Here is a 72,089-nt window from a genome sequence, read left to right as displayed (position 1 = left end):
AGAAATAAATTGTTATTCTGTTTCATCAAGCTAGGACTACCCTATATTAAATGTCTACAATGGTGTATTAAATATACTGGTTTCCTGTGTAACTGAGGACAAAAATAATCCTGGGTCATGCGGTTGCCAAAGTATACCCTTCTCAGGCCATACTCTAGCTCGTCAATTGGACCTCCATTGCCATCTGCTCCCTCCTCTGACCATTCTGCATGACTACTCCTCATGGTCTTCTCTGCCCTAAAAAGTATAGCCTCCTCTAACATGCACACTGATGTTTTGTAGCTAGATTTGTATTATATAAACCCACTTACCTAAATACTTGCTAGTGATGTCATAACACTCCTACTCACCAATCATCCATAAGATGTCAATTTTCTTTGTTATATGAATCTGCAAGAAAATGAGATCTGCAGGAAGGAGATCTGAAATGCCTTTTTGTACTGAGTGTGATATCTAAATATCTAGTTTCATTAGCTGGCCATGGGGAAGAGAAGTAGGGATCAGGTCAGAACTCATAGGGAGAGCTGGCATGGGGGTAGAAGGAACTTTTTGGGGTGTGGTAAAAGGGAAATGTAATGGGAGATAGAGGCAGTATGGGCTGGGTTTGTGGCTGTGGGAGAGCTGCCATGGCGGTAGGTGTGAAGTGTTAAGCGTATGGGCAAATAGAGAAGTAATGTAGGAGAGTCACATGGAGATTAGAGTCTGAGTTTGTGTCTGGGGGGAAGAGACAATGACCATTTTTGAAAGAAGGGTGGGGGTGTCTTCTCATGGTATGAAGTGGATGAGGAGGAGGAGGATTTTATTGTGGGGCAAGCATATTGAGAGTGACAAAGGCAGTTTTGGGGGGAAGAAAGAAGTATAAAAACTTAAGCAGCGTAGTCATTGAGGGTAAGAAGATGCATTTTCAAGACTGGAAGAAAAAGGATCCAGATGGGTACAGTTGGCAGATAAGCACTGAGGAGGTTGAAGGTTGTTAGTAATATGATCAGGATTAGAGGAATTAGATGTGGCTGGGTCAAAGGGAGAAGAAAAACGACAACAGAGTATGAATAGAGAGATTCAAAAAGACGCTTAACCAGTGCCAGATTTCCATCATTTGAAGCAATCTTGTAATTGTCAAAAATAAAGATAGGTTGCCATTGAAGTGTGAAAAGAGTGAGACCATAAGCTTTGGACTTTAGGGGGTGTTGGTGACTGAGGAGAGGTACAGGCCCTTTTGTAGAGTATTTGCCCATAGGTCAGTGGTAACGGTGAAAAGAGGAAGGTCGGTATTTGAGTGAAAGCCACTCTCAGTGCAGGTGAAGTGCCTGTTTTAGAGGAGGACACTGATGTGCCCATAGTGCAGCAAGAGGCATCTGGATTGCAGCCTGGGACTGAAAGGCTTCCCATTGGAAGAACTGAACTCTGGGTTGCCCCAAACATGGTTCAGCTAACATTGCCTACCTTTACTGGTGTTGCAGGATGTAGAGTGAGTACTGATTTTTTTTTGCCTATAAACTTCTTTTAGTTGTTTATCAACAATGTATTTTTGGATGAGACTTTTGAACAGATTAATTTGTATGCTGAACAGTATTTGAGGGACAACAGTGCCAGACTTAGGCCCCACTCTAGAGCTACCCACTGGACTCCCACAAATCTAGATGAGATGAGAACATTTTGGGGTCTAACTTTTTTGATGGACTTGAGAAGGAAGCCGTTGCTGTCATATTGGTCTACCAGTCCCTCGATGGCAACAGGCTTATTTCCTTCAATCATCAGTCATGATTGGCATTTGCTTCTGCTTCGGATGCAATATTTTATGAATAATGCTTCAGCATTGCCGCAATAGCACCCTGATTCTGAATGTCTTTTTTAAGGTATGGCCTGTCCTTGATCACTTTTTTCAGAGATCTATGTTCCATCGAAAGAAATAGCTATGAATGAGTTTTGGTCCTGTTCAAGGGACGTTTGTTTTTTAGGCAGTACATTCCTAGCAAGAGGGCACTTTATGGAATTAAGATGTACATCTTGTATGAGAGTAGTACAGGATATGTCTATAAGTTTGGGGGGTACACTCATAGGGATTCCACTGTTGACCCCCTTGGTTGTCCGTCCACTTTTGAAATTAGTGAGAAAATTGTGTGGGAACTTGGTAGAGGACTTTTTTAAAAAGGTCACCATTTGTACCTAGATAACTTTTACACTAGTGTGCACTTGTTCATGCAATTGTTCAAAAACTATTTGTAGCACAACTCCCCTTTAACTGTAAAGGTTATCCAAAGGAGCTTGTTTGTTAAAAGTTGAGAGGGGACAGTTCAGTGCCTTGTGTAGTGATGAAGTGCTAACTGTGAAATTTGCAGACAGGAGGGATGTCTTCATGCTGAGTACCATCCATGATGAAAGTACTTCACCTGTGACTATTTGGGGCCAGGTTGCTGACGTGTGCAAACCTATGTGCATTTTAGACTACAATAATCACATAGGGTGTTGTAGATAGATTAGGTCAGAGGTTGGAATCTCACACTGCCGTTTGTAAGGCTTACATATGGTGTAAGAAGTGGGCTATCCATCTCTTCCATTTAGCAGCGTTTAATGCTTTTGTTGTGCTCAAGGATTGTTCTCCAGAGTCAAAGAAGACTTTTGTTCAGTTTCAGGAGTCTGTGATAGGCAGCCTTGTTGTAGTGGAACCAGCAAGTGTTGCTAGAGTTGGAATGGCGGAGGATGTGGCTAGAATGAAAGATCGCTACTTTGATGATCACATTCCTCCCACCCCCAAAAAAATCAATCCCTGTAAGAGATGTAGAGTCAGTATGCAAAGATACATGCGGAAGGAGAGTTGTATGCAATGCATTTAATTGTCCTTTTAAGCCTGTGCTGTTTCTGCTCACTTGTTTTAGAATGTATCACACACAAAAGAAGTTTTGGGAGCACTCGTGAGAGTTGCCTGGTCTCTATATTTTTATATTTTTTATTCAGTTTCATGGGTGGCATTGGTGTGATATATTTAGTTACAGCTATTGTGTTTGTAGTTTTTTATTTACTTACAATTGGTTTGTGTTTTCTTTTTTGTTAAAAAAAATTAATATTGGTGTGCATGGACTGGGGCTTGCATTGCGGTGTGCCTGGACTGGCGTTTGGCTTGCGGTGTGAGTGAGCTGGCGCTTGGCTGGTGGTGTGTGAAATGGCGCTTGGCTGGCAGTGTGTGTTTGGGCTGGCACGTGGCAGGCGGTGTGTGACTAGTGACTTGCTGCTGGTCACTACACACACTGCTGGCTAAATGCCAGTCCATAAACTCCGTCAGCCGATGTGATTACTGTGTCAGGCATGTGGGCATATGAAAGTGATGGGCCCTTCAATGGAGCTGTCTGTTGATGTGAGTGTGGCAATGTGCTGAGACTGCGGCTGGCAGCATGGATGGTCTTGTGTGTGTCACATATGAAAGGTGTGTGAATGGACTGTAAAGCAGTTGGTGCCATGACACAGCTTTACAGCTCACAAGCCGTGTCATTGGCTCAGCTCTTTGACCTTTCAGTTATTAACAGTGCATTTCATTTTAGTGAAAACTCTTGTTAATACAATTTTATATGTTGAACCATGTAGGAAAGTCCTCCTTTTTGCCCTGGTCACGCCAAAACATTTTGGATAGATACTGGTGGTTACTGACTCTGGGCTGTGCCCTGAGTACTGCTGACCAGTCCCAGGGCCAGTACTTTGTGTAAAGTGGATCTGGAAATTAGGCTAATTATAATTGGCAGTCTCAACCTACCTATAAGTCCCTAGTATATGGTAGGGCATGTAGGTTTAGGGACCCCAGGATAGGTAGCAGACCCATAGGTGCACTGCTGAGGTGCCAAGTGTCATTTTAAAGGCAGGCCAGCCTTGCTGGCTGCTTTTAAACTAAAGTTATATGCACATTCAACTTTGTAATTAAAACTACTTCTAAAGTCTTAAACTGCCTTATTTTTACATATGTCACCCCCACGGTGTGCCCTATGTGCCCCTAGGGTTGGGTGCCATGTAACTTAAAGCAGGGACATTTTAAAAATTGTTTTATACACCTTGGTGAGGTAAAATAGCCAAATGTGTTTTCCCTCACTGTAGTTAATGGCCTCCATAGGCTAAAATGGGAAGACTGTATTTTAATTAACATCCCCATAACAGACAAATACATTGAGTTTGGTAGCAAATGAATTGTTATAATAAATCCCCTAACTTGCAATTGTTGGATTTCATATAAGTAGTTCAGGTAAAGAGTTTTAAAACTCTACCTGAAAGTTGCCAACTTCAGCTCTGAGTTGCTCTTCTCTGATTGGCCAGCCTCTGGCAGGCTGGTCAGGCTGACTTGATGAGTTGTGAACACAAATGATGTGCATGGGGTAGGAGATCTGCCTCAGCAGATGGTGAAACAAGAAGGGGGGAGAGTGGCCAAGCTGGTCTTCAAAGGCAGGGAAGTATATTTGGAGCAGCTGAGGACCTCCCTCATTTCCTGCAACCCCAGACAATTAGGTGCTCTCTTGATTACATTAGAGGGCAGGAGAGGGGTGTGTTTAGGATTTTTAGCCACAAAATGTGGCTGGGCTGAGCCATATCTAACCTCCAGAAATCAGTTTCAGCCATGTTGGATTTTTGAAGACTGTTGCTCCCTGGGACTGATTTCCCAAGATGGATCATCCAAAGAGGAAGTGGCATGTCTGTGATTGGACAATCGGGCCCCCTGCTTTTCACACCAGGAGAAATGATAAATATGGCAGAACTTCACCCACCCCCCAGTTCCTTACCAGGAACAAGACAAGAAAAGGGACTGCCCTGCTGGACCCCTGACCTGAACCTGGACACTGCACTCTGAAGGACTCCACCAGCTGTACACTTGGGCTTCACCACTAAGAAGGCTTTGCCTGGCTTCAACTGTTTTACGAAGGGAATTCCTACTTGCCACAGATGAAAGACAGCTAACCAGAGCCCTCAGCATCAAATCCTGAAGAAACTGACCAGCTGATCACTGTCCAGTAGTAATTTTGGAGTTTGAGCCAGGAGCATTCTTTGAGATGGAGTCCTAACCCTCATGGAGCAACTCAGAGCTTCTGGAACTTTGAGGTGATCTGTGGACTCCTGAAGGACCTTCAAAGACCTTCTGGAAGAAGATCCAGAAGTTTGGAGAACTTTTGGAGAAAAGCTCCATAAAGGGACTGACCTGCCGTAAAGAGTCAAGCCGTTTTACGTCGAACACGGCCCGGCCTGACATGCAGGTTCATCCTGCTGAAAAGCTCTGGAGCCCCAGACTTCCAGAACTTCACCGGGGGCTCATGGAAAGGCAATCTGACAACATTGACTCAAAATCAGCTTGCTGTTTAGGGTCTTCCGACGTCGAAGAGAAAAAGTTGCAAAAAAGTGACTAAGTCCAAAGGTAAAAAATTTACTGGGACTTCCCACACGGCGTATCCGAGGAGAGCTCCAGGGGCGTCGGATCAAGATTCAGCTTTGGCCCAGATGAAGATTTTCATCCCGACAAACTGTCTAAGTCTGAACGTAGAAATCTTCACTGAGGTCTCCTTCGACACAAATCTGAAGAGGGCTCAAGGGAGATCGGATTGGATTGGTGACATTGTCCCGCTGAAGAAAATCTTCAAGAAAACGACTAAGTCCGAAGGTAAACTTTTGACCGAGGCCTCCCGCTTGCTGTAGCTGAGCAGGGCTCCATCGCTGTCAGCCTGAAACTTTGACTTTGCCCCGGTCGAGGTACGACCAGATTGGCGCTTTTCTATCCATGCGCTAGAAAACAATAATTCTTTAAAAATTCCCCTTATCCGATTTTATTTGTTTTGGTGTCAAATTAAAGATAAATATTTCCTATTTTTATAAATTGGTTTTGGATTTTTAAACTGTTTCCTGTGTTTTATTTTATTACTGTTTTGTGATACTTGAATGCTTTACACACTTTGGGCCTGATTACAACTTTGGCGGAGGGTGTTAATCCGTCCCAAATGTGCCGGATATTCCACCCACCGTATTACGAGTTCCATAGGATATAATAGACTCGTAATACGGCGGGTGGTATATCAGTCACATTTATGATGGATTAACACCCTCCACCAAAGTTGTAATCAGGCCCTTTGTCTCCTAAATTAAGGGTTGAGCTGGGGTTAATTTATTGAGACCTAATTGAACCTAGTGAGGATTATTGGCCTATTGTTAAGTGTAAGTACTTACCAGGTCTTACTAATATTCCACTTTCCAACAAACCATCACTCATCCTTGTGCCAAATCCAACCAGCATGTGTGTGTACGTGATGAATTTGTGCAGTTGTGCAGTAATAGTTGCCTTTTCTGTCTTTCTATGCCAGGGTGTTTATTGTCTCAACATACTCTTGTTGGGAATGTTGTAATATGCTGGGCCCATGGCTGACCATGTGAATGGTCTTGTGTGTGTCACTTATGAAAAGAGTGTGAATGGCCTGTATAGTGGTTTGTGCTTTGTCACAGCGTTACAGCTCACCAGCTGTGAGTCATTGGTTCAGTTTTTTGACCTTTTGATTATTAACTATGCATTTCATTTTTTGTAAAAATTCTTGTTAATAAAATCGTATATATTGTACCATCACTCACCCTCGTGCCAAATCCAACCAGAATGTGTGGGTAAAAATAATGGACGGTAGCCACAAGGTGTATTGATTGCACTTCTCCTCTCAGTTGGATCTGCTCTGTTGTAATCAGGCGTCAAAGCACACACATGACACGCTAGATGTCTCAGGTGTGGCACCTGTGTTGAAGCATGCACCAACTAGGTTAGTGGGTGAGGAGTCTTTTTAACAAAAACCTAAGGGCATTTTTATCACAATTTGAGTGTTTGGAACATCATAGAAGTAAGAGACTTGGTAGTGTTTGCCCCTGTATAGGTAAATTCTTTCTACTCTAGATATTTTAGAAAACTAGACACCCAGGGGAGTACAGGATGGTGTGCCTCTTGTGGATCCCAACAAGATTTCTTACTCAAAATGCCCTGCAAATCTCAAAATGTTAGTAAAATCACACATTTTCATTGCATTTCTGTGCCATATTCTTCCAGAAACAGAAATATTCCACAAATGTCCTACCACCCAGTGTTCCCCTTGGTCACCTAATAAAAAGGATATCTCACTTATGTAGGTGCCCAAAGCAGAGTCAGCCTAAAAATGTATAAAGAAAAACTGCACTTATGAACACGCTTTGGTGCCCCCCCCAATCTCTACATGTTTTTGGCCCTTCCCTATCGCAGGCACTTGGCCTATGCACACAAGTGAGGCAAACTTTTTATCAGTAGACTGAGGGGATCGCTACGTGGTAGGGAATTTGTGTCTCCCCTCAGATTCTGGAACTTTCCATCACAGAAATGTGGGGATAATTTGTTTTAGACACATTTTGATGTTTGTAAGGGATTCTGGGGAGACAAATGTGGTGAGAGCCACACAATCCACCCCATACTGGATTCACCTAGGTGTGTAGTTTTCCAAAATGTACAGGCTTGCTAAGTGTCCTTTGGTGCCAGCTGAGCTAGAGCCCATAATCCACAGCCAGGCACATTGCAAAAAATGATCCCGATTTCAGTGGAAAAATGTGATGTTTCCATGTTGTGTTTTCAGGCATTTCCTGTCACGGGCACTAGGCCTACCCATACAAGTGAGGTACCATTTGTATTGGGAGTCTTGGGAGAATGCTGGGTAGAAGGAAGTTTTTGGCTCCCCTCAGATTCCAGAACTTTGCATCACAGAAATGTGAGGAGAATGTGTTTTTTTAGATGAATTTTGAGGTTTACAAGGGATTCTGGGTAGAAAAAAGTGGTAAAAGCCACATAAGTCACCCCATCATGGATTCCCCTAGGTATCTAATTTTCCTAAATGCACTGGTTTGTAAGGTTTCCCTAGGTACCAGCTGAACTAGAGTCCAAAATCCACAGCTATGCACATTGCAAAGGACGAGTCTGTTTTCTGTGGAAAAATGTGATGTGTCCACATTGCATTTTTGGTCATTTCATCTCACTTGCTTTAGGCCTATTCACATAAGTGAGGTACTATTTTTATTGGGAGACTTGAGCAAATGTTGAGTGGAAGGAAGTTTGTGGTTGTTCTCAGACTGTAGAACATTTTACCGCAGAAATGTGAGGGAAAATTTGTTTTAGATACATTTTGAGGTTTTCAAGGGATTCTGGGTAACAGAACCTGGTGAGAGCCACACAAGTCACTCACGCCTGGATTCCCCCAAGTTCTAGTTTTTAAATACTAGGTTTCCCTAGGTTCTGGCTGTGGCCAAAATCCACAGCTAGGCACATTGGAAAAAACAAGTGAGTTTTCAGTGGAAAAATTTGATGTATCCACATTGTGTTTTGGGCCTTTTCCTGTCCTGGGCACTAGGCCTACCAACACAAGTGAGGTACTGTTTTTATCAGGAGTCTTTGGGGAAAACAGAATAGCAAGTGTTATTACCAATTGTCTTTCTCTGCATTTGCCCCAAATTCAGAGATGTGTAAATGACCACTGCTTCCAAATTCCATATCTTGTGCCCATTTTGGAAATACATAGATTTCCATGACACCTACTTTTCACTCATGATATTTTATCAAATGAATTGCTGTATGCCCGGTACACAATGAAAAAACATTGCAAGGTGCAGCTCAGTGATTGGCTCTGGGTAGGTTGTGTTTTTGGAGAACCTACAGGTCTATATATCCATACAACCAGAAGGGTCCAGCAGGCATAACATTACATTGCTTTTAAAAACTGGCCATAGCTAGAAAATGAAAAAGTAGACACAAATGGCTGTTGTTTTCAAACTCAATTTCAAGATTTTTCAAGTTTTACTTTCTATAGGTAAACCTTAAGGGATCTACACAAATGACCTCTTGCTGAATTCAGAATTTTGTCTCCTTTTTAGAAATGTATAGCTTTCTGGGACCCACCATTGGTTTCACACCGATTTCTGTCACTAACTGGAAGGAGATTGAAAGCACAAAAATAGCAAAAATGGGGTTTGTCTCAGAAAAATACCAAAACTGTGTTGAAAAAATGAGTTTTTTTATTCTAGTTTGCCTGTTCCCGAAAGCTGGGAAAATTGTGATTTTAGCACTGCAGAGCCTTTGCTGATGCTACCTTTTTCCCATTTTTCGCAAGAAACAAAATTTAGCTGTATTTTGGCTAATTGCTCTGTACCCTCCAGGAGAATCCACAAACCCTGGGTACATTTAGATTTCCAAGGATTTTGGAAAAAAATATTGTAAATTTGGCGTGGATAGCTTATGTGGACAAAACATTATGGACGCCAAAGCGCAAACTACCCCAAATAGCCAAAAGAAGGCTTGGGGGGGGGGGAGGCTTAGGTTATCAGCGAAGGAGTTAAATGATTTTTTCCAGTTTTTTTAGTTAGTTGTGTAGAGAGTGCCGTGATATCAAAGTGGAACATTTTCAAAAGTCTTGGGTCTGAGCTTGTAAACAGTTTGCAATGTAGACACTCCTTTATTAGAAAGATGTTACTGAGTTGATAACCATCTTCAACGCCCCAACTCAAAATGAGTGTGGTAGAGTGACTTGAGGTACATTATTCCTCGGAGTAATCATGTGCCCAGGACTTTCTCCTGTTTCAGTTATTTCTTTCCCTTCTTTGGATTCAGCCGTGCATATGTGCTTTCAGTGATCTCTGGTGTAATTGTTCCAAAAGCACCTGCACGTTGCAGCATCCAGGTGTACTTGATTCAGACTGAGATAATGTATTAAATAGGGCATTTGGGCTTGCAGTTCCATGGTTCAGGAAAGGAGTAATGTTGTCTATTTCAAAATCAATAGATGAATGCAGCTTTCTAGATTGGAAGGATAGAATATAGTTGGGGACTCCCCTGAGATGAGAGGAGAAGGCTCTTCATCTTACCTAAACTTTGCTACCCTGGGTACAGAAGACATTGGTAGTTGTTTCAATGCGTGCATCATATCTAGAGGTGGTACGCATTGTTTATTATTTTTGCAGCAGTAAAAGTTCTGTATTTACACGAAGATCGTAGAAAAGCAGCATCTCTAGAGACGATGGACCTCGTTATTATTTACCATCAGCAGAATTACTGCTTCTGTTTCTATGCTGTTCTAGAGGCAACGGATTGTGTTTTTATTTGACTATCATTGATCAAGCATGGCTGCATCTAAAGAGAGGTGAACACAGAGAGGTGGGGGAGCGCAGCCATGAAAGTATTTAGGCACTTACACTGTTATGTGTAGGCCACAGCATCAGGGTGTCACAGTGGTGGGCTAAATCAATTTTTACCGGTGGCCTATGAAGAATTCCACCTCATGGTGCAGCCTCGTGAGTTCTGCTGAGGGATTGCCATTCATCAGTTCAAACAGTCAGCACAATGTTTCCCTTTTGAAGATCTGAGGCGAGGCAGCCACCAGCCAAATGCATACCAACTCCTTATGGTCGAAAGAAATCACAGACTCCAGTACCTATATCTCGAAGTGCTGAGACTAAGTGTGGACTGACACCAGCTCCAGCGGCAAGCTACACAAGCATGCTAGGTCGGCCGGGTGGATAGGGCTGGTCATGGGACACTTGCTGATTGCTGTTGGGCCAAGGAAGACTTCCTAGTAGGAGGGAGTCATATCTGTGTGAGTCTTGGGAAGATGTCTAGAGTGGTGCAATATTTTAGGCAGGTCGTGACCCCAGCTACATGAGACACATGGAGAAGCATCCATGCTGGTGGGTATCTTATTCACATTCAATCAATACATTTCCCACACTCCCTGCTTTAGTACTTTGAGCTCCTGGAAATGTGCTGTCACAGAAAGGATCCCTTCAGCTCTGCAGCACACATAGCAATAGCATAAAGCGCAGGCTCCACCAGAGCCAAATTCTTGTTCTATGCCCCCCTACCCTTTCCTTCCCTGAGCGATGGCCTAAAGACAGTGAACTGAGAGAATGAAACCACTCATCATATTCTGATCTAGCAGACTCTCTTGTCTGCTATTCTCTAAATTCAGTACCTAACTCTCAAAGAGTTGGAGAAGGACCCAACAGTACGTAACCATGTTCCAGGAACCATCAAACAGACACACAAGCATGCTTCTTGCTTCGCTTTATCCTCAAAATCCTTTTGTGTTCCATCTGGTGGGTCCCCCTGGTTCATAAATGGTCTGTCTGCCCCTCAGCTGTGTTCCATCTGCACAGTCAGAGGGGCCTGTCACCTCACCCCATTTTTCCCTGGCAAGAAAAGTGTCTGCCAGGCTGAGCAAAGGTCAGTCTGACAGAGACTCTTCTTGTTAAGGTCAGGCAGCCAGGAGCTGTACATTTACAGGTGCCTGGCTATCTGCACTGAACTTTGCCAGGCTAAGGATTTCTCAGCTCTGTGGGCGTGACTTCCTCAGCCTGGAAATTGTGTCTCACGGGCCCCTTGTGACGGGGGTGGGAGCATCACTGATTGCCTCAGAGTGGGTGCTTCAGTTTTCATCCCTGAAGTGCCAAGGCTGAGAGTCAATCAGTGACCCCTCGTCACAGAGTGAGGTGTGGCCAGTAGTCTCACTCACCCCATCCCACTCTGTAATGAGCAATGGACTGCTTCCTCTTCTCATTGGCTGACCTAGGGTCAGCCTTTGAGAGGAGGGAGCAGTCCCAACCCTCCTGGGATCTCTGAGGCTTCCCTCCTGAACTGCAATGAAGGTAAGTTTTATATTGTTGAATGTTTGGTGTGTGCGTGCATGTATGAATTTGTCAGTGAGTGTTGTGAATGGGTATGTGTAGGCACATGTGTAAATGCATGGGTGTGAGTGAGTGTGTATGTGTGCGCCTGTGGTCCGCCCGACTTCCGGTGGAGTCTCTGGAGACGCATGTTACTTACCTCCCAAACTGGAGAATATTCCTTCCCTCTCACCCCTCCATATTTACATTCTCATGCAAGTCTGCTCCAGGTGTGACGGCCCACTGACCCTCCTGCCAATTACACAGTCTGATGGTCAGATTCCTTCAAGCACATACACAGATCTGTTTCACAAACCAACAAAAATTGCTCATGCGTATTAGGATTTGTTGTCATCGGCATTGGCTTTGACATTTTCCTCGCCTGCCACCGTGACAGCAAATGATTTAGCAGGTTAACAATAGCCCAACAACCTGTGCCTCATGCTTTTCTAGTTTTCTAAACTTCAAGCGTCAAATTCAGAGGTCAGATGACAGATTGATTTTAACAAGGCAGCTTTAAACTCTCCATTTCCATGGCATCCTAAGTGTCTAATTTGATTGGCAGATTAGGCCACACCTTAGCATTAGCCAAAACATGTATAGTAAACAGAGTAGGTAATTAAAAGACTGTCTTCAAGGCGTTTTGAGGCCTCAGCAGACGCAGAAAGTGTTAACCTAACCAGATGTTGATGTCTTTTCCCTAAACCCACTTCTTCTGAAAACCGTGGCCAGGATCACACAAGAATAATCGGTGATCATTCTAGTGGCACCGTTGTGGTCCAGGAGGTTATGATTTTCATTGTTTCAGCATATGATTTCAACTGTAGTAAGGCAGCTCATCCCAGTTTCTGCTTTACGACAGTTCCCTTGGCTCTGTCTCCAGGGGTTAAACCATCTTTCAGTGGCATTGTACATAGTGTATCATTGCTGTAAACTGACATTGTGGCCACCAAGTTTAGAGCCAACGTACTGCCATCTTGAAATGGTAAAACACTGATACACTATGGTTAATACAAAGGGAATCAGCAATACCCCACTCAAGCAGCTTGAGCAGGAGGTGGGTGCATTTGGCGGTGTATGTGACATGGACCCTTTTAAATGTGTTTTTATGGCTCTTTTGACTTTGTTGACACTGGTATCTGAATAAAACTTTATGAACACCATTTCAAGAGAATAGTACAATAGAACTGTGGAGTTAAGTAACAAATAAAACAGGTAAGGATGAACAGAAAAAAGAGAAGGGGCATGTAGATAAGGAAAGTTGTATGAAGAGGTGGTGCTGAGTTGTTTTCATGGATGGATGGAAAAATGCGGAGAATGGCGGGTGGCTGGGTGCAAAAAGGGTGAATTGATGTTGAGATGGATGGAGAGGAATGGATGGGTGGGGAGGATGGATGGATGGGGAGGAGAATGGATGGAAGTTATGATGCAAAGATGGATGGAAAAGATAGGGGTGCAGAGAAGAAAGGGGTGAAGAGAGAAGGAGGTACGGATGAGCAAATTCAATGAGAATTAAAGTGTGAAGGTCACCCTTTGGCTGTACTGTTTTCAGGATTATCTCCCAGAAGCAACCAAAAAAAGTGCTGGGATAGGTCACTTCACTCCCTCCCTCAGTGCCATTAGGAATATGGCAAAATATGGGGGTTAATTTTATTTTTCTAGCGCCTCCCTTAGCTAATACTGATCCATGACGGTTAACTGATTTAGAGGCAGTGGCCACACAGAATGTAGTATACTGCTGTAGAAATGAACTAGAAGCAAACATCAGTAGGACTATCTGAGAAGATGAAGCATGCTCTAAAAATTAAACTAAAAAGAGGAGCAGAAATTAAAGGGACTCTATAAAAGGAGAAAATGGAAACCTAAAGGATGACTCATTGGCTCAGTCACTGAAAAACACTTCTTGTCCAGCATGCATGATCAGATAAAGAATGCCACTTACAGAGCAAAAGAGCCAATGGCTGAAGTGGTCTCACACATTGGCCTGTGCTATATGGTGTCATTTTTGGAAGCAGAGTGCAAATGACATTCATACAGACCAATGTCAGAAGCGGAATGGCCAAAAGCCCCTATACGTTTGAATGTGTATGCACATTTTTATACATGTATTTATGTATTTTTTCATTCTTTTTTTATTATAACATCCTGACAGACAACTAAGCCTGTCTGGCCTTAGCAAGGGATTCTGCAGTGGTTAAATTGGGATCACACATCGCTCTAAGCTGCATGGTGTCATGGATGGAAGCAGAGTGCAAATGACATTCATACAGACCAGTGGCAGAAGCGGAGTGGCCCAAAGCTCCTATATGTATGAATGTGTGCATATATATTTTTATACATGTATGTATTTTTTTATTCATTTTTTTTATTAGAAGATCATGACAGACAACTAAGTGAACCAAGCCTTAGCAAGGGATTCATCTAAGAAATATTTTCTACTTAGAGTTAGTTAAAGGGTGTAATCAAGGGCAAAATCCTTGACTCAATGCTAATCTCTCATGTTTAACATTATAAAATACATACGTGCAGGCCCTTGTTAAAATTCAGGTGGTATTCAAATCCCAACAGGGTCCTTTTCAGTCCCCACCTTTAGGCCTCATTTGTTCAGTGCTAGCCGGACTCTTCCTTTGCTGGGAAGAAAGCCCTCTATTTTTTGGTCTGCTTCCTGGATACGTCCTGGATACGAGGATTGGCTCCTGGTCCTTTTTAGCAAACATTATGCATTATATACCAATATACCATTTTATCATTATCTCTCTGTATACATGATGTGAATACTAATAAGAAAAATCATCATGTGATTTCTATAACCGTAGCACTGTTTCACTCTACTTATATGACCACAAAGGTATTGAATGTGTGTTCTTTTAGAAGTAAGGGATTTCTATAGTAAAGCTTAAACTTTTCTGTTGTACACAAGTTCCCAGGCATCACAGCAGCTATCGAAGCCCAGAAGAACATATCGAGCAGCTGTGTATCCTTTCTCTTCCCATGTATCCATCACTGTCCATGGTGCATAATTGTACATTAATGTCACATCTGACTGTGAAATGTGGTTTAGGTTTAGTTGGATTCAACCTACTTTCGGCCCCTGACAAGAATTTGATAACTAGCACATAAGTCAAATGTTACTTAAATAGATAGAACGTATCAAGTAAAAAGTGACAAATATGAATGAAATGTCAGAATCAATGGTTATACCAAAAAAAGATTAGATTAAATGGTGTCCAGGTGCAGAGAAGGTTCCCAACAGCTTCAGTTCAGGTCCACAGTTTTTGCAGGCCTACTTGCCCCAGAATGCCCCCTTTCTGTACATTATGTATGGCACATGTATAATGTGGCGCAAAGAGTTAAAAAGTGGCGCAATGCATGCATTGCACTACTTTGTAAATATGGTGCGGGGAAAAGGCCACTTTAGAGTAAGAAAATGACACTAAGACTGCACCAAAGTGATGCAAGGTGCTCTTAAATCTGCCCCTTAGTGTTTAGTAGGGATGTTCAAAAAACAACCGCCAGTTGAAGTGCTCAGTTGCAGCTGGGTCACTATTTTTTTATAATTCGAGTCACAGCTTCCTCTGTATTTATGTCTGTCTTCTCACTTCATGTCCAGGAAAGAATTTCCATATGGCAAGCTGACTACCTGGCTAAAACTGGACCCTTTTTCATTTTGGAGTAGAGTTCCAGTTCCAGATTTCAAAATAGAGCAGGCTGCACAGTTCTCCTCTATTACGCAGATGGTAACTCTTCCAACAACAGCAGGCAGTCTTTTGGTCTTCCTATTCACCAAGGAATTCCTAGGTACAGCTTGAGTCCATGTTACACACCAAACAAAGAGCCCACTACTGGGCATACAAGTTACTCCTCAGGTGTTATTTTAAAGATTTTATGTGCATTGTATTAAGCAATATTGGAAGCCAGAAAGCTGTTCTATCTCTACTGTGTTTAGGGGATATGTTTAACTAATGTTTTTTTAGCCTGGTTGTTGCGCCGCATTTTATGCTCTAATTTTGCCGCACTTGCGCTTTCTTGTCTTCTCCATTCCACTGCGGCATTGCTGATTGAGTAGAGGGAAGTCACGCACTTTAGTGAGACAACTGCAGCCGCCGTTTTCTGTGCAGTTAGCAGTCTAGCCTCTCTCTATTGAAACTTGTTTGAGCAGTATAAATTGACTAGCCTGGTGCAGACGCACTTCAAGTGCGCCAAAGGCCAGCCTGGCTGCGCCCTTCCATGTCTGACGGCAGCCAGCCACTGATAGAGCGGTCCGTAGTAATAATTTACCTGCGTTTCGGACGCTCTTTAGGCCGATGAATCTTTTGACTTAGTGGGAACTCTCTGTACTCTTAATCGATCAATCTCATCAAAGTCAATAATCAATAACGAACATAAGCAACACCTTGAACAACATAACACTTTACAATTAATCCAGAATACATTTCGGCGAACCCTGACCTTTCAGCCAGGAATAACCACACCAGTTTATTGCAAAGTTAGTGAATTTATTTCCCTATATTAACAAAGCTAGCACAATGTAAATGTGTCTCAACACCAAATGATAAACATATATGAACATTAATAGCTGTCCATAACGTCGAAACAAGTGCAATCTATGTAGCATTTGAATCACAAGGCATTCGATAATGGCAATGCAAAGCACTAATACGATAATCTGTAATGAACTAATGGCATACATTTAGTCAGCATAACAAGATCTCAAATTGCATCGTGCAACATATGGAATCCTCGTCTAACCTCAAATTAGCATCGGCATGTGGGACTTCATGCAAAAACAATTTAGCAACATTAATTTAGAAAACTCCTAACTAGGGCTCTTACCAAAATCAGCAGTTGGTTACCTAAAAGAAACACAATGCAATTTTACAATTTCCTTTCATATTTACCAATTACGATCAGCATACAAGGAAGTCTTCGTCTCACAGGTACCGTTCTTCGGTCATCATGGGTACCCTTTTCGATCGGCATAGGACGGGACAAAGGGGCAGGGGTGAACGGGGCAAATGCCTCACGGCGGCAAGGTAAAACTACTACTTCATGCAAAGGGACAAATCAAAGTTAAAGTCTCTAGGGCAAGAATCATTAAAGTCTCTTTCTCTCGATTAGAGAAAGCATCAAAGTCTCTCAAAATGGCGTCGCAGCAAAGTGGGCCATAATAGCTACGAAGTCAAAATGGCGGGTATCGAGCTGGTAATGGCTACTTTCTCCTCGTGCACCTGGTTTTTATAGACAACAGTTCAAGTCCTGTAGGGTCTCCATTGGAGGGTTCATAGGTTAGCTTCAAGTTGACCAATCAAAAGCGACAGTTCTCAAGCTTTTACTTAAGCATACATTATCCTTGGAGATGGGTACGCAAGTTGCAACATTGTCTCCCAATTAGCTTACTCTCAGAGCCTCCATTGTCCGCACCTGCAAGTTGACCTTGAATTAAAGAGAAAATATGCCAGGCTGGCACTAACTTTAAGATAAGCATGTGAACAGTTTCTGTGGAAAAGTACAGCTTCAAGCAAAAATACACGTTTATTAGCACAGTGGAAAAATACGAGCATCTAAACCGTGAGACCGGGCAACTAGGCCAAAGCCTCCGCTAAAGTAATGCTAAGCTAAAACATTTCAAACAAGCAAATCGTAGCACACGTTTATGATTATGTCGGATTAGTGCAATTCTAATTCACCACGTTATATAAAGCACGCGTATAAATGATGGCAAACTACTCTGAGGGCACATTTTGTCCCCGTACAATCTTAATTAGTTCGGTTAATGTCACACATGATTATTTCAGCACTACGTTTAAGCGTTAATAAATCAAAACCTTCATTTTCTGCTTCATCAATCCCTCCTCTGATGACTACTTGTCATCACACCAAACCACGCCCACAAATTTTATTCCATTAAAATTCTGTCAGTTCCCTTTTCCTTTTAGTACCCCTCGTTTGCGCTTTGTATTCTTCTGCCATCCTTTTCATAATTTTCTCTTCTTTTCTTCTTTTAATTCCTTCCATAATCATTATTATTCCCCTTTTTATTCCCCAAATTCCAAATACACAAATTATTACTATTAATATTCCTTCTATTATTTTCAATAATATTCCATTCCAAATTCCCCCAATCCAATGTCCCACTGAAGCAAGTCCTTTTCCAACCTTCTCCCACACTCCTGGTTCTTTCAATTCCTTCAAATCTGCACTTTCTTTTGTTAGATTAGCAAGCATAGTTTTAATCTTCACACTATTATCAGGTATATAGGTACAGCAGTGACGTGCACCAATCATTTTGCAAACGCCTCCATCCTTTGCTAAAAGAATGTCTAAAGCAAGCCTATTTTGAAGAGTCATAGCTCTTTCCGCTGCAAGCTCAGCATCTATCAGGATTATAGCACCTGAAAACTTTGTCAACATGTTATCCACTATAGTAGACAACTTTCGTATCTTGATGGAATTCAACACAACTCCCAATGAAGGAATCATGGCTCCAAATATATCACCTACCACAGCAGCTGCGGTCTCTCTTTTCTGGATACGATGAGATCCAGATGTCTTTTGAATCATCGATAGGTCATCCAGTTGATAAACCTTTGGGAACACTATACCCAAATAACATCTCCCCCACCATCCCTTTGGAAGACGATAATAAGCGTTATGCCCACAAATGTAATACACACCTGGAATGACGGGGTCAAGTCCGTTCATCATGAATGTCCATTTGGCCTTAAAAATAAACGTATGTTTACACTCACTCGCCCCCACAAAAATGTTGTCATAATAGGATTCACCTCGATATATACAAAATTTCCCTACATGCCAAGCATCTAAAGCTATTTTCCCTTGTGTCTTTATAGCAGCAAAATCATAATTATCTACTGAAGTCCTCTTATGCAGCTCTTTTTCTAATTTCGCCTTCATCTGTGCCCTTCTATCATCTGTGCGATCTAAAAAGCTTATTTCTACAGCAGAGACTGAGCAAGTAAGGTTCTCCCTATGAGCATGAGCCGTTTCAAAAGGTTGCATTGGCTCGAAAAATTCCCTCATTATTTTAGCATCCCAATCTTTAGCCGTCTGGCTAAGCTGCGCTATTATAGGAACATAAGCAAAGGTAACATCATAATTCGAGTAAAAATACTGTATGTTAGTTTGACCATAAAACCTAGACATTACTATACTACATGTAATCCCATATGTAAGAGGCATGTGGTGATAAGTCACCCCTTCCTTTACTGATGTCGGTATCTGTGTACACACATAACAATCTTTCGCATCCATAGTTTCAACATACTCTGTTAGTAAGCGGTAGAAAACGTTATACGAAAGCTCTTTCTTATCGTGCAAGAGCCTCTCATCCAATGCTAGTCTTTTCAATGGGGTTAGTTCAGTGACAGTAACAGGAGCAATAGTAGAAGCCTCGATATTCTCACTTTCACCCTTTCCATGCATTCCAATCACAATTGCCATTATTATTATCACACATGTAATTACCAAGCCTATACACACATATTTACAATATTTCTTTCTATTATTTTGCGTAGCGTACCTAGTCATGATCTGTATAGAATCAGAGAGCTAGAAGCACTTATAAATGAAACTATTTAGCAATTCAGTTACAAAGCTGAACAAGCGCAATGTTCACACCGTCTTCTTCAAAAGGCCAGTCACTTATCGGTTAGCAGCATTTGTCTCAATTCGGCAATAACTCAGTCTTTATCTGTTTAGCAAGTCTCATCCGGTTTAGCAATGTCTCAGCTGGTTGTTTCTTTCACGTTAGATTGTAGCGAGCAATATCATTTACTCTTTCAATCGACAGAGTCTATGAAACTTTTCTTTTCTATTGGTATCTCTTCTTCTTCTTCGTTCTCGATGCTTAGAGATACAAATTCGTCAGTCCAATCGTCATTGACTGCATATGCCCATTCAGGACCGGAATACCTCCTGTTTGGTATCCTTTTTCTTTTCAGTTTTGCTTCCCTTTTCGACTCGGCTTCGCTGGTACTTTCCTCTTTTGTCAAGTCTTTTTCCTCACTTGACGATTGTTCCACAACAGTCACTTCCTTTCTTTTCTCTTTCACTTTTGGCCTTCCTCCTTCGTTCAAACTTTCTTTACCCTTTTCTTTTATTGGTGAGATACTCAGTCTTCTCTTTGCACCATGTCCATTTGATGGACCTGCTGTCTTTTCTGTGGAAGCTTGAACCTTTTCGTTCTGTTCTACCTTATCCCCTTCTTCCGGGGAATCGATCACGTTCTCCTTTTCTTTTTCTGTAACGTCTGCTTCTGGGAAAGCCCTCCTCTGATCAGGCTCTCCTGCCTCTTCACCTTTTTCGAGCCCTTCGTCACCGTTACTTTCTTCAGGCTCTTTATCACTTTCAGCTGCTTCAGGCTCCTTGTCACCTTCAGCTGCTTCAGGCTTTTTGCTACCCTCAGCTGCTTCAGGTTCTTTGTCACCTGCAGCTTCTTCGTCGCTGTCTGAACTTTCTCCTTGGTCTCCCCCAAGTGAGTTGATGTTTTAGTCGTCGGAGAATATCTCTTTCTCTCCCGCTTCTGCCTGTTCACTTTCAGTTAGCTTTTGTTCTGTCTCAGCACTCAGCACTGCTTTATCAGGCACTGGCACTTTCAGCGCTTCAACTTCCTCATCTGTGGGACACAACACCTTCTTTGTGTGACTGGCGTGAATCCAGTTGGGAACCCCCGCACACTTCACAGCGGTAGTTGTCGTCAGGATCACTTGAAAAGGGCCTTTCCAACGGGGTTCCAGACACGACTTTCTCACGTGCTTCTTTACCACGACCCAGTCACCTGCTTTCAGTGCGTGTCCTGGACCTTGGATCGGTGGCAAGGTGGTCGCTTCCACCTGGTGAGAGAAAGAGCGAACCACGTCAGCCAGTCCTTTGCAGTAGTCTAACACCATATCATCTGTAATATTCAAAAGCATGTTTGCGGGAACTGCAGGAAGTCTCATAGCCCTGCCCATGAGAATTTCATGCGGAGACAATCCAGTCTTTCTATCAGGAGTGTTTCTCATTGACATTAGCACTAAAGGCAATGCGTCAGGCCATTTCAGATTTGTCGATGCACATATTTTTGCCATTCTCGATTTCAGCGTACCATTCATCTGCTCCACCAGTCCTGAGGCTTCAGGGCGATAGCTACAGTGCAGCTTTTGCTCAATGTTCAGCGCTTCGCAAAGTAACTTTATCACCTCGTTATTGAAGTGACTTCCCCTATCTGATTCTAAAGAGATCGGGAATCCGAAACGTGGTATCAACTCTCTCAACAATAGCTTCGCAACTGTAAGGCTGTCGTTTCTACGTGTAGGGTATGCCTCAATCCAGTGACTAAAAATGCACACAATCACCAACACATATTTCAGACCCCCATGCACAGGCATCTCAATGAAGTCCATCTGCATTCGACTAAAAGGTCCGCTTGCCCTACCAATGTGACTCGCGTTCACAACTGTTCCCTTTCCTGGGTTCATCTGCTGGCAAGTGACACATCGATGGCAAACTGCTTCTGCAGCTTGACGAAATCTGGGGTTAAACCAATCAGTTTTGAACAATCTTATCATGGCATCTCTCCCTAGGTGAGCTTGCCCATGATAGAACCGCGCAAGCTGCGATAAGAGACTATTTGGCAAAACATATTTTCCCTCATGTGAAACCCATAACTCGTCTTGTCTCTTTATACATTGTGATTTAATCCAGGAATCTCTTTCATCCTCCCTGACATTATTTTGCAATGCTTTTAGTTCCTCTATTGTATCTACGACATTCAAGGCAAATGCTTCAGCTGGTTCGAGTTCTGGTTCACTTATTGAGTTCCATTCATCTCTCAGTAATATACAGTTCAAGGCACAAAATCTTGCGACTTGATCCGCATATGCATTTCCTAGAGACACATAGAGGGTCATTCTGACCCTGGCGGCCGGTGGCCGCCAGGGCCACCGACCACGGGAGCACCGCCAACAGGCTGGCGGTGCTCCAATGAGCATTCTGACCGCGGCGGTTCAGCCGCGGTCAGAAGCGGAAAGTCAGCGGTCTCCCGCTGACTTTCCGCTGCTCTTTGGAATCCTCCATGGCTGCGGAGCGCGCTCCGCAGCCATGAGGATTCTGACCCCCCCTACCGCCATCCAGTTCATGGCGGGAAAGCCGCCATGAACAGGATGGCGGTAGGGGGGGTCGCGGGGCCCCTGGGGGCCCCTGCCGTGCCCATGCCAATGGCATGGGCACGGCAGGGGCCCCAGTAAGAGGGCCCCGAAAAGTATTTCAGTGTCTGCCTTGCAGACACTGAAATACGCGACGGGTGCCACTGCACCCGTCGCACCTTCCCACTCCGCCGGCTCGATTACGAGCCGGCATCCTCGTGGGAAGGTCGTTTTCCCCTGGGCTGGCGGGCGGTTTTACTGGAACCGCCCGCCAGCCCAGGGGAAAACTCGTAATACCCGCCGCGGTCTTTTGACCGCGGCGCGGTAATTTGGAGGGCGGGATCCTGGCGGGCGGCCTCCGCCGCCCGCCAGGGTCATAATGAGGCCCATAGTCCTGTCCTTTCGTGTGAGCACTACACTTTACCACTGCAACTTCGGCTGGCACTTGAAAGGCGTGTAACAATTCCCTTATTCTCTCCCCGTTCTTCACTGGGGATCCTGAAGAAGTCAGGAACCCTCTCTGCGACCATAGTTGTCCAAAGTCATGCACAATCCCAAACCCGTATTGACTATCAGTGTAAATGGTGACTTTCATCAATGCAGACAGTTGACATGCTCTGGTAAGGGCTACAAGTTCTGCTACTTGTGCAGAATAGACTCCTTGAAGCCATCCCGCTTCCAAGACCCCTGTTACAGTACATACAGCATATCCTGCTTTCAAAATCCCCATCCCATCTCTTAGACATGAACCATCAACAAAAAGAATTTGGTCATTTTCATCAAGCTTGGTATCCTTGATGTCCGGTCGAGGTTTTGTGCAAAATTCAGTCACCTGAAGGCAGTCATGCTCGACGTCTTCAGCGTTCTCAATTTCGGCATTTTCTCCAGGAAGCAAGGTTGCTGGATTCAACGTAGTGCACCTTTTCAGCTGCACATTCGGTGAGCCCAGAATTATCGTTTCATACCTTGTGAGTCTCGCTCCAGTCATGTGTTGCGTTCGGGAGCGGGTCAAAAGTATCTCAACTGAGTGAGGGACCATGACTGTTACTGGGTGTCCCATCACTATTCCTTCACTCTGAGTGAGGCTGATACCAACTGCTGCTACGGCGCGCAAACACCCTGGGAGTGCTGCTGCAACCGGATCCAAAGTAGCTGAAAAATACGCTACTGGTCTGTTCACGCCACCATGGGCTTGAGTCAAGACAGATAAAGAACATGCATCACGTTCATGGCAAAACAATGTGAAAGGCTTCGTGTAATCAGACATACCTAAAGCTGGAGCCCTGCACATGCACTCTTTCAATTCAACAAAAGCATCCATCTCGTCTCCTTTCAGTTCAATTTCATCCAAGGCATCCTTTTGGGTCAATTTCAGTAGGGGCTTTGCTAGAGACGAGAAGTTGGGAATCCACTGGCGACAATATCCCACCATTCCCAAAAACTTCCTCACCTCCTTCCTTGTCTTTGGTGGACTCATTTGGAGTATACTTGTAATTCTTTCCTTCATTATTCTCCGTGACCCTTTCTCTATTTGGTGACCCAAGTATTTCACTTTCTTCTGACAGAACTGCAACTTGGAAGGAGACACCTTATGTCCATTCCTTCCCAAATGGTTCAACAGAGCAATGGTATCGGCTGTGCAGCCACTTTCTGTCTTTGATGCAACCAGTAAGTCATCAATGTACTGTACTAGAATTGACTCGAACGGCAATTCTAATGCTTCCAAATCTTTCTTTAGAATCTGATTGAATATTGACGGTGACTCAGAAAACCCTTGAGGGATTCGACACCAACTATACACTCTGTCTAGGAATTTGAAACAAAAGAGGAATTGGCTGTCCTCATGAATAGGCACAGAAAAGAATGCTTGTGACAAATCGATGACTGAGAACCATTCAGCATCGCAAGGAACTTGAAACATTATCACAGCTGGATTCGGTACGACAGGGCAGCACTTGACTATGATGTCATTTATTTTCCTCAAATCCTGCACGAGTCGGACCTTTCCACTCGGCTTTATTAGTCCCATTATTGGTGAATTACATGGACTGCTTAACACTTCTTTCAGTACCCCATGCTTTACAAATTCGTCAATGAGTTGAGCAACTTTCATGAGGGTATCTTGTGGCATGTGGTATTGTGGGGTCTGGGGAAAGATTGCATTGGGCTTTACAGTCACTTTCACTGGTTCCACTCCTTTCATCAATCCCACCTCTTTCCCTGTCATGTCCCACACTTCCTTTCCGACTGTTTCCCGTAATTCAGCTGGGATGTCTTCTTCAGTTATCATCGGGAAGAGACAAATCAGAGGATATTCTTCATCGACAGTTTCCATCTCATCCCCCTCTACACTGTCCTCTTCTTCCCCATCACTGCTCGTCTGTATTGTTATTCCTTCGTTCGAACACATGATCGAACAACCTAATTTGCACAATAGGTCTCTCCCTAACAGTGCTATCGGGCTTGAGTCACATACCACAAACTGATGTACCCCTTGGTAGTTACCAATGCTGACTGGAACCGGATCCGTAATTGGGTTCGTCAGGTGTCTGTTTGCTACTCCCACCACTTGAACTGTCCTCCCTGAGAGTGGCAAATTTGGTACTTCACTGCTCTTAACAGTTGAACGTGTGGCTCCCGTGTCAACCAAGAATGAGACACGATGACCCATTACTTTTCCCTCTACGTACGGACCCCTTTGATCAACTTCCAAGGATGCCGCAAGCACACAGTCTCCTTCTTCTCCTGAACTTTCACTCTCCCATACGTTATTTATTCCACTCTCACTGTGTAATGGGAACTGTTGTACGGTGCCATTTGTACTCATTACCTGACCCGTTACCTGCGGAGGAACCATCACTTGCTGCTGACTCATTGGTGCCAAGGGTATTTGCATTTGCTGATTAGGTACCATAGGTAACTGCTGTTGCATCGGCTGCATTTGCGTCATCTGCATACGAGGCATCTGCATCTGCTGCGGCTGCATAGGTTGTAATCCCTGCAATTGATTTACAGTCTGAAAATTTGGGCTTGGACCTCTCAATTTCGGTCCCCTCATTGTCTGAAATGCATTGACATCATTGTTTTGCTGACCAACACCTGCACCTGCACCTACACCTACACCTGCACCTACACCTGCACCTTCCTGCACCACCATCGGGCACTCGCGTTTCCAATGACCGACGATTCCGCACACGTGACACGGCATCACCTTCTTCATTGCCTGCACACCCGTCACAACAGTGTTCAAATCCGGACCATTATTCACAAAACCTCCTCTGCCTCTGCCTCTGGCCTGTGGCTGAAACGCCATGTTTCCCTGCAACTGCAACTGCGGTTGTGGTACCTGCTGTTGGAACCCTTGCATCCCTTGCAAACCTTGCAGACCTTGCAATCCTTGGAAACCTGTTTGAGCTGCCTTAAGCTGCATCATCATCACCTTCTCTTTCAGCTTTTTCTGTTTTACCTCAATTTCGTCGCTACAGTATTTCGCATAAGTCAAGACTTCGTCAATCGGTTTAGACTGCCAACAAATCAAATGCGACTTTATCATTTGGCTTATTTCTGGTCTCAGCCCTTCCACAAATCTGAACACAAAATGGAGCATGTCCTTCGCCTCTATTGTTTCCGTGCCACTGTAATTCTTGAACGCCTTGAACAACCTCTCATAGTAACTATGAATCGATTCCTTAGTCTCTTGGGCAGTTCGATCAATCTTCTGCCAATCCACGTTCTTCGCTGGTACCTTAGTCTTCAAATGCTCAATCAACTTATAGTACAAGCTCATCACCAAAGGTGACGGTGCACCTGTCTCCCTGTCCCTCTCTGGTTCACTTGTCGGCCAACCTACAGCTCTTTTGCAATCCTCCCACAAATCTGCCGGAACCACAATCTCAAAGAGAGTGTTCAGGTCCTCCCAGAGACATTTCGCAAGCTTCACAAACCTATCAGTCTGCTGATACCATTCGATCGGCTTCTCTCTTAGTTTGGGAAAATCATCCGTAAAGGACTGAATGTCACTTCTGTGCCATGGTACATGTACTAATTTTCCTCCTGCTGTCTCCCTCATTGGTAGCATTGTTACTGTATCACTACTCTGCGGTCTTTTCTCATTGTGCTCTGTAGCACTGTCCCTCCTCTTGTCCTTCCTCTTTACCCACCTGCTTTCCCATTTGTCTAAGCACCTCCACACTTGTGCACTCTGTAGCAATTCTTTAAGGTGTGTCTTCATGCCTGCTGACCTCATGTGTTCAAAATCTGTGGTCCCAAAATCTAACCTGTAGCTCCTGCTCAAGTGTTTTGTCTTGTCTATGTCAACCCCGTTTCTGTCAGCTGCTTCCTGCAAGCTCTTATGTATCTTGTTCACTTCCTTCGTAATCCTGGGACATAGATACCTCAGCTCTTCTTCCGTGTAGGACTCTAACCTGTTCACACCCATAGTCCCTTCCACCAATTCTTGTGCTTCCATGTTCAACCTGACCCTATTCATATAGTCTTCTCCTTTCCCACTAGCTGAATTTTGTGTGGAATTCAGACTGTTGAACCACTGTGTCAGCTGTTGCGCATTCACCCCCATCAGGGTAGCGTTCACATCGACAGCCATCGATGGCTGCGGCAGCTTTTCAGTGTTCGATGTGAGAGGTATTATCAGTGGGGGGCTCGACCTCACCAGTGTTGACTGAGCACATATGGGACTAAACTCCATCAAGGACCCAGACCCAGTTGGCTGAGCCGCTATCGGAGTTATCCCTGGAGTGTTTTCTATGCACCTTCTTTCTGTCCCATTCTGCAGCATTGATCCCTGACTGTTCAAACCCGAATTAGGCTGACTATACAGAGGTACCGCTGGACCTACGGTAATGGGTAAGGATATCGCGTCTGGGTTCTGTCCATTCCCCATGTTCTGTGGCATGTTCATTCCCACACCATGGGTCATCATTGCCGGCATGCCCATCTGGCTCCCCGTCATTTGAGCATGTGCATTTCCTCCCTGCGTCTGCTTTTGAGGCATCAAAAACTGAGTTGATTCAGCTTGTGCCATTGTTTGGTTGTAACCATTCTGTACTCCCCTTACTGTTGGATCTAGAATCATTCCTGCACTGTTATCACTACTGTAGTACCCTGGCATCTGCGGCTGATAATTTTCTGCTGGTTTCAACACGGGCACATCTGGATATATTCTCCTAACCTGCGGTATCTGCGGGGTGAACAGCAGACTCGGGTCCTTTGATCCCGATGACGCTCCTGAACTCTGTGTTTCATTGTTCTGTACCGGTGCCGGAGGGGCAGAACTGGTACTTGGACCTTGTCCATTCTCTGCATAAGGCGGTGGACGGTCGTTCAGCAATTGCATTATCAACTCCTCATCCTCTAACTCCTCTTCTCTTCTCAACTTTTCTTCGTCCTCTCTATCCTTGGAACCCTTTCTGTCTGTCTTACAGGTGGCTTTCTTACCTGTCTCTTCTCCTTCCTTAGTAATTGCGGGGAACAATTTTATCCCCTGCAATACATCTGATCGCCACACCTTCTGTGCATTATCCCACCTAGCATCCGCTAGTGTCTTTTCTACCTTCCTCATTCTGGTCTCGAACTTCTTTTGCTGTTGCTGTCTGGCCATTAGTTCCCAAATTGCTAGAGCCTCAAACTGTGCTGGCCTTGGAGGCACCTTCATATCATACATCGTGAATCTCAAATTCTCTAGGATCCTTATATTGAATGTCCCATGTATCGGGAACGCTACGCTCCCATGTTTCTCTGTCAGTTTGTGCCATTGCTTTAGCCAAAGACACGGAGCTACCCCCTTCTCTTCCATTACAATGTAAGCTGGTGTACCTTCGGGCGGCGTCTCCTCTCCTACGCTCGCTTTAATGTAAGACTCCCCCTTCATCGCACTCCTAAATGCTTTAAGGAATTTCATTTTCTCGTCTTTTATTTCACAAAGTTTGTAATCAATAGGTGACTTTAATTCCACAAAAATTTGTAATCAATAGGTGACTTTAATTCCCGGAATACTCTTCACCTGCCTTTCCCCTTCCAATCGAGTCCCACGGACTGCGTCCAATCCGTGCGCGACCCTTCTCTGCAACCAACCTATCCCAGCGCGGCTCTTAGTGACGTCACACTCACACACACTGCGGCTGACAAAGCCTCGCAGCTAGTCCTCCTTCACTCACCTCTTTTCGTAACAACTTCTTGCATATATTGCGAGCTACCAAAAAATAAAACAGATCTGTCGGTTTACTACAGGAAGGGTAACACAGTCGCTTCAGGACCTTAGGGACCTTTCACTAGCCTCGGGACATTTCACTAGCCTCTGGCCGCTATTCCGTCTTTCTCAGTCCCCACATTCGCAAGCAAATCTGACCCGCAGACTTACTCTCAACTTGTCAATGATCTGTTCTAGTGCACTTTAGAATCTTGTCAAAGCCCGAAGTCGAAGTTTCTTTCACTCCCTAACACACGTACCGACTCGTTGACCACGCCCGATCAACCTACTAAACCGCCCAGACCACAACATGGATCAACATACTCCGGAGTCTCTTGACCTCGCAGGGCCCGTCTCAACAACAACAACCACGTGGACCTTTTTATGCACAAAGCGGCAGACGCACATGAAGTTCGGCGACTTCCCTACTCTCACACTCGGAGCCGCACCTCCGCTATCCTTAAAAAGAAAATCCTCGCAACCTTTTCACACAACCTGCGGCAATAAGCTGTGCAAGCGCAAAACCCTAACTTCACTCATACCATCACTAGTACCGCCAGCGCTGATTCCACACCTCCGTTCTCTCCATTCGCAAGCTCCGAGATCCCGGGAAAGTCGCGGTGGACCTAGCCCATCATCATCTTGTCAATCCGTTCTACCCAAGAAAATCTAATTCAACTTTTCGAATGGGGTCTCAAAATGCGTAACCGTTAATTCGACACCATGTACTTTAATAGTACAGGGTCCCAAAAGACGAAACCGTCCTCTGCTACCATCTACTGATAGAGCGGTCCGTACTAATAATTTTACATGTTTCGGACGCTCTTTAGGCCGATGAATCTTTTGACTTAGTGGGAACTCTCTGTACTCTTAATCGATCAATCTCATCAAAGTCAATAATCAATAACGAACATAAGCAACACCTTGAACAACATAACACTTTACAATTAATCCAGAATACATTTCGGCGAACCCTGACCTTTCAGCCAGGAATAACCACACCAGTTTATTGCAAAGTTAGTGAATTTATTTCCCTATATTAACAAAGCTAGCACAATGTATATGTGTTTCAACACCAAATGATAAACATATATGAACATTAATAGCTGTCCATAACGTCGAAACAAGTGCAATCTATGTAGCATTTGAATCACAAGGCATTCGATAATGGCAATGCAAAGCACTAATACGATAATCTGTAATGAACTAATGGCATACATTTAGTCAGCATAACAAGATCTCAAATTGCATCGTGCAACATATGGAATCCTCGTCTAACCTCAAATTAGCATCGGCATGTGGGACTTCATGCAAAAACAATTTAGCAACATTAATTTAGAAAACTCCTAACTAGGGCTCTTACCAAAATCAGCAGTTGGTTACCTAAAAGAAACACAATGCAATTTTACAATTTCCTTTCATATTTACCAATTACGATCAGCATACAAGGAAGTCTTCGTCTCACAGGTACCGTTCTTCGGTCATCATGGGTACCCTTTTCGATCGGCATAGGACGGGACAAAGGGGCAGGGGTGAACGGGGCAAATGCCTCACGGCGGCAAGGTAAAACTACTACTTCATGCAAAGGGACAAATCAAAGTTAAAGTCTCTAGGGCAAGAAAGTCTCTTTCTCTCGATTAGAGAAAGCATCAAAGTCTCTCAAAATGGCGTCGCAGCAAAGTGGGCCATAATAGCTACGAAGTCAAAATGGCGGGTATCGAGCTGGTAATGGCTACTTTCTCCTCGTGCACCTGGTTTTTATAGACAACAGTTCAAGTCCTGTAGGGTCTCCATTGGAGGGTTCATAGATTAGCTTCAAGTTGACCAATCAAAAGCGACAGTTCTCAAGCTTTTACTTAAGCATACATTATCCTTGGAGATGGGTACGCAAGTTGCAACATTGTCTCCCAATTAGCTTACTCTCAGAGCCTCCATTGTCCGCACCTGCAAGTTGACCTTGAATTAAAGAGAAAATATGCCAGGCTGGCACTAACTTTAAGATAAGCAGGTGAACAGTTTCTGTGGAAAAGTACAGCTTCAAGCAAAAATACACGTTTATTAGCACAGTGGAAAAATACGAGCATCTAAACCGTGAGACCGGGCAACTAGGCCAAAGCCTCCGCTAAAGTAATGCTAAGCTAAAACATTTCAAACAAGCAAATCGTAGCACACGTTTATGATTATGTCGGATTAGTGCAATTCTAATTCACCACGTTATATAAAGCACGCGTATAAATGATGGCAAACTACTCTGAGGGCACATTTTGTCCCCGTACAATCTTAATTAGTTCGGTTAATGTCACACATGATTATTTCAGCACTACGTTTAAGCGTTAATAAATCAAAACCTTCATTTTCTGCTTCATCACCACCAGGAACCATGCATCTCTGAACTCAGAGGTAAGAGATGTCTCTAGGCTACGTTATACTAGGGACGCTCTTTTGGAGATTAGAACCAAGGCTACTTCCTCAAAGTTGGATGTGCCACCATGCCACAGACCTCATTGCCTGGAACGTGACACCTGTGCATTTATCCAGCATCTCCAAATGTTGGCCTCAAGCCACTCGAAGGATACTGCTGTCCATGACAACTCTATATGTATCCCACATTCTCCCTAATGTTAACACCTAACTACTGACATGGGCAACACACCTTCCTGGATAAATGTTATGAACTGTAATGTCTGTTTCCTTCCAAAACAAGCAACTGAAATATGGGATCTCATTACTACTCACCAACCTGTTATATATTTCTTTACTGAAACCTGGCTTAATCTCATGTCTACTCCATGCATTTCTCTTACCATACCCTCAAATTTGAACTTGTTAAGATGTGATAGGGAGATGCAAAAAGGAGGCAAAATTGCCATTGCGTTCCGTATTCCGGTCACAGTCACCAGTTTAGATACTCCTCTAGAGGAATGGGTAAAGCTCAGTATTTTCAACCCAAAAATCACCCATGGTGATTTCGGGAAAGATGCTTTAGTTTATCATCTCCCAGAAACCCAAAATAGACTTCATCCAGAAGCTGGTGGAACATCTTGCCTCCATGTGCTTGCCTCTAAAATATTCCTCTTAATAGGGGATTTTAATTACCATGCAGAACTGGTCTCAGCCCATGAAACTTGGGTTATCCCAGAAAATAACTGGCCCCACACATAATGCTGGCCACACGTTAGACCTTATTTTCACTAATGCGATGGACCTACAGTTTAATGCTCCCTTAACCTGGTCAGACCACTATATTATTTTCTTTCAATTTCCCATCAAACAAGCTCAACATAGTAGGAGGAATCACTGTCAAAAACAGACAAGGCCTTGGGGAGAGATCTCAAATTCTGCATTTTCCCCTTTTTTTTCAACTGTTCATGACAAAAACTCCTCAGATATTAACAGTGTGCCCTCTAATTTGCAAGAATCTTTCACTTACACCTTGGATATAGTTGGACCCTTAAAATCTACTCATTTCATGTCCTCTAGGCCCCACTCTCCATGGTTTTCGGAACAGTTGAAGCAGGAGTAACTAGTCTGTAGGAAATGAGAGAGAGACACCTCCAAATCTCTTTCAGATAAAACTGGCTTCAAGCCAGCTTTAAACAGGTATCATAAAAAACTTAAGCATGCTTGCAAATTACATCTTATCAACAGAATCGACAGTGCTGGCAACTCATCTAAAGAACTATTCAAAGTACTAAATGAGTTCATGAAGTCCACTGAGTGCACCCTGCTCATTCCAGACTCCCAGCAACTGTGTGACATCTTGTGAATTATTTCGAAGAAAAAATAGAAACTATCCATAGGAATCTTGCCAACCACTCATCAGTCACTCACACTTTTGATGCCCTTTCCCCTATACACAAGCCATCCACTACACTAGAGTCTTGAACCCATCACTCAGGTGCTCCATTTTGAGGTAATGAACAAAGTTAAGTCACGGGCTCCCTTAGTCCTTTTTCCCCATGCATCTTGGTGATACCTGCTGACACTTTGCTTCCAGATGTCACAGCATTGTTTAATCTCTCCTTAAGCACAGCTACTGTCCCGCAAGTATGGAAAGCAGAGCAAGCTATAACCATCCTGAAAAAAAACAACACGGACCCTCAGAAGCCTTTTAACTATAGGCTGATATATCTTCTCCGTTACCTCAGCAAGGTGTTAGATTGTTTAGTCAAGCAACAACTCCAAAACTTCATTTCTGGCAATGCTGGACAGCATCCGACTCTCACTCGATGATGGTTTTCCATTTATGTTGGTGATTTTAATCTTTGTGCAGCCTTTGACACCATCTCTCAATCCATCATGGTCCAGAGACTTTCCATCAACCTTGGCCCTTTCAAATTTTGTGCATTGCCAGTGGAAAAAGGGGTACCACTGGGCTCATCGTTGAGCCCTACGCTGTTCAGCATTTATTTTGCTCCATTGGCTCAAGTTGTAAGATCTTGCGGCCTAGATGTAATCTCATATGCTGATGACACACAAGTGATCAGCTCTATGGGCCCTAACCCTCACTCCACCGAACCCAAATACAGGGAATGTTTGAGGAAAACCACACCTTGGATGTCCCAGAACTGCCTACAGCTCAATAGTGATAAGACGGAGATAGTACTGTTTGGGATAGCCTGTGACTACTAGTCGGACGACTCATGGTCATCTGAGTTAGGCACCCCTCCTCAACCTAAAATGGTGGTTAAGAACCTTGGCATCTTAATGAATGAAAATTTGACTATGAGGAAGCAGATTGGCTCCACTTGCAGCACCTGCTTCAGTATCTTGCGTGTGCTAAAACAAGTGTTCTAATGGCTGCCTTTTCACACAAGAAGGACTCTCATACAGGTTCTTGTGGTCAGCCACTTGGACTATGGAAACTCCTTATCGGTACCAGCAAACAAATCACTTTTGTCCTAATTACAATTGTAATACAAATAGTACCAATATATCTGATTCTACTATGTTGGTCGTGGGCTTGTTGTATGTTGCAAAGAGATCCCTAGGCCTCCAAGGGATGTCACTTATGATTCTGGCAGGTGATGCTGCTGTGAGCTGCTATCTCTGCGACAGTGGTTCTTTGGAAAGGTTGACTGTTTGGCCCTTTACAGTGGGTCATAAATTTGGGGGTTTCTGGATACTTTAGTGTGTCAGAAGGATTTTGTAAATCTTTGACACTGAATAGCAAAGAAAATAACATCAGTTCTGCTCTGCACTTCACATTTGGCCGGTTTCGCTTTACGTTCAATACATGTTTATATAACTGATTGTGCATATTTCCTATATGAGATGTATCCCATTTTGTGTACTCCTTGTTTACTAGTAGGCCCCAGACTTCATTTCCATACACTAAGATTGGCAAAATTATGCTGTCAGAGAGCTTTACCATTAGTTTTACTGGCATGCTAAAATATGCTAATTGTTTCTTGACGGCAGTGAAGCACGCAGAGCTTTTTCTTGTAGTGTTTTTATTACCAGTTTAAAACTCCCAAATGTACTCATTCTGCGCCCCAGGTAAGCATAGTCTGCAGTGTGCTCAGCATCTCATTTAGAAGGAATCTGCATTTATTTTTGGAGTTTTTCCATTTGTTATGTTGGAGTGCTTTGATCTACCTCCAGGGATGATGCAGCGTCAACCAGCTAGTTTAAGTTGCGATGATAGCCTTGTTCGGAAGGTGCTGTGATGGGCAGACCATAGGCAGAGATATGTTTGATATCTGTGCCAATGAGCTGCACACCTGGGGCTCAAGACTTTACTACCATTTTTAGCATTCCATTGCTGTGGAAAATGAATAGGGCCCAGCTGAGAGTGTATTTTGTCTATGAGGTTCCTTTTCTCTTTGAAAACACCTACGTGTGATTTTCGACCTACTCTTTGGTATGTGTATCGACAAAGCATGCAATGATAGAAGGAGGGTGGGTAAGAAGGTTGTACACATCCTGTTCACATTAGAAGTGCATGCTGGGTGGTCAGAAAGGGAAGTTGTTGATGTCATCGTATTGGGTAGGCGTGGATGAAATTGTAATTACGCCAGAAAGATTTGCAAAACTTCCAAATGCGCATTACGCAGTTTTGGCTTAATTTTAATTTCCAGTCATGCATCTTGCATTAAACAGTTTCTCAAAACTACAGTAACAACCTTTTTGGCACAGGAAACGTCTCCTCTTACTTGTGTTCTGTCTGTATGTATTGAGAGTTTTTTTAGGTGAGGTGTATGCTCAGGTAAAAAAAGTAATTCTAGATAAAGCCAAATCATATTTTGCGACCAAAGTGTAACTTTGTGGACTTTTCATGAAAGTGCACTTAATTTTGAGAAAGAAATTGTGCAATTTTACCAGTCCTAGTACTTGGACAGGAGAATTCTGCACTACCATTGCTCTAGTATCTTTGGGAATATCCTTGTATTGAATATTGTAGTTTCCGTACCTTCTTTATTGGGATTTAAGGGTTGACCTGATATAGAAGAAAAAAGTATTTTTTCTGCCTGTGAAGAGGTGGACAAAGGCAATGCTGACCCCACCATAGGTGATTGAAGGGGTGGAAGTCTTGGTACTCATGGAATATGCCATTTATCAGTGCCACAGGAAGAGATGTTATGATCTGTTGGGCCCGTAGAGTGGGGTATACTTCTGGCGAGTGGGCTGTTCTCATGCCAGTCTTATCAATGATGTACGCTAGGCTCCTGTGATGTAGGGGAACTGTAATGACATTCTCCAACCGTGAATCATTTCAGAAAATGTATTATCCACACTGTTTACAGGACTCTACATGCCTAAACCATTAACAGCATGAGATCTCATTCACTACACTCTAGGACGCAGGTTGCCTGGCCAAGGTATCCTGGCCACTCAAGGGCACAACGCAGGTCCCCTGCACCCACTGCATGGTAGGGAGGCATCCCTACCTCTAAGAGACCCCTTTTATATTCAGAGGACCTCCATTCAGCCTAAGGCTGATGAACATCTATGAGATATGGGAGAGTCAGGTGCCTCTCTTCACATTCTGCAGGGGGTTCATCATTTTGCGTTATGTCACTGATTCTGCTATCTTCCACAGTGTATTTGTGATGGCTCTCTTGCCTCTCAACATAACTCTGTCACAGGATGGAACTTGCTTTTGGGTAAAACCTGTTTCTAGACTGCCAACTGTGATACTTGTTGCATCACGTTGCTATGAGTGTGGACAGGAAATGGGATACCAAAAATACCACAGGACTAAACAAATGCTGTTAATACATCATGATGTTATGGCACACAATTTCAGGGACATCTCTAGGGGCGTCTGCGAACCCATGCTTTTCTTCGGGTGTCGCTGCTCTAGAAATGGTAGTGTTAGTACATTGACAACAACACCCGGGTGGCTGCTTCGTCATCAAAATTGCTCCCTCAGCAGCACCTACAGCTAATCGGCTTGAAGGACTCACTTTATTGATGTCACGCAATATGATCCGTATTCTTTGTCGATCTAGGCATCCTCAACAGGAATATTCCCGGAAAAGCATAGACAACATAAGTGTCAATCACTGTGGAGACTGCGTTGATTGGTTTTGTTTAGGCCTTTAAGACGTGTGGCCTGGAATCCCTTATACACAGAGATGAGAATTCATGGATATTTCGCCCCGTATCCCGACCTTCATTTCCGCATTGCACTATCCTGATAAAACAAGTCACACTTGTGCAACTATTCCCTCCCCCACCTCACCATCGTCAGTACAGGCAAGACTCCTCGAGCGTCTCACTTCCCTTCACTTTCTTCCATGGTCCCAAATGTTCATTCATCTAACAAAGATGCATTTGATAAGGACAACTTACTCACTTAAATAGCCTTTTGAATGGGGTTTGCAAAGGAAATCCCACACCCAGTGGAAACCAGTTAGGTTCACCAAGAAGAGCAAAGCTTTCAAACTTTGCCTCGATAAGAAGTTTCACTTCACTTAAATTTATTTATTTCAACCAAAGGTTTCACCTAAAATGGTTGTTCAAGCTGCAGGAAACGCATACCCTGAGTGGCATTGCAGAAATGCAATACCTGCCAGTCACCGTAGGTGCTAGAAGTACGGGTGCAGAGGTTGCTGCAGCCTGTTGCCCCAATAACCATGCTAGAGTTAAGAAGTTGAATGAGCAATGAAGATGACTTTAAACTTTGTATTTCTGTTGTAAACATTTGCTATGCTCCCTAAGACAGAAGTCAAATGTCAGGCTAAGACGTCTGACAAATTGCTGCTTGTTCTTTATTAGGGAGATTGGTGTTTGCTTTTCTTTCTTTGACTTCAAAGTGAGAAGATTTTGTGAACTGGGAATTCTAAAGGTACCCAGGGTAAGTGGATTTCCCTGGTGAGGACTGAGAAAGTAGCCAAAATACAGCTAAATTTTGTTTTCTTTGGGTAAAATGGGAAAAAGGTGCTGCAGAAGAAAGCATTTTTCCCTGCAAACGGCCTGGTTTGTGCATCACTCTTCTGCAATGCTTGCATTGCAATGCACAAGGGAGTATTTTACATCTCAAAAGTACATTGAATCACTACACATTAAGGTGGTCATTACAACCCTGGCAGACGGTGTTAAAGCTGCGGTAATACCGCAAACAGGCTGGTGGAAAAATAAAGGGAATTATGACCGTGGCGGAACCCGCCAACATAGACAGCCACTTTAACACACCGACCGCCACGGCGGTACAGACAAGCAGCGCGGCGGTCACCGCCAACTGACAGGCGGGAGACAATGTACGGCCCACAGTATTACAAATGGCCAATCCGCCACCTTTTCCGGGGCGGATTCACCGTGGATAAAAACACGGCGGAAACAGCTTTTGCAATTGGAAAACGCTCACCTTAACACACTCCACGAGGAAGGAGGGCACCATGGAGCCGGAACTCCAAATACTCCCTGCGCTTGTCTTCCTGCTCCTCTACGAACATCAGCAACGGCGGTGCCGAAGACAACGGTGAGTACTGCACCTACGACATAAGGGAGGGGGGAGGCAAAATCAGGGGGACACACACGCAACACCCCCACCCCGAACCTCACCCACTACAACACACACCAATGCATATCCAAACATCACAGTAACAACCCACAACCCCCCGGAAGAATGCAAAGACAAAAGGGAATCAGTACAACTATTGTAATGTATAAAAATACAGTAAGCTCAAATATACAGAAATATATACACATTCCAAATATATACATCACGATTAGTAGTTTAGGTATGCACAATTCAATGTCCGTGGACCACTGGGCCCAAAATGCATGGGTGACGCCCACACACGATACCTGTCCAGAAACGGAGAGAACACTGCAGGTGCATCAGATAGAAATACAACAGGCACCTCAGGGGGAAGGGAAGGGGGGCACCTCAGCCGGAGGAGTGCAAAGCCAGATCCACGACAGGGCTCCATGCCCATTGATGTATCCTGGGGAGTGCAAAGCCCCAGTCTCTCAAGTCTCTACAGTGGGTGGTTTGCTTACTGATCAATCCTGGGGAGTGCAAAGCCACAGTCTCTCAAGTCTCTACAGTTGGTGGGTTGCCCACTGTACCTTCCTGGGGAGTGCAAAGCCCCAGTCTCTCAAGTGGATAACAGTCTCCACTGGTTCTGGAGGGGGACTGGTGCCCAGAGTGCTTCATCCTGTGAAGGATTCAGGTAGTTGATGCAGTTCTCCACTGGTTCTGGAGGGGGACTGGTGCCCAGAGTGCATCACGCTCTTCGTGACGGTCCCAGTTCCGTCACTGTCCCAGCCGCTCATGGGCTAACAATGCTTGAGTTGGCGGTGCTTGCCCTGTTCAGCGGTGCTTGCCATGGCAGTCTTTGCCCTGTTCAGCGGTGCTTGCCATGGCGGTCTTTGCCCTGTTCAGCGGTGCTTGGTCTTTGCAGTTTCTGACCTGTTCAGCGGTGCTTGCCATGGCGGTCTTTGCCCTGTTCAGCGGTGCTTGACTTTGCAGTTTCTGACCTGTTCAGCGGTGCTTGCCATGGCGGTCTTTGCCCTGTTCAGCGGTGCTTGACTTTGCAGTTTCTGACCTGTTCAGCGGTGCTTGCCCTGTTCAGCGGTGCTTGCCATGGCGGTCTTTGCCCTGTTCAGCGGTGCTTGACTTTGCAGTTTCTGACCTGTTCAGCGGTGCTTGCCATGGTGGTCTTTGCCCTGTTCAGCGGTCTTTGCCCTGTTCAGCGGTGCTTGCCATGGCGGTCTTTGCCCTGTTCAGCAGTGCTTGACTTTGCAGTTTCTGACCTGTTCAGCGGTGCTTGCCATGGCGGTGCTTGCCCTGTTCAGCGGTGCTTGCCATGGCGGTCTTTGCCCTGTACAGCGGTGCTTGACTTTGCAGTTTCTGACCTGTTCAGCGGTGCTTGCCATGGCGGTCTTTGCCCTGTTCAGCGGTGCTTGACTTTGCAGTTTCTGACCTGTTCAGCGGTGCTTGCCATGGTGGTCTTTGCCCTGTTCAGCGGTCTTTGCCCTGTTCAGCGGTGCTTGACTTTGCAGTTTCTGACCTGTTCAGCGGTGCTTGCCATGGCGGTCTTTGCCTTGTTCAGCGGTGCTTGCCCTGTTCAGCGGTGCTTGCCATGGCGGTCTTTGCTCTGTTCAGCGGTGCTTGCCATGTTCAGCGGTGCTTGACTTTGCTGTCTGTGACCTGTGCAGCGGTGTGTGGCATGACGGTCCCTCAGTGGCCAGCGGGGCTGTGGCTGCCGGGGCCCTCCAGGGCACTGATGCTGGCGGTGGTCTCCGGACCAGTGACGATAGTGCTGCCCTCCAGGGCACTGACTCTGGCGGTGGTCTCTGGACCAGTGACGATAGTGCTGCCCTCCAGGGCACTGACTCTGGCAGTGGTCTCCGGACCAGTGATGATGGGGCTGGCGTTGGCGTCCTGGCCAGTGGGGAGGATGGAGGCCTTCTCCGCTGTGCTGCTCTTACCAGACTATGGAGACTTCTTCTGCCCCTTCACCACCTTGGGAGGGGTCACAGCTGACTCAACACTCCCCCCGGGACCCTTGTGGGCGGCTTTGCCGGCAGGAGTCTTCACCCTCTCTCGTCAGGCACTGTCCAACTTCTGGTGCTTTACAGGGGGTGGACTGGCAGTGCTTTGGCTCCGTGTCACACTGGCTGCCCTGGTGGCTGGTGCACTCCACATACCTCTAACACGCACCACTGGTACCAGACTTTTTTTGGCTGAGGTGCTAGTACGGGACCTATGAATTGGAGGGGTGGGGGTGGTGGGACAGAGGTCAAGGTTGCTCAGGAAAAGTTTCTGACGAACACTGGGATGGGTAGCTGGAGGGGGTCTGGGAATGGAGTAAGAGGAGGTGGTTGTAGGAGGTGTAACTTTAGATGATTTGGGGGCAAGTGCAGGTTCTGGAGGCTGTCGTGAGGTGGATGGGTGTTGGGTGTGTGGGTGTCCGCGTTTGTGTACTTTGGGAGGGGGCGTCACAGACACACTGGGAGAGGACAGGGGACGTGTAAATGGTAGTGGGGGTGGTGAGTGCAGGTGAGCGGGGTGTGGTGCTGGGTGTTCTGGTGCGAGTCCTAGTGGCTGTAGTGGTAGTGCATGCAGGTGAGAGTGTAGAAGAGACTGGGAGGGAGGAGGGAGACGACGACGAGGGGGACACAGTGGAGGCAGTGGATGTTGCTGTGTCTTTATGTGGGTGATGCTTGTGTGAGTGCCTGTGGGATGTGTGGTGCCTATGTTTGCCTGAGCTGCCCTTGTGTGTTGAGGTGTGTGCAGGCTGGTCTGATGGTGTACTTGGGATACACTGGGGTATAGGGGATTGGGTCTGGGTGGAGGAAGTTGGAGGGGGGAGGCTAGACACAGGGACAATGGCTGCCATCAGTGCTGAGACCAGAGATTGCAGGGTTCGAGGATGGGCAGCCTGACCAGAAAGAATGCCCTCCAGGAATGCATTAGTGTGTTGCAACTCCCTTTCTACACCCTGGATGGCATTCACAATGGTAGACTGCCCAACAGTGAGTGACCTGAGGAGGTCAATGGCCTCCTCACTGAGGGCAGCAGGGGTGACAGGGGCAGGGGCTGAGGTGCCTGGGGCGAAGGATGAGCGGGCACGGGGCGAAGGCTGAGGGGCTGCTGGGAGGGCGGTGCTGGTAGGGGGGTTGGTGGCTGTACCTGTAGAAGTGGGGGGCACAGATGGTGCCGCCACCACAAGCGTGCTCCCATCGGAGGACGAGTCCGTGTCTCTGTTTGCTGATCCGGTGACCGATGTGAAGCTCCCCTCGCCCTCCGTCCCACTGGTGTATTCTGTGTCCGTGGTGTGGCCCTCCATGGCCATGTGGGATGCAGCCCCCTCGTGCTCCGGTGCCACTGTACCTCCGCCTGATGATGCTGATGCACAAAAGAACAGGGAGAGCACAAAAAGGGGTGGGGAAACAGAAGAAAGACAGGTTGAGTGCATGGCTTACCGCTACCGTTGGCGGACAATACAGACACAGCAGCCCACTGCACTATGCCGTGCTCTTGGCCTCTACAGATGCAGTTCCTGGGCTATGGCCTACATGGCTATGAGTGTCATCTACCCACATAGATGACACAGGGGCATGTATACCTGTACTTGGCACTCTACAGAGGTGGGGTGGAGTGGCACATGACCTGGATTCCGGAGGGGCCTAGCCTACGGAACTCGCCCTGGCCTAGGGAAACCCACAGCCCTCCTCCCCCACCCAGACCCCTCCACTGCACGCAAAGTCATGAGAATGTGAGTGTACTCATCCCCTTGTGTCTGCTGTGATGCCCTCATGTGCCCATCCAACTCAAGGTAGGCCACCGCCAGGATCCAGAACATCAGGGGTGTCATGGTGCGACGGGCACCCCTCCCACGTTGGGAGGCCATCTCCAGTTGAGCCTCCGCCGTCTTCTTGCTCCAGCGGCGAATGTCCTCCCATCTTTTACGGCAGTGGGTGCTCCGTCTCTGGTGGACCCCCAGGGTCCGGACGTCCTTGGCGATGGCACGCCAAATATCCTTCTTCTGGTGGGCGCTGACCTACATGACATGTACAGGGGAAGAAGAGAAATCATTAGCAACAGCACCTTCGAAGTGAGTGGCCCACATCCCTGCCCTTGCCATGTGGCACATGCAATCACACTTCTTCATGCTCGCAGGACTCTGCCCCCTTCCTACTGACATCCAGCCCTCTCCACCCAGGCATAGCCCATACAACGTGCTCCCGGTGTACTTACCTGTTGGTCTGGAGGACCATAGAGTAGCGTGTACTGGGGGAGGACCCCGTCCACGAGCTTCTCCAACTCCTGTGCAGTGAAGGCAGGGGCCCTTTCCCCAGACGCACTAGCCATTGTCTCTTCCAGACCGAGGTCACAGCAGCACTTGCAGTGTAGGTCCTCTCCTGTCGAAGATCAGGTATCGAGTGATTGAACAGATAGAAAATGGCGGTGACGTCCGCGACGGTGACGTCCGTGGCGGTGCGTATCATCACCGCCGGCGCACTTCGTCATTAGCTCCTGGGACCCATAGGGTCCAATGTTAACCAATGCAGCATTGCGCCGCGGTCTTTGACCGCCTACCGCAATGGTGTACAACACCAGCGCAGTTACCTCACATCCCATTGTCCCACATTAGAGGTCAGGCAGCCGCCATTTCAGGGGCCCACATGGCTTCATTTACAACTGCGTCACACATACCTAGGCCTACACTCAACACACATACCGTCAGCTGGGACATGTGAGGAGATGGCGGAATCCTCCGGTGTACCGACCGCTGGTGGACCTGTTAACAATGGAGGAGCGACATTTAATCATCACCTACAGGTTTGACTGTGCCACAATCCAGGAACTGTGTACCCAGTTGGAGCCAGACCTGATGTCACCAATCCGCCATCCCACAGGAATCCCCCCTCAAGTGCAGGTGCTATCAGTGCTCCATTTCCTAGCAAGTGGGTCATTTCAAACAACAGTGGCCATGGCATCAGGGATGTCCCAGCCTATGTTTTCCAATGTGTTGTCCAGAGTGTTGTCTGCCCTGCTGAAACACGTGAGGAGCTACATCGTTTTCCCTGAGGTGGAGGATTTGGCTACAGTTAAAGGTGACTTCTATGCCCTGGGACATATCCCTAACATCATAGGTGCCATTGATGGGACCCTTGTGGCTTTGGTCCCCGCCCCCCCAGGAGTGAACAGGTGTACAGGAAATGGAAGAGTTATCATTCGATGAATGTACAGATGGTATGTTTGGCAGACCAGTACATCTAGCAGGTAAATGTTATGTTCCCTGGCTTAGTGCATGACGCCTACATCCTGCGGAATAGCAGCATCCCGCATGTGATGGGTCAACTCCAGAGGCACCGTGTGTGGCTATTAGGGGACTCTGGTTACCCCAACCTGTCATGGCTATTGACCCCAGTGAGGAATCCCAGGACCAGGGCAGAGGAACGCTACAATAAGGCCCATGGGCGGACTAGGAGGGTGATCAAACGCACCTTCGGCCTCCTGAAGGCCAGGTTCAGGTGCCTCCATATGACAGGTGGTTCCCTATTCTACTCACCAAGGAAGGTGTGCAGATCATCATCGCCTGCTCGATGCTTCACAATCTTGCTTTGCGACGCCAGGTGCCTTTTCTGCAGGAGGATGGTCCAGATGACGGTGTTGCGGCAGCTGTGGAGCCTGTGGACAGTGATGAGGAGGAAGCAGAGGAAGAAGACATTGACAACAGGGACTCTGTCATACAGCAATATTTCCAGTGACACACAGGTGAGAACAATGTTTTTACTATTACATTCACTTTCACACTTCTACCGCTATCCTGTCTGTCAATTTGAAGTAGTATCTGCTAACTGAGTGATACATTTCCATTACGGTTTCACAGGTGTGGTTACCAACGTGTGTCATCTGCTTGCATCCTTCATGGACTTGTGATGTGTGACATAGGTATGTTGACATTACTATTGAGAACGGATTTTGTCACTGTGATAGCTAATACACATTTTCAAAATCACAGACTGACTCCAGATTGTTTTGTGGTTCAAGGGTGTTTATTGAAGTGCTAATTATTGGAGGGGGTGGCAAAATGGTGATGGGTGATGGTGGAGGAATGTCCATGGCAGAGTCCAGTCTATTAGTCTCACAGGTGCATTGCCCATATGGGCATAGGAAGTGGAGCTGGGGCAATTCCAATCTGGACAGGGTAACAAAGTGGGACAGTGGGAGGACAATCAGGGTGGTCTCATTTCCTGGCGGGGTCTTGCCATCTTGCTCTGTCCTGTTCCTGGATCTCAGGGACCGCTTGCGGGGTGGTTCTCCGTCTGCAGGGGGTGGGGTGCTGGTGTGGTGGTCCTATGGCGGGGCGTCCTGTCCACTAGCGCCGGCGGAGGTGGTGGGAAGTTCATCGTCCAGGCTAGTGTCAGGGGCCCCTTGGAGTGCCACAGTGTCCCTCATGGTCTTTTCTATGTCCTTCAGCACCCCTATGATGGTGCCCAGGGCGGAGCTGATGGTTCTGAGCTCCTCCCTGAACCCCAAATACTGTTCCTCCTGCATGCGCTGGGTCTCCTGAAACTTGGCCAGGACCGTTGCCATTGTTTCCTGGGAGTGGTGGTATGCTCCCATGATGGAGGAGAGGGCCTCGTGCAGAGTGGGTTCCCTTGGCCTGTCCACCCCCTGTCGCACGGCAGCCCTCCCAGTTCCCCTTTGTTCCTGTGCCTCCGTCCCCTGCACCGTGTGCCCACTACCACTGCCCCCAGGTCCCTGTTGTTGTTGGGGTGGTGGGTTATCCTGGGTTCCCTGTAGTGGTGGACACACAGCTGACTGACGTGTCCTGGGGACAGAGGTATGGGCCCGCTGGGTGGGTGCTGTGCTGGTGTTACCAGAGGGTGGAAGGTCAGTGTTGGGCTGTGCCTGTGCGAGGGGAACCGACTGTCCCGAGGCCCACGATGGTCCGGGCTGGTCATCTGGATCCAGTTGGCCAGAGCTGCTGTCATCACTGTGGGCCTCTTCTGGGGGTGGAGTGGACATGTCTGGACCCTCCTGTCTGGTGACATTACGTAGTGGTCCTGCAGGGGTATAAAAGAATGATTATTGCATCTGTGTGTGTCATGGTGTGGAATGGGTGGGTGTGCGTGTACCCCAGTGCAAGCATTCCTGTGTGGGGGCTTGTGTGATGATGGTTCGGGGGTGTTATGGGTATGTGCAGTGGGCATGCTTTAGTGATGGGTGTCCATGCTTAGTTGTGTCATGCAGGGCTTGGTGTTGGGATGGGTGGTTTGTGCTATTAGTACATTAGTGAGGAATTGGAGTGATAGGGGAGGGGGTGAGGGTGGGGGGGTGAGATAGCATGCAGGTAGGGTGGGGGATATGATAGTTGAGATTTGACTTACCAGTGTCCATTCCTCCACCGACTCCTCCGAGGCCCTCTGGATGCATAATGGTCAAGACCTGCGCCTCCCATGTTGTTAGTTGTGGGGAAGGAGGTGGGGGTCTGCTGCCAGTCCGCTGAATCGCGATGTTGTGCCTGGAGACCACTGAATGCACCTTCCCCCGTAGGTCGTTCCACCTCTTCCTGATGTCCTCCCGATTTCTTGGGTGCTGTCCCACTGCGTTTACCCTGTCGACGATTCTTCGCCATAGCTCCATCTTCCTGGCTATAGAGGTGTGCTGCACCTGTGATCCAAATACCTGTGGCTCTACCCGTACGATTTCCTCCACCATAACCCTGAGCTCCTCCTCGGAAAACCTGGGGTGTCTTTGGCGTGCCATGGGGTGGTGTAGGTGATGTGTGGGGTGGTGTATGTGGTGATGTGTAGTGGTGTGTGGTGTTTTGTGCGTGGATGTTGTGTGTGTGATGGTGTTTTGTGCCTCTGTGTGGTGGGGTTCTCTATTGCTGTGCTCTCTCTCTGTCGCCTTCGTCTCTGATTTTGGGTCGTAGGGGTTTGTGGGTGATGTGGTTGTGTGTTTTATATTGTATTGATTGTGTGGGAGTGGTGTTTGTATGTGTATCAGGTGTGTGTATTTCGAATTGTCCAATGTGGTGGTGTTTTGGAGATGTGTGTGTATTTTGAGCGCGGCGGTGTGTACCGCCAATGGAATACCGTGGTTGAAAGACCGCCGCGTGGATTCGTGGGTCATAATAGCATGGGCATGTTTCTGTTGGCGTGACGGTCGAGGATTTGTTATCGCCGGTTTATCACTGACCTTTGGTGTGGCGGACTTGTGTGGGTGTCTGAATTTCGGCGGATTCCGAGATGTGGGTCATAATAGCTGTGGCCGAATTCCGCGGCCGCAGCGGTGTATTGGCGGTCCTCTGCACGGCGGTAAGCGGCTTTTACCGCCAATGTTGTAATGACCCACTAAATTCCTAATCTCAGACATGCATTTCATATAGAAAGCAATCATAATTATTTTGTTGGTTTTACCGAAACAGGCATTTTTTCACAATATTTCAATCATGAATCAAAATACAAGACAGATCTTTTGGCTTTGCCAATTCTTGTTTTACAATTGTCTTACAAGCATTTTTATGTTCTAAATGTCATTAAGCTGGAAAAAGAGGTCTTTTTTTCTTTACTATTTGTTCATCTTTTTTTTACTATCTGCAAGGGTTTGCATAGATTGGTTTATCTTTTTCTCTTATTTCTCCTTTCCAACTTCCTAGATCAGTGACATTCATGTACCTCCAACCAGGAAGAGGCTTTAACCAAAGCCTAATTCCATTCTGAACTGTGGAAACCTTAACTCTTATAAATACATATTTAAACAATTTGACAAATCCTGGGGTCTTTTGAAATTTCCCTACAATATCCAAGTCAGTACTCTATACCTAAATAATTTTGGAAGTTGACAAAGAAAGTAAACTCTTACTCAAAAAAGTAAATATCGGCATTAAACATCTCTCCTTTACACTTTCTTCAAATGCTGTAGTGGTCATGCAAAATACCAACACACTTCTCAAACTTTCACCTTCTCCTACCACATTTCTCAATGCAAGATTCCTCCATGGTAGTCACAGTTTTAGTAAGTGCATTTAAAAGAAGAAGCGAAGCAAAAGAATTTCATTTCCCAGGAACCATCATCACAGAAAGGGACATCATTGGATTTTCCATGATCTACCCACACAGGAAGTGACATCGCTGCATTTCTCATCATACATCTGGACAGGAAGTGTCATTAATAATTATCCTGCCAAAAGCATCTTTAAAAGAAGAAGCCAAGCAAAACGACTTCACTTTCCATCACTCATCAGCACAGAGAGTGACATCACTGGATCTCCTATCAGCCTCCTGCACAGGAAGGGACATCACTGAATTTTCCATCATACATCTGGACAGGAAGTGACATTATTAGTTTTCCCGCCAATATTGTCTTTAAAAGAAGAAGCCAAGTGAGAAGACTTAATTTCCCATCACCCATCAGCAAAGGAAGTGATATCATTGGAACTTTCATTATTCACCTACACAGCAAGCCACATCACTGAATTTCTCATTATACATCTGGACAGGAAGTGACATACCTGGTTTTCCTGCCAAAACCATCTTTAAGAGAAGTCAAGCTAGAGGACTTCATTTCCCTTCACCCAAAAACCGATCAGCACAGGAAATTACATCATGCCACCCTGCGCTCCTCTCTTCTGCCAGGACCTACTCAATAGCAGCTGCAACATGGACACGCAGGGGGCATGCCTCTGGCAAGCCTATCTGCTCCTGGCTGCACCTAGACCACGTCCAGCACCAGGAACCGTGGTCTGATCATCATCAGTGATACTCTGCAGAACATCTCAGGTCCATAGCACATGGACGCCGTGCCCCAACTGCTGCTGTGTCACACCTCACACCAATGAAGGAGCTTTTACCTGCACTCACTTCTGATTCTCCAGCAGCCACACACCCCACACAAATACTAACAAAGCCCTCAAGAACCCCTCCCAACACACATGCCACACAAGCACCAACAATGGCTAAAACCCCACCGTACATCACATCATAGCAAACTTGCGCATCAATACCCACATGCATGCATGCTTCTCAACACACAATCACTCAGCAAATACACAACTATGAAATATGGGACTTGCTGAGTAGCGATTCATCTGACATCCTTTTTATCATAGAGACCTGGCTCAAACCTTATCAGCTCTCAGCATTGCAATGGCAATCCTAGAGGACTACAACATCGCTCAACAGGACCACCTTCACAAGCCAAGAGGATGACTCGCTATCATATACAAGAAATCCATCAAATGTATACCATCCACAGAAATAGCCACCCCATTCATGGAACACCTGCACTTCAAGCGGCAAATCTCAGAAGACTTCACCATGAACAGAGCCCTTGCCTACCAACTACACAGACGACAATCCACCTTTACCAACCTCATTATCATCTTCATCGTTCCACTCACCATTGACTCTAGAGGCGCCATTCTTCGTGGCGGTCTCAACTTTCATCTGAAATATTGAAATGACCCCTGCTCAACATTAGACTCACCCGGCTCATCCCCGACCAACACACACCACATGACACACTCTGAACCTCATTTTCACCACAAGTTACAGCATCATATACAACTTCACCACACCACTCATATGGACCACCATTCCATTATCCACCTCCAAATCAGCACACCTCAAGTCCACACCCCTACCATATTCTGCATTTCAAGTACAACTGGGGCCAAATTACAGAATGAGACTGGCTCAGCACCTTCCGCACAGATCAACCTAGCCCACAGACAACCTCATCAAGGACATCAACAAATTCAACAACTGGATCAAGAAGTGTGCGGACTCCTTTGCACCCATCAAACTCATGACAAGCCTAGTTGATCACAGAAGCATGCCAGCTGGTGCACAGAAGACCTCCAAGACATCAAACAATGCTGTGAACAGATGTAAAGGAAATAGAGAGCCAGCCAGGACACCACCGACAGAACTTTCTACAAGACTGCACCAGCTCTCACCAGAAAACAAGAGACACCAAGTAAAAATCTGTAGTGAACCACATTGAAGGAAGCTCCAACAGCTGCTAGGAGATCTTCTCAATCATTGAGGATTTCACCTCACCCTCAGCCACTGTCACCAGCATCGCTACCTCCCAGCAAGTCTGCGACAACCTGTCCAACTTCTTCCACAGCAAAATCACAAACTCTACCGCAACTTCGCACATCAACCAAACCCCAGAGAGTTTGTTGTTAACCTCCCCACCACCAGCCATTATGGTCCACTGACCAAATGGGCAACCCTCCCCACAAACAACACAGTGGCAATCATGCGGGCCATCCACTAAGGGGTTCCAACTGACCCTTGCCCCCACCACTTCTACAACCTGGAAACATCACAAATCAGCACCATGCTGACCCACATCATGAACACCTCCATCACGGCTGCCACTTTCCTGAATGAATGGAAGCTTGCGGAATCAATGCCCTCATCAAGAAGCTCACAACCAACCCATCTTCCTGCTTCTCTATCTAGCCAAAGTGATTAAGAAGGCCATCAACAAGCAACTCACTATCCACTTCAAAATCCTCCATCTTCAAGACAACACTCAATAAGGATCCAGAAAGAACCACAGCAAAATTGTTCTGGCGCTCCCACTCCAAAATCATGTATACTTCTGCATCCTTTTACGGGATTAAGAGCGCTTACTGAGGCAGCAACACTCCATACTGTCAATGAAGCCTTTCAGATCTAACGTAATGGCAGTCCTCAATCCCCTCACTTCTGTGGACCAACCACTTTCTAATCTTCACCCTCGCACCCTTTCCGGGATCGTTCAATGCTATTTTTTCCTGGGTCACATTTTCTGACAGTCAGTACATTCAAATGGACTCCGTCCCATTCATGTAAAAGCTATCAGAAGCCACACCGCAAACAGGAATTTTAAACACTACATGGTTAATGCCATGTTGTCAACATATTCCCTACAGCTCGTCAGCATCTCCTCTGAAGAGCTCTTTTTGATTGTACTCACTTTCAGGTTTCTTCACTTTTTCAGAAGTGTGAATTTTATCAAGATCATAGCATACTAATCACTTCAAAAATGATTGCATGGCACGTCTAGATTGGTATTTCCAACAAATTGCTTTCTTTTTCAATTCCTTTCTGCAATATTGAAACTAAAGATTGCTGAGGAAAGCTACAGATAAGTATATATTTCAACTGCCTATTTGCTATAGGAATTTAGTTTCACCTCTACAACTTGGTTTTTCACCACCTGAGTGATTTGTTAATTGCACAGTATTTTTAGTTGTTAAGATTTTTGGCCTAGGTATTCGAAATTCAAAGACATCTATATCACATGTTATTTAGCATATCCTGCTGAAGTTTCTCAATGTGCTGCAGAACTATAATGGATTATTCATACTGCTATTTCGTAGCAGGGAATGCAAGTATAATAAAGCAGGAGAAAATGGAAGGGGGTTAGGCAACACAGAAAGTTATACCTGGACTCCAGAACACATTCTAGCTTTGGAGCAGTCTACATGGGCTTCCAGCCATCATTTAGCACACTGGCAGGTCCTCTGCTAAGGGGGAGGAGCATTGCCCCACTGCTTTATGTAGTAAGGAAAAGGGAAAAATAAAATGATAATAATGAAGCGTTATTATCATTTTATTTTTCCTGAGAAACACGGTTAGGGTGGGCACAGTGGGGCTGAGCTGGGCTGGAGGAGGGGTATATGCACATAAGTGCGCATGACGCTTTATCCAGCCGTATTGGACTGGTCAGTCTTGAGCACTTTGCATTTCCCCGGCTGTATTAAATAGCCGGGAGGAGAAAGTGCATAGGGCCCTACTCCCGGTCTGACTGTCGAAACAGGGTGCTCAGACTAATCACGCCGCTGCTGTCATGCTGTTGACAGCAGCGTCATGACTAGAGGGGAATCTGGAAGCCTGTGTGCTTCCGGGAGTCTGAGGAGGAAAGAGAGACAAAACTGTCTCCCCAAAATAAAATGTACTTTTTTTTTTGTTTTGTTTTTTAAATACCCCCTTCCCCACCACCCCAGTTGACAACTGGTTTAGCAGTGAAAAAGTGGAATTAAAAAGGTAGAAGGATAAGGAGTACAAAACAAAAGACAAATACAAGAAAGTAAAATAAACAATTCATTAAAAATGGTGTTTTATTTTTTGGTTAAGGCCCTGCATAGAGATACATTTGGAGTAGTTACAGGTAGGTTCAGGTGTTAGGGTTAGTGTTAAAGTAATTTATAGCACAACAGATGATCTAAGGCATGCTGCAGGGCTTTGGCTTCTCTTTGAGCTAAGTGTGGATAACCATTCAGGATGAAATCAGGATTGCTTTAGATTAACTTTATAGCTGAGTTTTGGTCTGGTTTAGAGTAGGGAATGGGGTACGGAAAGGTGAAAGTGAACTGGTCATGTTAAGGCTGGGGTAAGATTTAGTTTTAGGATTGAGGTAAAGTTAGGGTTTTGGTATGTGGTGGCATTAAAGTTATATATGGCTTACGTGTTTGGTCAGGGTTAGCATACTGGAAGATGTAAGTGATGCACAACAAAGAATTAGAAATAAGGACTGACAACGGCTAGATATTAGGGTAATTTTCCGTATACATCCATAGTAGACACAAACATTTTGCATTTTTTTTTACCTCTACTGTTTTAAAGTCTATATTTTGGTATTGTTAGAAATGGGGTTCCTGGTTGGCTAGGGTAGGCACGTAAGCCAGACAGGGACCACCACTCTAGTCAGGGCGAAGGAGTTACACACCCAAGATAAACCCTGCTCACCCTCTTGGTAGCTTGACATGAGCAGTCAGGCTTATCCCTGAGGCAATGTGTAAATCATTTGCGCACCATACACAACACACGTGACACAATAAATACACCACAAAGGAAACACAACAAGTTATATAAAAATAAACTGTATTGTGTAAAACATCCTTAGACCAAATACGACATGTATCATTAATACCCTGCTACATGAGCAGTTGTCAGAACATTACACAGGTTAATAGTACTCTGCGAAAATAAGCATTAGTCAGGTAAACATATAGTTTACTGGTATTCTGCAACACAAGCAGCAGTCAGGTTGTCATTATCACCAACAATGCACATGTCAGGAAAAACATGACATCAGAGATACCAAGACACCATCATGAATGCACATAAAAGGAATTATTACCATAAGGTACATGTCAGAATAAACACATTGTCATGAATGCCAAGACATCACCATGAATGCAAAGATACAAAGCTACATCCCCAAATGGCATATGTCCACATACACCCGCCACCCCCCTGCAAAGAGGGTATACCCTGAGAAACCTGTGCATCATCCTAACATGGCAAGAACAACACAAAAATAAATCAGGTCACAAAAAGATATGGAGTCTAACCAGAAGAGCAGAAATATAGTGGTGAAATGTATCCGTACAAATCCCAACAACACCTTCTATACGAAGGTCATAGCGCATCCGCGCTTGTCTTAGAAGAAATTCGGTAAGGGGGAGCACACTCCTGCTACATGGAAGCTCCAGCACTCATCTTTTAGATTGTGTGGTAATTTCCTTCGACCGTTAACGGTGCCTCAGTTGAGGGGTCTGTCCTGTCCCGCATTTATTTGCCCCAGTGCCCCCAAGCAGAGCTAAGCCCCCACAGGTGGTGAGGGGGGTACAAACACAACCATTCAGTGGTAGGGAGGTCTTGTTGGGTCCTCCAGGCAGTCACCTGTGTCGGCGTGCGACAGCTGCTCTCCAGTTACCTGGGTCAATGGTAGTGCGTCCGGGACCCTCCTGGGTCGCTGGACTTCTACCTTTGCTCTCGCAGTACTCCTGCTGCTGGTTAGTGTGTGGAGGCTGCCGTTGGTCCTCCTTAATGTCCGGCGACGCCGATTTGGGGCCACTCCTACTCCCTTGACCAGCACGCCTGCACCAGGCACTGTGCGCAAGCCCAGAATGCCAGCCACTGTCCTGGGCTGTGGCGGTAATTGTCCAGCAGAAGGGAGGGCGCTCGTGTGACCCAGGGCTAGCAATAAGTGAGCACTTCTCTCACGCTCACTGAGTAGGGTGGGGAGGCCACCACCAGGGGGACACGGAGGTCCTTTCCTATGCCTGAGGCAAACAAAACAAAGTTGTCTTCACGTGCTGATTTAGAAGGCCATGAAGCGCTCTTCACGCACCGAAGACAGTAAAGCAAGAAGTGTCCTATTCACGTTTTACTCTGCCCATGAAAAGTAAATAGCACTCTTCTCCTACTGGTTTAGAAGGCCATGAAGCACTTTTCATACGCTGAAGACAGTAAAGCAAGGAACTCCCTATTCGTGCTCTACTCTGCCAATGGAAAGTAAATAGCGCTCTTCTCATGCTGGGGCATCCATCAAAAGTGCTCTCAGGCTAGAAGGGAGACAGAACATCCAGCCCCCGGAGATCAATGGGGGAACACAGGGCAGAGGGCAAGCAGCAGGCCAGCTCACCAGGGTCCTTGCAGAATAAGTGGCAGTCCCTCTGGGGCTTAGCAGACCCTAGGTCAGTCCATCACAAGTCAATCCAGTGGTGGTTCCTTGCAGCGTCACAGCCCCCCTCCAGCAGCATCTGGTACAACTCGATACAGTGTCTGAAATTATGGGGGACAGCACCCTGTACTTATACTCATTTTGTGCAGCTTCAACAAAAGGGGGAGATGCAGTTCCAACCAGGCCTAACCAGTAGGAATGTCCCCTTTCTCCTCCAGCTCTAGCTCCAGACATCAATAGGGGGTAGCCCTTTGTGTGAGGCCAGGACACAGCCTTTATAAATGCAGGTGTGCCCCACCTCTACCTCTCCCAGTCCAGGAAGACCACTCATTATGCCGATGCACTCTTGTGACCTCTCCACCCTCCCTGTGTACAGGCTGTCTGAGAAGTATGCACAATCCCAGTTGCAACTCTCCCCCAGACATGGATTGGAGCCACCTGCAAAACACCAGAGTCATAAGCACAGAGAAATGCTCACTTTCTAATAGTGGCATTTCTACAATAATAATAAAAAATCAATCTAGACCAGTAAGCAACATTTCTCACTACCATTCCAACCATACCAAACATGCCTATGCCACCCCTCATAGATCAGACAGTACCACTTAGACATATGTTAGGGCATTTCCAATGCAATCCTATGAGGGAGGCTGCACTCACAGTAGTGAGAAAAAGCCAAATAGGCTGTTTGTCACTACTAGGACATGTGGTACATAAAGACTTATGTCATACTTTTCACATACACTGCACCCTGCCCATATGGCTAGCTAGGGCCTACCTTAGGGGTGACTTATAAGTAGTAAAAGGGGAGTTCAAGGCCTGGCAAGTAGATTTAGATGCCAGCTCTCTGTGGCACTAAACTGCACATGCAGGCTCTGCAGTAGCAGGCCTGATACAGGTTTGAAAGACTACTTCTGTGGGTTTATGCATGCTGCGCTGCAGGCCCACTAGTAGCATTTAATTTACAGGCCCTGGGTATAGGGATATCACTGTACAAGGGACTTGGAGGTAAATTAAATGTGCCAATCAGGTATAAACCAATCATACCAAGTTTAGAAGGGGGAGCACATGCACTTTAGCACTGATCAGCAGTGGTAAAGTGACCAGAGTCCTAACATCAACAAAGAGAGGTCAGAAAAGCTAGGAGGAGGAAGGTAAAAAGTTTGGGGATGACCCTGTGAAAAAGGCCAGGTCCAACAGGTATTTTATATTTTTAAAGGCAATCAAGTCACGCCACTAGACCCTTGTCAGGTAACGAGCACTGCCAGGAATACACGTCCAGAGCTACCCACAATTAGCAGAAAATATTGTCAGTCAGTTATGGTCCTCTCAGTATCTCAACATTTGAAGATGATCATTTAATTTCCAGGGGCTTGCCAGAGAGGGAAATGTCTGCTAATATTCTCCCCTTTTAGAACAACAGTAAAGTACCTTCCCTTGCACTCTCCTTAGCTGAGGCTGAACAATGTAGTATATCTCACTAAAAAGGCACTAAAATGAAAGCACCTTTAGGCTAATCAATTCACAGTATACACTACATAGAAAGACTTTCAATACCATACAGCATAATATTTTAACAGCATGAGTTCAGCACTAGAAAGGGCAGTGCTGCAGTTTTGGGACACAGGAAAAATCCCAGGTAAGCTGAGGCCTTTCTGGCTAAATGGGCAGGGTGATTACACTTATCCTGCCTGGCAAATAGCCCTCAGAGAAATCCCACAATTGTTTTTTAGACAGTGGTGGCTGGCTTGTATTTACAATGGGGGGGGGATACAATAATAATAATTTTGAAAAACAGCACTTACCTTACGGGGTCCTCTTCTCTCGTGGTCTCTCCTCTCCTGGAAGCTCCAACTCAGGACCCAGGAAACTGCACTAACCATTCCTGGTGCTGCTTTCATGCTGGTAACCAACATGAAAGAAGTGTCAGGATTGGAGGGAGCGTCCTCTCTCAGCGCTCACAAGAGTACTGGAGGCCTGTGCTATCTCTAACCCAGCTGTCTTGGTTTTTGTTACTAGACTGATCTTCTACCAGAAGCCATAGAACAACCTCCGAACCAATTACACCCATGCTGACTTTATTCTCCTGATTATCTCTGAGTCCCCTGGATTCAAGCCATTTGCTACAGCAGCTTCTTCCATTCATGCAGTTTGTTGCTTGCTTGATGTCATTTTATCATAGAACTTTATGAGATTCCCCTCTTCTTTACTTCCAGCCCAAATTGGAGGCACCGGCCTTTTCGAAGGACGTTTTAATGCAGAAAAGTAAAAAAATGACGCTTGAAGTGGTGACGTAAGTTCATTACTTGTCGTAAAACTTGGAGAGCTTGGATACTAGCCCTGAACCTTCCCTTTCCCATGACAATACTCTCCATAATGTGTACGCACAGCTCAATATGTTAAATAACCTTAACTGGTTACTATAATACCCAGAGCTTTTAGTTAGGGTGACCACCTGGCATTGAGGCAAATTCTGGGCAGGACTGTAAAAAATTCAGGACAAAGGGTCAAAATTCAGGACAAAAATTCAGGACAAAGGGTCAGAATACAGGACAAAAATTCAAGAACAAACATCAGTTTTACAGACACACCCAAGAGTGGTCATGCCTCACTATGTTGTCAGTGCATTTATTTACTTTTTTTTAACATAGCACTATTTATTTACTGTGCGTTTTTTGTGATTGCCCCTGGTATGCTACATTCAGGTGTCACATTACATCCTTGTTCAGTAGTAAATTAATGTCCTTCAGCACTGCGTTTAGGCCATCACCCCTACCCAAATCTACCCAATCTTTCTTGAAGAAAAGCTAACAACAAAATTTTGATTATGTTTCTGAAAACTTTTAAACTCCTGGCAAACAGTTTGGGAAAAATTAAGGTAATTAAACTTATGCTAGTTTAAACAAATTGAACAAAAACATCTGGCTCACCCCAACCGTCCATGGACTTTAAAATTAATTAGGCAGGGCAGATGGTGTGGACAGCAGTCTCACACCTAATGTCAGGATGTGAGGTACCCACAACTTTTCTGTAGTCTCACAGCACTAGGGTGTATGTCTGGGACTCTACATTTATCTCAGAAATGGGAGCCCGGACTACCAATCAAAGATAATAAAAGGGGAGGATGACATCGAGATCAAATGGGAGATCCACTGCAAGTGATTCAAAAGGTTGCTGCTGAGAACTGGATAAATAAGGAAGATAAGAACAAGGTCGGACAATTCCTAAAATCAGACAAGATGGGTCTACCAAGACTATCGGAAGGTATTGTGTACCTGTGGAGTTGTCTCTGCACATAGGAGAGAAACAGAAGACGCACTGTCAAGTGGTTGAACAAGCAACACCCATCCACCTTGGCAAACTCTTCTAATGCAATGTTCCGCTGTTCGTGCATGTGAAGGGTGAAGACCCCTTGCAAGGTTGTGCAAGGCAATTGCCCACTTTGTCCATGTCTTAAAATGGTTTTTAAATTTAGCAAAAGCCAAACTAGTGATCTGGGTTATCCCTAAGTGTCAAGTACACATAGAATCTTCAAAATATTTAGGGTGTAAATTGCACAAACAAAATGTAAAAAATTTAAAATGTAATTAGTTTTTCTTTAACATATGGCACTGTTTTCCCGTTTATATGCAATTAGATATCAGATTTAACTGGGAACCAGTTACCTTTTTGATACCTAGTGATTAATATCTACCATTCTCTCACTGATTTTCAGTATGGAAATCTCTGCAGAGCGTCACAGTCCCTCCAAGCCCAGTTTGCTTTTTGGTCTTCTCTTCTGCTTTCTGTATTGGGCCACATGGCACTAGTGAAGATCGTGTGCTACCCCAATGATAGTATTATTTTGCAAACCTTCCCCTTCTTTTCCTTCATTCCTTCTTCAGACATGCCACACTGATTTGGTTGCTGTGGTGCCATCGAGTAGCTCTTTCCACTCTAAAGCTACCTGTGACTGCGGGTGGATTAGGTCTTCTGGACTTCAAGTGCTATTATTCAGCTGCATAGGTCCAATGGGTGGCTCGCTGGCTTTCTGCCGACCTCCCTGCATGAGATGGGCTTTATCAGTAAAGACTTTTAAGGAAAGTTTAATGCACTGCTCATTGTTTCCTACTGACCATTCTACGGACCACCATCCAGGGTTATCATGCACAGCTTTCTCTTGCCTTGCTAGAACCTGTAAACTCACTGACATGAAGAAACCCTGTGATCCTGCATTACTTTGCTAAGCCTTCCCACTCGCACAGGACGGCTGTGCTCAGAGCAACTCCATCAGTTGCATGCTGCAGGTGTCTTAAAGTTGGGGGATTTGTTTCTGGACGGTGAGCTACTAAATTTCCAAACCCTTGTGGCAGACTACCATCTTCACCCCGGACAACTCCTTACTGACAACCACTTTAAATAATCATTAAATGCCCTATTTCATGTTTGCCACCTAGCACTAACCCTACAAGAGGTGTGTGATAAGCTCTACACCAGAGGAACTGGTGGCAAACTGATAGAATGGGTGTACAGACCTTTCCTGCAACATGGAAACCCCTCTAGATCTTCTTGTCATACTAACTGGGTGATTAATGTGGCCAAACCTCTGCAAGATACAGAATGGACTAAAATACTGGACTCTCCCCACAAAGTATCCCACAGCTGTCACTTTAAGTACATTCATAGTGCTTCCTTTGGAATGCATTCTGCCCATTGCTTGCCATTGGCCTTGTGGTTTCTAACTCACATTTTGTTGCTTTCAGTTTGCTAGTTTAATTTGTTTTAGGCTATGCAGTTTGAGTTTGTCCCTTCCCTTGCCCAAACCTTATTTACAGTACCCTTCCTAGTGCTCCCTTTCTGTAAACAGGCCTGTAAATCTTGTTCTTATCTCATCACATTTGCTGTGCATTCAAAGAACAAAGTCAAATGTCAGGCTCTGTCTTCAGTGGGAACTTAGTGTTTACTTTTCTTTCTCTGACTTCAAAGCGAAAGGATTTTTGCGACAATCTTGCTTGATACTGGGGTTAGGAAAGATTTTTTTCTATCACATGACAACATTTACATTTCAGAATATATCAGAATTAGGAGTACAAATGAAGCACATTTTTGTTAATTCTGAACTGTTCTGGAAATAAGTACCTTTATATGATTAAAACAAATCATTGAATTAGGTGATGCAATTTCCACACATCACTGTCTGTGCAAATGTAGTGGTAATTTCAATCAAAAATGTGTTGTCTGTAATGGCAGTGTGTTACTACACCATGCATACTTCACTCCACTCTGCTCTGCACCACACCACTGCACCTTACTCTGTATCACTCTACTCTACACACCTCCATGCCACTGCACTGCACTCTTCTCCATTTTGAACCACTCCACATTATGCCTCTGAACTCTATGCTGCTTCACACTATGCCTCTGTACTCTAATCTGTACCATTCTACTCTATGCCAATGCACTTTACGTCTCTCTACACCACTGCGCTCTGCGCCTCTGTACGCTATACCACTCCAGTGTAGGCAACACCAATCTAGTCCGCACAACTCCATTCTATGCCACTCTGCAACACTCCACTGTACGCTACTGCACTCTAAGCTAATACACTCTATGCTAGTGCACTTTACTCTATAACACTCAACTCTATGATCCTGCACTCTACATCAATACACTGTACGTCACTTTACTCTGAAACAATCTATTCTATGCCACTGCACTATATGCCACTCTGACCACTGCACTCTAGTTCAATGCACTTTACACCACTGCATGCTGACAATCTACTCTGTAACACTGCACTGGCCGCCAGTATACTCTACAGGACTCTACTTTGTACTACTACATTCTGCACCAATACACTCTATTTCACTGCACTCTATGCCACTCTACTCTAACACCCTGCCACTCTATGCCACTGCACTCTATGCCAGCGTACTCTAAACTACTGCACTGTGTGCCACTGCCCTTTACTCTGCACCACTGTACAATATGCCACTGTTCTCTGTACCACTCTATACCACTGCACTGACACTCTACTCTGCAACACTGCACTCTACACCACTCTATTCGGTACTACTGCATTCTGTGCCACTGCACTGTGCATCACTGCACTCTATGCCACTGCACTGTAGGCACTATGCTCTACTTTGCACTGCACCACTCTACAATACTCCACTCTGCACCACTCTACGCCACTGCACTCTATGCCACGAGTCTACTCTGCACTCTGACACTGCACCACTCTGCATTACTGCACTCTCTGCCACTCTATTGTATGCCACTCTACTCCACTGCAGTCTATGCTGCTCTACCCCATGGCACTCTATGCCACTGCACTCTGCGCCAGTGCATTCTAAACAACTGCACTGTGCACCACTGCCCTCTACCCTGCACAATTACTCTATGGCACTACGTTCTGTGACAGTCTACTCCATTCCACTCTACATCACTGACTCTACTCTGCAACTTTGCACTCTCCACCTCTGTACTGTACACCAATCTACTCTGTACTACTGCTTTCAACGCCACTGCAGTTTATGCCACTCTATCTTCACTCCCCTGTACGCAACTGCACTCTACAGCACTATACTGTACTCTGCACACTTCACCACTGCACTCTGTGTCACACAAGTCTACTCTGCACTCCACACTCTGCCACTCTACTCCACTGCACTCTATGCCACTCTACTCTGTCCCACGCCACTCTATGCCCCTGCACTCTAAACCACAGTACTCCATGCCAATGCACTCTAAACAACTGCACTGTACCCAACTGCACTGTACTCTGCACCACTGGGATCTATGCCACTGCTCCTATGCCACTCTACTCCACTCCATACCACGATGCCATTAACTTTTAGCCACGCTGAGCAGCAGCCTATCGGGTGTATATCATTGAATACAATTACATCATAATATAGGCTGCAACAAAATGCGCACATACATTTCATTTTATTAAAAAAACAGTGCTTCTCAAATACAGTTTTTTATAATATACAGTTTATACCTAGTACTAATATTTTTTATAACACTCCATTAACCACACACTCCACAGCTCACCTTGGAACACCATTACAGTACCTCTCTAAAGGATAATATCTTTGCCATCAGAAAGCTTCAAGTGACTCCTTTGACTAACGTTAATGCAGGTTTTCAAGCCCTTTGCATTTTCAGATTTGAAAGTTGCCCATATTTACATTTCTTTAGGGAAGGAGACACCCTGGCAAGAAAGCCTTTTCTTATCTGTCTGCCCCTCCCTCAGAGCACAGGAGACTCCCTGCCTTTCAATCCAGCTCGAGGAAACTGATCTGTTCAAAATGGAGAAGAGTGCAGTGCAGTGGCATGGAGGTGTGTAGAGTAGAGTGATACAGAGTAAGGTGCAGTGGTGTGGTGCAGAGCAGAGTGGAGTGAAGTATGCATGGTGTAGTAACACACTGCCATTACAGACAACACATTTTTGATTGAAATGACCACTACATTTGCACAGACAGTGATGTGTGGAAATTGCATCACCTAATTCAATGATTTATTTTAATCATATAAAGGTACTTATTTCCAGAACAGTTCAGAATTAACAAAAATGTGCTTAATTTGTACTCCTAATTCTGATATATTCTGAAATGTAAATGTTGTCATGTGATAGAAAAAAATCTTTCCTAACCGCAGTATCAAGCAAGATTGTCGCAAAAATCCTTCCACTTTGAAGTCAGAGAAAGAAAAGTAAACACTAAGTTCCCACTGAAGACAGAGCCTGACATTTGACTTTGTTCTTTGAATGCACAGCAAATGTGATGAGATAAGAACAAGATTTACAGGCCTGTTTACAGAAAGGGAGCACTAGGAAGGGTACTGTAAATAAGGTTTGGGCAAGGGAAGGGACAAACTCAAGCTGCATAGCCTAAAACAAATTAAACTAGCAAACTGAAAGCAACAAAATGTGAGTTAGAAACCACAAGGCCAATGGCAAGCAATGGGCAGAATGCATTCCAAAGGAAGCACTATGAATGTACTTAAAGTGACAGCCGTGGGATACTTTGTGGGGAGAGTAGTATTTTAGTCCATTCTGTATCTTGCAGAGGTTTGACCACATCAATCACCCAGTTAGTATGACAAGAAGATCTAGAGGGGTTTCCATGTTGCAGGAAAGGTCTGTACACCCATTCTATCAGTTTGCCAGCAGTTCCTCTGGTGTAGAGCTTATCGCACACCTCTTTTTTTTTTTTTTTTTTCGTCCTCATAATTATCACCCATGCTTTGGTAGAGGAAAAATGGTACCGGACGGGGGAAACGTAACCCTTGGGTCGTCCCGTTTGGTCTACGTTTTATTATTCTCCCAATCGTATGCCATCAACCAGGATATACTATTTTCTATGAAACCTAGTCATAACCAAAGCATCGCCCAGTATTGGGTAAGGGGAGTACTAATCATTGGACTTAAGTTGCACGAGGAGGAGACCAGACAGCAAAACAGTAATATACTATTGGTAGACATTTTCCCAGTTCATCCAGAAGTTATCCCTTCTAGAAAGGGGACCATGTTGCAGGAAAGGTCTGTACACCCATTCTATCAGTTTGCCACCAGTTCCTCTGGTGTAGAGCTTATCGCACACCTCTTGTAGGGTTAGTGCTAGGTGGCAAACATGAAATAGGGCATTTAATGATTATTTAAAGTGGTTGTCAGTAAGGAGTTGTCTGGGGTGAAGATGGTAGTCTGCCACAAGGGTTTGGAAATTTAGTAGCTCACCGTCCAGAAACAAATCCCCCAACTTTAAGACACCTGCAGCATGCAACTGATGGAGTTGCTCTGAGCACAGTCGTCCTGTGCGAGTGGGAAGGCTTAGCAAAGTAGTGTAGGGTCACAGGGTTTCTTCATGTCAGTGAGTTTACAGGTTCTAGCAAGGCAAGAGAAAGCTGTGCATGATAACCCTGGATGGTGATCCGTAGAATGGTCAGTAGGAAACAATGAGCAGTGCATTAAGCTTTCCTTATAAGTCTTTACTGATAAAGCCCATCTCATGCAGGGAGGTTGGCAGAAAGCCAGCGAGCCACCCATTGGACCTGTGCAGCTGAATAATAGCACTCGAAGTCCAGAAGACCTAATCCACCCGCAGTCACAGGTAGCTTTAGAGTGGAAAGAGCTACTCGATGGCACCACAGCAACCACATCAGTGTGGCATGTCTGAAGAAGGAATGAAGGAAAAGAAGGGGAAGGTTTGCAAAATAATACTATCATTGGGGTAGCACACGATCTTCACTAGTGCCATGTGGCCCAATACAGAAAGCAGAAGAGAAGACCAAAAAGCAAACTGGGCTTGGAGGGACTGTGACTCTCTGCAGAGATTTCCATACTGAAAATCAGTGAGAGAATGGTAGATATTAATCACTAGGTATCAAAAAGGTAACTGGTTCCCAGTTCAATCTGATATCTAATTGCATATAAACGGGAAAACAGTGCCATATGTTAAAGAAACACTAATTACATTTTACATTTTTTACATTTTGTTTGTGCAATTTACATCCTAAATATTTTGAAGATTTTATGTGTACTTGACACTTATGGATAACCCAGATCACTAGTTTGGCTTTTGCTAAATTTAAAAACCATTTAAATACATGGACAAAGTGGGCAATTGCCTTACACAACCTTGCAAGGGGTCTTCACCCTTCACATGCACGAACAGCGGAACATTGCATTAGAAGAGTTTGCCAAGGTGGATGGGTGTTGCTTGTTCAACCACTTGACAGTGCGTCTTCTGTTTCTCTCCTATGTGCAGAGACAACTCCACAGGTACACAAAACCTTCCGATAGTCTTGGTAGACCCATCTTGTCTGATTTTAGGAATTGTCCGACCTTGTTCTTCTCTTCCTTATTTATCCAGTTCTCAGCAGCAACCTTTTGAATCACTTGCAGTGGATCTCCCATTTGATCTCGATGTCATCCTCCTCTTTTATTATCTTTGATTGGTAGTCCGGGCTCCCATTTCTGAGATAAATGTAGAGTCCCAGACATACACCCTAGTGCTGTGAGACTACAGAAAAGTTGTGGGTACCTCACATCCTGACATTAGGTGTGAGACTGCTGTCCACACCATCTGCCCTGCCTAATTAATTTTAAAGTCCATGGACGGTTGGGGTGAGCCAGATGTTTTTGTTCAATTTGTTTAAACTAGCATAAGTTTAATTACCTTAATTTTTCCCAAACTGTTTGCCAGGGGTTTTAAGATTTTCAGAAACATAATCAAAATTTTGTTGTTAGCTTTTCTTCAAGAAAGATTGGGTAGATTTGGGTAGGGGTGATGGCCTAAACGCAGTGCTGAAGGACATTCATTTACTACTGAACAAGGATGTAATGTGACACCTGAATGTAGCATACTAGGGGCAATCACAAAAAACGCACAGTAAATAAATAGTGCTATGTTAAAAAAAAGTAAATAATTGCACTGACAACATAGTGAGGCATGACCACTCTTGGGTGTGTCTGTAAAACTGATGTTTGTTCTTGAATTTTTGTCCTGAATTCTGATCCTTTGCCCTGAATTTTTGTCCTGAATTTTGACCCTTTGTCCTGAATTGTTTACAGTCCTGCCCAGAATTTGCCTCAATGCCAGGTGGTCACCCTACCCATAAGAGGAGGTGATGTTGTGGGCCGCTATACAGCCATTGTGTGAAGATTTTATACAGTTAGTAAGGGTGATCCTAGGGTGTTGTCAGTTCACAGAAAGTCCTGCAGTGAGGCATCAATCTGGGTGAAATATATTTGTGAAAAAGGATTATGGAATGGGTATGAGTAGTTTTGGAGCTGATTACGGGGCGTGGCAAGATTACCAACTAGCAGATTGATGAATGACATAAAAATGACAGTGGCAGTGCTGAACAAAAATTTAAATCCCTGCTCAACAAGACTAGTTGGGGTTGAAGGTTCCTATCCCATGCTCTCTACGTGTCTGCCGTGATATATATCCTGAGATACTTACAGCCATCTCACAGGATCTGAATGTCTTCGGACTATTGGAGCACTGAGGTGGAGCAGTCTATAGGACAGATAGTTAATAATGACTACCAAAATTCCACAAAGATTCAAAGTATCTGGAAGACTTGGCAACCTTAGACTTGGGGTTCATTTGGAAAACTATGAACCTGGTCGCCAGCTGATTTGTAGTCCCTGGGACCCATTTAACACCCCCAACAAGGGCATCTAATTGGACCCATGCAGCCTGGGGCGTGATCAGCACCGCAAAAAGGAGCAGGGACCACAGGCAGCCCTGTCGAGTGTCCCTCTCCACTGGGAAATGTTCCAGCACTGAGCACCCTAACTTGACTCGTGGCACTAGCTGGGTAAACATCAAACTAATGCCTCTGATAAAATTAGGGTCAAAGATAATTTTGGCTAACAGGATAAATAAGTATTCCCATCCCACTGTATTAAAACTCTTGTGGAAATCTGCCAGTGCATAGGCTTCAGACAGTTTCTCAGCCAGATCAATGACGTTGTAGGCTCTACTGATCTTATGTCATGTAGCGTGATTGAGCATGAAGCCTGATTGGCCCAGGTGGAGCAATGTCATAATCACACATATCAATGGCTTAGCAAGACCCTTTACCCAAATCTTTATTTCATCATTTAGGAGAGAACTAGTGTGTTATGGTTAACAGCGATCCAGCGGATGCTCTGGTTTGGAAATGAATACTATATTGGCAGTATGGCATTCCAGAGGCCACTGAACCTGTTAGGTCCAGGCATCCTGCCTGACTGTTTTAGGGCAAGGACCTCCTCGAGCCCTTTTACAGTGATGTAGACCTTGAGGAGCTCTCTGTTTCCAACGTTAGGGCAGGGTTTGGGAGGTATTTTATAAAGTCTGCTAGGGTCGATGTATTGGGCATTGAAACGTTACAGTATAAGGAAGAGTAGTAAGAGACATTTTGTACTCTGTTGCACTCCCTGATCCCTGGAGCTATCTTCTTCTGTTAAATAGGCAATGGGTTCATGTCTGGTCATTGCAGAGCACACCCAATGAAGGATCTTGCTGATGTATCCCCCCAATGGTATATGAGGCTTAGTATGACGAGCCACACATTTCCAGACTCACCAAACACTGTCTGCCGACGAAGCTTCTGGGTTTGCAATGGTATCTTTCCAGCTCCAACATGCAGGCTTTCTGGGCTTGCATTATCTACCTGCTTGTTAACTAAGGAGAACCCCACATAAACTGGCTTTAAGAGCCTCACTGACTATTTTTCGGGCAGTCTACAGAATCATGTTCATAGCAAGATATTCGGTAATGGCATCAGCAAGTGGAGCCGGTTAATCACCATGTGCTGAACCTCCAGCCCAGCTATGACAGCTCCAGCCCCCAATGGAGTGTGAGTTTGTCTGGTGATTGATCAGAAAAGCCACTCATTAGTATGTGGGCATCAGCAACCCTAGAAAGTCTCATGTGAGGCACGAGAAAATAGTCAAGATGGGAAAATATGCTGTGAGACCCTCAATAGAAAGTATAGCACTGTTCCATAGTATGTAAGGTTCTCCATATGTTGGACAACCTGAGTGTATCAAGGAACTCTTCCAGTGGAGTTGGGCACCATAGCCAGCCAAGGTGACTGCTTGATCTATCCACAATCCAATCAGCCAACCCGTTAAGGTTACCTCTCTCCCAGTAGCCACGGCCATGTCAAAGAGAGTGGTGGCTGTGCAGCGGATGTGCGCAGAGGGTGCGCCATTGGCGCACCTTTCAAGCCCATCTGCACCTGTCCACGCCATGACCACGCCCAGTGCCGGAACCCCTGGCTCCCGTCCCCCCATCACCGCCACGCACATCTTCAGTACGACACCGCCACATTCCGCGCCCTCAACACCGGCCACTCTCCCGCCTGCCTTCAAGCCTCCCCGCAGACCACCCGCGGACCATTCTCCTGCCGGAACTACACCTTCACCAGCCTCCACGCCAACGATACACCCACCAAAGTAGGATGCAACCATCTCAGATGCATCCTCCTCAACACCCGCTCCGTCCAAAAGCACGCAGGAGAGCTATGGAATCTACTCGACTCAGCCTCCCCAGACTTCACCTTCCTGACGGAGACCTGGATGAACCCCTCCTCAGCACCTGATATTGCTATAGCCATCCCGGACGGCTACAAGATCACCCGCAGGGACCGCTCCAACAAACCAGGAGGAGGCATCGCCATCATCCACAAGAACACTCTCAGGATCATGACCAACACCAAAGACACCCTCAGCACCACCGAACTCCTGCACTTCCAAATCCACACTGACCCAAACACCACCCTTCGAGGTACCCTCGTCTACAGTCCCCCCCGGCCCACAACAGCAGTTCAGTGTCTCCATTACTGACATCATCAGCATGCACGCTCTTGCATCCACTGACTACAAACTCCTCAGAGACTTAAACTTCCACCTCGAGAACACCAACAACAACAACACCAACACCCTGATCGACAACCTCTCCAACCTCGGCTTCAAACAGCTCATCATGACACCAACCCACTCCGCAGGACACACACTCGACCCTATTTTCTCCGCCAGCAATCACGTCTCCTTCAGCCACACTACAGAGCTCCACTGGACAGACCACAGGTGCATCCACTTCTTCAAGAAACCCACAACACACCACCACCCACAACGGATCCCCACCGCAGTTGGAACAAGGTCACCGAAGACCAACTTATCACGACCCTTTCCCAGTACCCACCCATTGACACCACCAACACTGATGCAGCTGCCCGCAACTTCAGGCAATGGGTCAACACCTGTGCCAATACTCTCGCCCCAATCAAGAATCCCTCCAATAGATGCACCGACAGAAAGGGCTTCTGGTTTACCGCCAACCTCCACGAATCTAAGCAAAGCTGCCGAAGACTCGAAAGAAAGTGGCGCCATGATCAGACTCTGGACAACCACACAGCTGTCAAAAACGCCATCCGCAGACATCACCAACTCATCCTAGCTGCCAAAAGAACCGCCTTCAAAGACTGAATCCACAACAACGCACACAGCGACAAGGAGCTCTTCAACATTGTGAAGGAACTCTCCAACCCCAGCTCCAACGTCAACGCCATCCCGCCATCCCAAGACCTCTGCGACTCCCTAGCCTCCTACTTTCCCCACAAGATTGCAGACATCCAAGACAGCTTCAGCACCCAGACCCCCCCGGCAACCCACAGATTCACCTCAGACCAACGTCCTGCTCTCCTGGACCCCCGTCAACGACAACGACACCATCGAAATCATGAACACCATCCACTCCGACTCTGCATCTGACCCCTGCCCTCACCACATCCTCAACAAAGCAAGCTCCGTCATCGCACCCCAACTTCGGAAGATCATCAACAGCTCCTTTGAGTCTGCCACCTTCCTGGAGAGCTGGAAACACGCCAAGATCAATGCCCTCCTCAAAAAACCCAAGGCGGACGCAAAGGTCCTCAAGAAATTCCGGCCTATCTCCCTGCTCCCCTTCCCGGCACAAGTCATCGAGAAGGTCGTCAACAGACAACTAACCCGCTTTCTAGAGGAGAACTGCAACCTGGACCCTTCCCAATCTGGAACCACAGCACGAAACTGCCCTCATCGCCGCCACCGATGACATCAGAACCATACTGGACAATGGCGAAACCATGGCCCTCATCCTCCTGGACCTCTCAGCCGCATTCAACACCATCTGCCACCGCACCCTACGCTCACGCCTCAGCAATGCAGGAATCCACGACAGAGCCCTGGACTGGGTCACCTCCTTTCTCACCGGCAGAACCCAGAGAATCCACCTCCCCCCATTCCGCTCGGAGGCCACCGAAATCATCTGCGGCGTACCTCAGGGTTCGTCCCTCAGCCTGACCCTCTTGAACGTCTACATAGCCAGCTCGCTAACATCGCCCGATCTCACAACCTCAACATCATCTCATCTGCCGACGACACTCAGCTGATCCTCTCCCTCAACAAGGACTCCGCCAAGACCTACCTCCACGAAGGAACGAAGGCCATCGCCGAATGGATGAAAAGCAGCTGCCTCAAACTCAATTCGGACAAGACGGAAGTCCTTATCTTCGGCTCCACCCCTTCCACATGGGATGACTCATGGTGGCCTGCCACTCTTGGAACCGCTCCGACTCCCACCGACCACTCACGCACCCTAGGATTCATCTTGAACCCCTCACTATCCATGACCCAGCAAGTCAACACCATCTCCTCCTCCTGCTTCGCATGCTCCGAAAGATCTACAAATGGATACCCACCGAAACCAGAAGAACAGTCGCCCAAGCCCTCATAAGCAGCAAACTGGACTACAGCAATGCCCTCTACGCAGGTACCACAGCCAAATTCCAGAAGAGGCTGCTGCGCATCCAGAACGCCTCTTCACGCCTCATCCTGGACATCCCCACAACTGCCACATCACAGACCACCTGAAAAACCTGCACTAGCTCCCCATCAACAAGAGAATCACCTTCAAACTCCTCACCCACGCTCACAAAGCACTGCACAACACCGGACCAGAATACCTCAACAGATGGCTCTCCTTCTACACCCCAACAGCTTCGCTCCACTGACCTTGCCCTCGCCACCGTTCCACGCATCCACAGAACAACCGCCGGTGGCAGATCGTTCTCCCACCTTGCCGCCAAGACGTGAAACACTCTTCCTATCCACTTTCGACAGACACAAGACCTGCTAACCTTCAGAAGACACCTCAAGACATGGCTGTTCGAGCAGTAGCAGCACCGCCTACCCCCCTTCCTCAGCGTCTTGAGACCCTCACGGGTGAGTAGTGCACTTTACAAATGCTATGATTGATTGATTACTATTAGTGTAATATTAAAAAATAAAATAGAAAACAAGGAGAACCGAGATGCCTTGTGTTCTAGGCAGTGACTTTGCTACTTCTGAGGCTAGGTGTTGCAAAGGTAGTACCAAGGAGTTGAAAGGGGAAGCTAGGGGTCTCAATTGTGACTCCGGTTGACCTCTAAATGACATCCATGGCGGAAATAGTGTCTGCACAATTGTGCAGTAGGGATAATATTATGTCCAAAACTGGGCATAAAAATCTTTTGTGCAAGTCAGGCCCCATTGTTTACCAAAACATTATTAATCAAGGGCAAAAGATACCGAGTACAAGTATTTATGTTAGGGCCTTTTTGCTCCAGTTAGTAGAGCCATCCTAAGAATGATGCCTTTAGTAAGGCGGCAAAACAGCTGCATCACAATTACTGATTGAGCTGGGTTTTATCTACTTGTGTATCCTTTAAAAGGAAAAATGAAGTATCACGAATGCCACGTTTGAACATTCCTGAGTGCAATTAGCAACTGCCTTTGGTTTCTTTTTATATTACACGTTTTAGTAGTGTATGTTGTGATTTTACTGCACCACAGGTGCGGTAACATAGGGGTGTACATAACGGGTTCACCGCTAAATGAATGCACAAGTAGTGGATGTGAAACAAAGCACATTGCAGCTTTGTCTGGAGTATGTCACACTTCATACATTATTTATGGCAATACAACGTGTGCAGAATTCAGGTTTTCGGATTCTTTGCACTTATCTCTAAAGCCCACATTGTGAGTAGACTGCAAAACTGGATCTGATTTTCACCACGTTCCGGAGTTAATGGTAACACAGTATCTGTAATTACGGGGGTGGGAAATAAACCATATTATGAGTTGGGTCCTTATGGATCACTAAGGGTGATAGGGTGATTTTGTAACTCAAGGCTGCAGTGCTTATTTTGTAAAAAAAAAATAAGTACCAGGACCCTCGTCAGGAGGCCATTGCAACTTGCACCACCCATTGCCTTTGCCAGCATTGCCAATGACCCACCAACATAACTACTACCACACTCCTATAAGTGTGACAATTCAGACTTGAGTGGCAGGTATTAGTCATTTTTACTGTATATTTAATAATGAACATTTATTGTTGTGGTCATCCTTAAATTAGATAAACAGTGTCACCGTGTGGCAGACTGTATAAAGTGCTGGTGTTGACAATTAAGTGCTGGTGCCAAGGACCAGAGACCAATGGCTCAAATTAAGCACTGCAGGCTGATTCCCCCAGTAATTCCTTATTTTCCTCAGACAGTAAAACGGAGAGTTAAATAGCTTTCAGCAGCCAAAATCACTGTGTAAAAGTCAAAAACTATCATTCTGATGGCGCCACTAATTGCTGTTATGTGTCCCGGGAAACTAAGAAGCTACAGGTAAGGGTGGCCTGAATGTGCTCCTCAGTCAATGTTTTATGATTCAGCCAGTTTTTCTATTCAGTAATTTTACCCTAAGGAAGACTATTACCCATCACACCTTGTAACAAAATTATTGTATGATTCTGAGTTAATGATGTTGGAATGAGGTATACCATGTGAGTTAGAGTTCCACTCCGTTTCTGTACATATTCCTTATTTCTGTGTGCTTACTTGGTGGGATGTTTACCGGATACGGTACTCCTTCCCCCCCACAAGTGCAATATCACTGCCCAAATCCAACTCTGTGGCTTGGAATGGATGATAAACTGCCATATTACAGTCTACAGTACACTACCAATACTGCAATGTTCCCTCTAGAAGAGCAGTTTAGCATCTTTCTGGTGAAATTTAAAGAGGAGCAATTTTGAATATGTGATAAATTCTGTAAAAGTAGGACTGCCGATTTGGACGCAAACTCCTTGTTTGCATCCAAACCAGGTGTACAACAGGACTCGGAGAGCAACCCCCTCCTTTTACTCCATAGGCTCTCAGATCAGGCATTACCTGCCGATATATGCACATTGAAAAATCTTTATGCACTAGTGCTGCAAACTCAGAATACCGGCAATGGGCTAAGACACTGTGGGGGTCATTCTGACCCCGGCGGGCGGCGGTTGCTGCCCGCCTGGAGGGAACCGCCATTTGGCCGCCCCGCGGTCATAAGACTGCTGGGGCCATTCCAACTTTCCCGCTGGGCCGGCGGGCGCTACCTATGGTAGCGCCCGCCGGCCCAGCGGGAAACGGGCCTGCAACACTGAAGCCGGCTCCGAATGGAGCCGGCGGTGTTGCAGGTGTGCGACGGGTGCAGTTGCACCCGTCGCGCTTTTCACTGTCTGCTAGGCAGACAGTGAAAAGCATGCTGGGGCCCTGTTTGGGGGCCCCTGCACTGCCCATGCCATTGGCATGGGCAGTGCAGGGGCCCCCAGGGGCCCCAGGACACCCGTTCCCGCCATCCTGTTCCTGGCGGTAAAAACTGTCAGAAACAGGCTGGCGGTAAGGGGGTCGGAATCCCCATGGCGGCGCTGCTTGCAGCGCCGCCATGGCGGATTCGCCCAGCCGGGGGAAATCCGGCGGGAAACCGCCAGACTCGGTTTTCTGACCGCAGCTTTACCGCCGCGGTCAGAATGGGCAAGGAAGCACCGCCAGCCTGTTGGCGGTGCTTCCGTCACCCGCGGCCGTCGGAATGAGGGCCTGTATCTGATTACTGAATTCCCCGTATACTAGAAATGAGGCCCTAGCGTTGTGAGGACTTGTGCTAGAACAGCCTAATTGCCACAAAACCCTTATCAGCGTATTTTGCAGCACACATAAACAGTCGATATTTTTTATATCTTTATCTTTGGCTTGCATCCCTCTCAGCATCCACATAATTAATTCTCCTCGCCTTATGTAGTTATCCACGCATGACTGCATGAAAGCTAGGTTAATGTTTTCGTCCTATTTTTCCCTCCAGGTGCTACTTTAATACATTCTTTCTTGTTTTTAATTTATTCCTGGTACAGTTTCCATCAATTTATTTATTTAACTGTGTTTTCAAGTACTGTTTTTATATTCAGAACTCGCCACCCTCCCAAAGACTATTCTGCTCGAACAAAGACAAGTGCCAGGTGGCTTGATACTATGCCTATCTATCTATAGGAGACCCACTTTGATCCTAGCTATGGATTTCATCTCATACCACCCACACCTCCTGCACCAGCAGGTGAGAAGGTTCTTCACAACTGAATGCAGCAATCAAGGCATACTTTAGAATTTAGAAGAAAAGCCATGTGTAGACCAGTCCTACTAAGTACTTTCAATTTTTCTGAAAGCAGGTATAGGACTGAAAACCTAGACGAAAGTACTGTTTAAGATATGAAACACTTAACAAGTGAAGCTAACATCGTAAATAACTTGGAGAAAGTGTTTTCGGTATCACTTCCGGAGCAACCTGGAAGCTGAGAGGTCCAGGGCCTAGCTAAGGAGGAGCGGGCCCTTAAGGGACTGCCGGGAGGGATGGTCTTAAATAAGTGGAAAACATTTATTTTCAGAGGCTTGCCAGTGAGGGATCGTATTTCGATTTATTAAACTTGTGTGTCTAACATTGTGAACATTTTGCATTGAAATGGAAACATTGCACTTGCAAAGTTCTATTTTCCTGTGCTTAACAAAACTAGGCTTGAACTAGGCCTAAAGCCATCTTTAACCCTAATGCAGCCATGATGTGTGTTTTCACTTCGCCGTTCGATTCATTGCAGTTCTAGAAGAACTCTGGAGGAAGCCTTTTGCACCGTTCAAAGTTATTTCTGCCTGAGTTACTGTAAGTCTATTTATTTATGACTGACATTTGTTATAGTCTAATCAGATTTGTACTGACACATCTGATGACATTAGGTCAAAGGGATTGTTTTAGTAGTTATCTTAAGGGATGAACTTGGGATAGTGCTAGATGACATTTTGGCTTCTTATCGGTCAATTTTTGGGACGT

The sequence above is a fragment of the Pleurodeles waltl genome, chromosome 3_1 (genome assembly GCF_031143425.1).
Source record: "Pleurodeles waltl isolate 20211129_DDA chromosome 3_1, aPleWal1.hap1.20221129, whole genome shotgun sequence".
NCBI lineage: Eukaryota > Metazoa > Chordata > Amphibia > Caudata > Salamandridae > Pleurodeles > Pleurodeles waltl.
Note: the sequence above shows the minus strand (reverse complement) of the source record.